Genomic DNA, 69667 nt, shown 5'->3' with positions numbered 1-69667 from the left:
GAATCATATAACTGCCCGTGTGCACTGGCCAGCCACAGCTATTCTGAGTTATGCACACACTAGCTTCACAGAGATGTGTACAGACTTCTGAACTCAGAAAAGTCCCTCTGGACAGCACTGAGCAATATGAACCTGAAGTTAAGAAGATTTGACAGTCATTTCCGAGGAGTAACAGGTGATAAAGGTTGAGCTTCAATCACTAACCCATCATTTCCCCAAAGGAAACCAACAGCCAAAGGCCGGCTGGTGCGTCTGTCCAGCAGTGGACGCCTGCTTCATGGGCTGTGGCCAGTTTCATCCCTACACCAGTCCAGAAAGGTGTCCTCCCACCACCACATGTCCAAAAGAAAATGGGATTATTTAAATGAACAGTCATGCAATAGAGCATTGGGTACCACTAAAAGCATGCTTTGAACGTCAGGACACAATTCTCACTATGCATCATGGAAAACCAGCTGTAGAGAGAACCAACTACAACCCCACTGTTTGTATAAAGTATAGAGCCAATTTCCAGAAAAAGAAAAATCTGAGACATATATGCCAGTACACTTGTTAATGGAAAGCAACATTTTCCCCATTTGCTTTTCTGCAAGACTTAAATCCTTTTTATGTTTGAGAACACAGTAAAAAATTGAGAAGGTATGGGAAGGACAGAGGCAGGTTCAGCTGCCCCCAGCAGCCTAGGGCAGGTGCAAGGAGGGCATCCTGCCTCAGAAAGGACTCAGGATCCCACCTGGATGCCTTATTTTGGTTTTGTTCTCTTCTTGCCAACCCCATTTGCATCCATATTTTGGGAAGGACATACACACATTATTTGCTTCGGCAACAGCACCTAAGACTCGGACACAACCTCCGTTAATGTTTCTGCAGCCCCAAGCACACATTGAAGGTTCTTCTGGTGGTTTAACATCCTAAGACAAACCCAGTGTCAGGTGTCAGGATTGGAAACGGCAGTTCCTTTTGTAGCAGGCCAACACCTTACTTTGCTGGCGTTTCCAAGCTGGGAGGAGTCAGCCAATGGCTGCTGTCAGGACGTGTTTATTTTTAAAGAACACTTGCTGCTCCCTGCTCCACTGTTCTACACTTGCAAGGCTGAGGGAGGAGTACTATGGGCTCCATACTAACCTGGGCTACAGAGTCAGAATGTCTCAATGAGTAAGTTAACAAACACAAGCCAACAGTCTTACAAGTCTCCACACAGGAGAGCTCAGCCTTCCGTTGTTAGTGACCCATTTCAGACGTAGCTGGGGATATTCGTTACCAGCATGTAGATATACAACATGGGAGAACTTTACGAATAAAAACCAAAGGGTCCTCATAAGAGAAAAATTGAGGTGCAGAAACCAGGTAAGAAGCCAAGAAGAGGAGGGATTAAACCAGAGACAAAGGCAGGTAGACATGGGTGGCTGTGTCTGCCCCTAATCCCAGAAACATTTGGGTGGCAGCTATTAGTGGACCTTTGAACTCTCTCTAGGCCAGTCTGAGCTACATAGGGAGACCTTTAATCACAATACCAAGGTAAGTAAGAAGTGTGGGTGGAGAGAAGCCCCTCATCTGCTGCAGCAACTTAATTCACCCTTGCAGTCCCAGAAGCCCACACATAAGGGTGCTTGGACACCCCATTCTGGCTTCTCAGTACAAATGAGGACCACCGATAGATCAGGAAAAAGAACAGTGCACACGTGGGAGCTGTGACAGCAGCTGACCTTGCCCTCAGAGAACTCCTCACTTTCTGCTTGGCCTCCAACCTACTCCAGTCCAAGATTTATCCTTGCCAAAATGGTTTCATACAGAGCCACAGGCTGACCTTTGCTTTTAGCAAGCAGGCTGCTGTCCTGGCAGAGGTTGGCAGTGTTGTGTTCTAAGCTCAAAGCCCACCTAAGCAGCAACATTCTCCAGCTCCTGTGACACACCACAGCCACATTCGGTGCAGGTTAGCCCCCAGGATGAGTCTACATAACCTGGACGGTTTACAGGCACGATCTACTCCCTGGATTCCAACCGCTTCTGACCACACCCTTCCCACGGCAAACACCCTCGTCATACCAAAGGACAAAAGGTCAGGAGGAAGACAGAACTGCATGTTCACACTGAAATCAAGCCCACACCAGCTTCCAAGAATAAAAATGTGAAGAGCTCATACCACGTTAAGACATTCTCCCTAAACAAACACAACCTGGGAATGTTCTAGATTATATTCAGAATACTCCCTTACCTGTAGTGCCATTATCCCAGGTAACGCAGAGCCTGTCATGTCTGCAAGCCAATGCCAGTGCCCAGTGAGTACTGCCCCCAGGCTGCTTAGACCGGTTCTGACCAACTGGTTACCTGCTCTACTTCAGTGACTGCACTGGTGCCTGACTAAGAAGGCAAAGTGACAGAGGTCGAGAATGCAACAGTCATGACAATTCTAAAGCTTCAATCTCAAACCTTTATTATGCTGTGAAGGGGAGAAAAACGATTAGTGGGTTTGTACACTTAACACTTTAGTACAAAGACGTGGGTGCTGTGGGCCTGCTGTTACAACTTTCTTTACATTCCCCATCCCAGCGTGACCAGCACACTGCTGTTCCAATGACAGTGATGATGCCCTGGTCACAACCACTTTTAAGCACACTCACAAAATAACTACATGGAACACACAAACAGGGTGTTCAGAATGTTATCTAGTAAGATGTTTCCCCCACTCCCGTGCCATTTCACCTTTATTTCCCAGTCAGCTTTGACTGACAGTTAACAGTTTCCCCTCTGCTCCATTCAAGCCAAACCCACAAAGTGCTCAGAGCAGCCTTGGCAAAGTACATGGATAAGGTGTTCTAACAACATCACAGTGATCTAGCAAGCGCAAGCCCAAGTCCCCTGTCACAATGACTGATTTGAAAGGTTAAATAAGCAATCCTTGTCTTCTGGCCAATTCCAGATATTCAACATGTGTTTTGAAGGCATGGCTCACATCAAATGTATATATTGTATAAGTCATAGTTCACATTAAATTCTTGTATGTATTGTATAAGGCATGACTCCCATATTAAATTCCTTTAGATAACAGCATTAGAATTCTTAATCACACAGTAATAAAATTTGAATTAGAGCCCCAGAAGAGTCTGTCAACCTCAAGTACCAATGGTTTAAGAGCCCACAATGCAGGCATTTACAAGCCCTAGCCCAGCTTCACTTCTTGGAAATCAGCTTCCCAGCCCCACCCTCACCCACAGGCTGGCCCAGGTCCAGTACTGACACCATCTATTGAGCAACTAGGAAAAGCTATTCAACTTTGTCATTCCCCATTGAGTAGAGAAGCAAAACAATTTTGCTTTCCCCTTGTAGGATTTTGGTATTTCCCAAGCAATCGTCTCTGCACCTCGACAATTCAGGAACCGAATTAAGGGTTTACCATCAGCCTTTACATTTTCATGTGAGCAATTTAGTTCCCAAACTGTTGTTCCCATCAACCCACATTTCCAAGCACATCCCTTACTGGCATCTATCTGGACTCGACTCCTTCAATCCTCTAGCCAACACACCAGTGCCAAGCTCTCTCCCACAAGTCTCACATATGGTGCCAAAAGTATTCCCAAGCTTGATCCAGTAAACCTCAAGTTTCATATTGGACGGCCATGTTTTAGAGACGCCTGTATTGAATGTCTCAACCCTAGCAGGGTAGAGAACCCAGGCCAGCCTGGTATACACAATCAGGCCCCAAGTTACAACAGCTATAGAACAAAAGGAACCAGACCACAGATGTCACTCAGCAGGGTAGCGCGACCAGAGTACCAAATCCCAAACCCATGGATAGAAATTCCCAGGAACCATTGCAAACCCACGGTTCCCTTCTGAATACAAAGCCGTCCCAAAGCCCAAATTAGATACGCCATTTACAAACTCGAACAGAATCTGTGTCTAACTTGTGCCTTCCCACATTTAAGACCCCACCCATCTAACAACCAGCTTCATCTCTTCCACACCAGTCATTTTAAACCCACGGGTTTCCCCCACACCCACAAGTTTCCGGTTAAGAATTCCTCTGACCAATGCAGAGGCAGGCAGGCTGCAGAAGCGGGGAAGGTGGGCGAGGTCACTGGGCTCCTTCTCGAGGCCACGTTCATAGCACAGAACTAGGGAGGCTGTAGGCTTGTTCAGATGATGCAGCGGCTGAACGCCTCTCCCCCCCAGGAAAGGGGACGCCTGTTGGCATTCATGCATCCGGAAAGAACGATGCTCTCAGAACAAGGGTTCATCTGGAACATTCATAGCCAGTGGCCCCTCCAGCTGGAGGCACCTTCCCACCCCTAAGCTGACTTAGACCGTGGCTTCCAGAACACAGGGCTTCCTGAGTAAGGCCTGGACACATGGCAGTGCAGAGCTTCCTAAGCCTCTGAATTCACCGTGTAGGCATCAACTTAGGCCGCTGACTCCTCCAGGGTGGGCCCTCCAGTAGTACTGCTACGACTCACACTGGCAGGAGCTCCATTTCTCCTGGTGCCAGCCGCTTGCCATGGTGAACACTATAGTAATAAACCACGTCCATGAAGCATTTGGGTGACTGGAACCATGGCTGTAAGGCCACCCAAGAATCCACATTCAAGTCCCATCCTCTGTGAACCAAAACCAACCCTCCCCGCCCAGTCAGGGTGGCCTCCACCTTTCCCAGGGATACCAACATGCCAAGCCCAAGACTTCCACGCCGGCCAACTCTACATCTTCCCCAGGCTTACCAGATGACCCAGAGGCAAGGTTTTAAGTGAACCCTTAACCTCAGAGTGAGAGGGAAGAGTAGGGAAGAGTGAGACCACAGAACAGGAATCATGGAACCTAGGCAAAGTCCAGAGAGGGTACTGATATCTGAAAAATAAAGTTGTGATCAATGCAGCCCCAAGACGCGCACCTTCAATCTCTGTGGTTCCCGCCTGCAGCCCTGTCAGTAAAAACTCCTCTCTGCAGCTACTCCTGGGACCCCACAGTGGGTGCAGACAGGCCACACCCAAATTACATACCACCCTGGGCCAGAGCTGTCTGCCCAGCGAAGCTAAGTCCACTTTCCATTACACCAGGCTTCATTTCAAGTAGGCTCACAACCCCTTATCTGAAAAAAAAGGGGTCTGCTGGTATTGTCAAGTTCAAAGTCGACCTGCACACCTAGTCCTGGCCCTCGCTGCCTGTCTTTTATGATCCCCAGGGCCTCAAGGACCCTAGTCCACCTCTCTCCACCACCTGCTGTTCTCATGGAATGTAGGCCTGTGAAACTTGTGCCTTCCTAGATGTCAAGTGCCCTCACGCCAGCAGACCACAGGAATAGCCTGGTCTTGAAGGCTGCTAGCCCAGTGTGGATTGTTAAAGGCGGGTTGAAAGCTGCCTTCCACATGACCACAGTCCCAAAATCTAGTCTCCTTCATAGTTAGCCCCATAGCTGCCTCTTAACTGTGCTCTCTCATCTGAGCCCTGAACTGGACACAGCCTCCCCACCACTAGCCCCAGGAGCGAGCCCTCCTTGTCACTAACTCCTGCAGGTGGAGGGCACAACTTTTTTTTGCTTTTATAGTCTTGTGTCGCGTCACCCGGACGTTGCTAAACGGAACGATTCCTCCACGGACACTTAAAAAAAGAGTTCCTCCCTGTCCTAGGCAAGGGAGCCCACGAGGGGCGGGCCATGGCCTCCATCAACGGCCACTCCCTCAGATTGCTCAATGATCCTTTTCTGCTACTTGTCATGGGATGAAGGACACAACTGAAGATATTTGGGAGGTGATTACCACCAGGGATAAGTCCCCTTGCTGCTGGGGTGGGGCAGACCTGTCTGCTTCCAGAAGGGTAGGGTCGGCTGTTGGGGGGGGGGGCACACCGACTGGTAGGGCAGAAGGAAAAGTACACGGGTCGCCTCAGGTCACCACGCCCTGATGAGGCCCGAAAGTAGGTCCGGCAGATCGCCTGGAAAATTCCACTGGGTGGCGGAGGGATCTCTGCGGTGGCGCGTCAGGCTTGGGGTGGGGGTGGGGCGGGGCCCGGGCGCATGACTTCTCGGGCGTTGCCACCGCCTGCTCGGCGGGTGACGTCAGTGCGGGCCGCCGCGGGGTGGGGGTGGGGAACAATTAGCCCAGCAGCTTGGGTGAAATGCTTAATTGTGTCTGAGGTTAGTATGTGCGGGAAGCTATGGTAAAGCAAGACTTTTGTATGGCACACACGCACGTAGAAAGAGTGTGTGTATGTAATGTGTTTGATGGAAGGGCGCCCAGCACAGATAAGTGATTTTTCAAGTCATTTTGCTTTTGGGTGTGGTATGAGAAAAAATGATATTTTAAAGCTGCATTTCTCTGCGATAGTTTATGGTGGAATCCAGGGAGTGGGTTTAATAACCACTGGGGGAACCAAACTGGTTGTCCACTTTGGGTGGGGTCCAGCCCAGGTCCAGAAGCAGACCTTGTTCACAAGCAAGGGTTTAGTGAGAGTTTTGAAAAGGGAGGTTGTCGCCAACCATGCCAGTGAGGAGCCCGGACAGTCTAACCTCCCCCCACCGCCCGCCACGAGGCATCTCAGCTCTTCGGCCACCTGCCTCCACACACCCCAAAATTAAAAAAGCTGGAGTACAGCTCAAGTAAGCAGAATGAAAAAGGCAGCTGGCAGAATTACTGCCCGGAAGTCTCCTCCCAGGCTCAACACCCACAGAACAAACAAAACCACCCAGTGACAACTGGTTCCCTTAGCAACTCGGAGGCGGAAAGAAGGGGGTTGTGCTCCTGCCTCTAGCATATGGAATCTGGGCCTGGACAGCACCCGCCCCTGTTCCCGGAAAACTGGTGACTCTCTCTCATGTGACCAGCAGTACAGAGGGTGGTTATGTGGCAAGCCCTGGCTTGCTTCCTGGCTTTAATGCCACGTAGATTCCTGCCCCTCACCCTTCTCCAAGGGCTGACCTATCAGTCTTTCATTTATCTTCCTTTTTTTTTTTTTTTTTTTTTAATTCTAGAAAGGGTCTCGTATTGTCTCATACTGGCCTGTACAAATCTCAGCGATCCTCCTGCCTCAACCTTTTTAGTGCTGGGATTCCATTTACCACTATGGCTGCCTTTGTCCTCTCTGCCTTACCCTGGCATTAGCGCCAGGCGTGGGTGGTGGTGACTGCTTGCAAGAACAGGGAGTTGCTTGTCAAAATGTTCTAGAAAGCCAGGAGGCGGCTATGAAACCAAGGAGAGAGGCTTCCCTGTGGCTTCGCAGGCCTAGACTGTGGAGTCAGTCTTTTCTGCCTGTGAGGTTCTTGGGCAGTTGTTCAACCACCTTCAGAACTGATGGTGCTTCCTTTACCTCTGTTCTCAAAATGTCCCTTACATGATATTCCTCTGTCCCAGGAACAGCTTTTGAGACTTTTTTTTTTTTTTTTTTTTTTAAGTAGGAGTAGCGTTCATTGCTACCACACAAAGCCTAGGGCTGTGTAAAGCTTGGTCAGGAACAAATGAAGCATTTGTGTGCTCTCGATCTGTCCCCAGTTCTCAAGGGCAATATGGCAGTGTCAGTGTTGGCATTAGGATAGCCCCCTCCCCCAGCAATGGCTCCACCCACAGGTGACAGGAACCTAGCACATCAATTGCCATGGAAACAGCCAAAGCATTCCCAGAAGACATCAGTTCTAAATCCCATCTCCACCTGGGAGCAAGTGACGTCACTACCCCTACAAAAGACCGAAACCCTTCCTCCTCTCTCTCTTTCCTCTTCCTCTCTTCGCCCGGCCTTGACCCCTGCCCTATCCCGTTCTATTAAACCTCTCCACGTGGAACCGTGTTTGGTGTGGTCTGTCTGGGCCTAGGCGAGAAATCTAATTTACAACAGTCAGAGGCTCCTGGTGTTCCAGGACACAGTTTTCCTTGGAAACATGTTTTTGAGGGAAGAGGTGAGAAGGCCTTGGGGGTCAGGGCTGTGTCCATCTTTGCTGGTGGAAGTACCCAGCTTTCCTCCTCCACACAGGTGACCTCCACCCTGCTGAAGGACAAGGGCAGAGCAGCAACTGCTACAGCAACTTCCCCAACCAAACCAAGCTGTTCCAAGAGATTGCAGTAAACAGGCTATGGGTGTGGCACCCTCTAAGCCTGTTCTATTACTGTGGTATGCCCCTTCCCAGCCAGCTATGGATTCTGGGATGGGGGGGAAAGAGCAAGATGGGGTTCTATTTTAATATCCAGTCCAGTCCCAGGTGGGGGCCCACTCTTCAAGTTCATTCTCAAGGACATGGGCAGTCCCCACTGGTCTGGTCGTCTTCTGTGACAGTCAGCTCAGCCCTGTTGTTTCCAAGCACAGGGTTTCTTACAAAAACTCTTGTGATAGTGAGAGGGTACTCCAGGTGAGTCCTAAAGGCAGGGCTGTGCCGGGAGTGCTACCACTAGAGAACATTCCAGAACTCCAGCCCCCATCCTCCATAGATCCAGTTCCCGGGCTGTAGTGTTTTTAGGCTTCTTGTGCTTCTCCTGGTGCCAGAGCACCCCTCAGCCTGGGCCTGTTCACTCTGAGCCCTGGCTGCGAGTTAGGAAACTGCACAGTCACTGTGCGCTGGCAGGAAGCCTTCCCACCCAGATTCGCTGCCCTTGCAGACAGAGCCAGAGCAGAAAAAGAAGCCCTGCTCCCCCCCCCCCCAACTTTCCAGGCTCTTCCAGTGGGAGGGGGCACTTCTCCCACCATTCCCCCAGTTTCACAAATCTGGAAGCATACTGTTTTTATGAAAACAGATCTCACCCAGTGACTTCCTCTCTCCCTATAATCCTCAGCTCCGGTAGGCCAAGGTAGCAAAGTCACCTCTCAAGTGAGCCCCTTGGCTCTAGTCTGTCTCATCCCTCCCCCCAGTTTGTTCTGTGGGGCAGGATTTCTGTCTAGTGTGCCCTAGATCTCCACCAAGAGGTAGGCAGGCCCCACTGTGGATGACTTCACAGTTTATATTTTCTAAAGGTCACTCTGAATCCTGTGAGGCTCTTGGTAAATATTTGTGGACTGACTCAAACAGGGACCTCAGTTCAGCTGCAGCACATGATGTGAGCTAGCACATGATGTGAGTAGGGTGGCTAGGGGAGAGGGGTGCTTTGAGGACCAAATGTGAGCAGAAGGGATTTGAAGGAGAGGTCATCGGAGGTGGAGAGGTTGTGTTCTGTTGTCCAGGTTTGCAAGGCCAAGGAGATCTGCTTTTTTACTCTTACTGGGCTCCTCCAGTCCAAAGGCAGAAAGGAGGGGGGTATCCTCAGAAAGCAGGAGGGTGCCCAGGTGTGGAACCCTGCCTTTCCTGGGTTATTCGGAAGGGTCTGATAATCTCATTTCGGAAGCCCTTTGCTGGCCTCCGGAATGCATCTTCCCCTCCACTAGGCCTCAGGCCATGACTTGCAGAAAGTAACAGGATATAAACCGGTCCAAGCTCCGGGAACTGAGTTCCTGACTAGTCCTCTGTACATTCCCATCCTAGGGTTCCAGGCCCCTCTGTCACTCCCCTTCTTGAACCTTTTCCAAGGTCAACTTTCTGTCATATGTCCTCTTTTCTCAGCCTCTAGATCTCTGGGCCCACAGGAGCTCTGGCAGGAGGCAGGAACTGACAGGCTTTGTTTACCCTGGGGCTTCAGTAGTTCCCCTCCCCCACCCCCAGACCAACTAACAATGCGCAGCTTTCTTATAGCCCTTAAATTGCCTTGCACATTGCACAGGTTCCTTCCCAGCCTCCTCCCTAAATCCACCCACTAGGAACCCTGGCGGCCAGTTTCTCTAGGGACATCTGCTGGTGTCCTGTCACATTCCTCCTCCTCTGGGACCAGCACACAAGTCACTCTTAAATGAGAAGTCCTCAGCCCAGGATCTGCTTGCCACTACAGAGACGCTGGCTCCATAGACTGTCCTTGAGCCTTCTGAGTGCTATTCATGAAATAGCAGAGCAGGGGCTTCCACCAGCTGCACAGTGGGTGGAGCCACACCCCCAAGCTGATCTTGACATTGTTTAGGAAGGCTGTGCTCATTGGCTGAGGTGTCAGTGGCCATTCCTAACACCACTCAGATGCCTGTGGCAGGTGGCAGGGAACAGGTCCTAGAGATGAACTTTAGCCTTTCTATTGTAAATCATATAAAATAATTTAAACTGGGACCAAGCTTGGAGGTAAGTGAGTGGCCCACTCAAGAGACAGAGGCAGGCAAATCTCTTGAGTTTGAGGCTAGCCTGGTCTGCTGTCCCTAAGACAGCAGGGAGGGGGAGGGACTAGAGTGAGTACCCAGCGGTCTCAAGGCCCTACGTTTGCCATTGAAGGACAGACGGACTAGGTGAGGGCTCAGTGAATGGGTCAAGAGACAGCTGACTGGAAAAGGCGGGCAGCTGGGAAGAGGAAGGTGGGTCCCAGGGGCCCAGACAGCAGCTTCTGTGGGAACTGGATGGAACACATGAGGGCTGATTGTCCTCAAGATCTGCCCAATTCTGGATTTCCTCAAATAGTCCTCCTGGCTTTAAATACTTGGACTGAGTTGACATTTTACAGAAAACAAACAGGTTCCAAAGCAGAATCCATTTCATGGTCCTGGATCTTGGGGTCCTTGGACACCATGTGGAAGGTCCTGGCCATCAGGAGTGTATGTTCTTGAGTAAGAGTTCTGTCCCTGGAAGTACACTCTGTTCCAGCCCCAGAACTGGGCGGGGCCAGGCCAGGCCGGAAGTGCTGACTCATGATGCCTGCAGCCGGACAGAAAGAGAGGGCTCAGCTGCCCTCTGCTGGTCACAGCTGAACCTGCTGTTCTTCTGAAGGCACAAGAAAGGGATTCTCCGCCCTTAGACACTAAACTTACTGCTGAAAGCTGAGCCCATGTGACACAGGCACAGCCTTGTACCCCAATTCTGAATGTAGCTGGGTAACCCAACTGTGTTCTCTGAAATGGGGGATGGATTTGGACAGGGACTACTGAAGGGCTTCCCAGCCAGGGACAAGGACGGGCAGTAAGAATCTGTCCTGGTATCTCCTTAGGTCCAGGCTGCTCTGTTCGCCAGGTTCCATCCCGGTCAAAGCCAGGCTTTCCTCATGACCTCTCTGCTCCACTCTCATCCCAGAACTCAGGAGGCTAACAGAATCATCGGGGGCTTAAGGTGAGTCTGGGTAACTTATTGAGACCCTATCTAAAAATAAGAAGGAACAGGAGCTGGAGAGATGGCTCAGTGGTTAAGAGCACTGACTGTTCTTCCAGAGGTCCTGAGTTCAATTCCCAGCAACCACATGGTGACTCACAGCCATCTGTAATGGGATCTGATGCTCTCTTCTGGTGTGCACGAAGACAGAGCACCTATATACATAAAATACTGATTGTTTACAAACCCACACATACACAAAAAGCTTATTTCCGGTTTGAGGGTGCATTTCACTGTGATAAAGCTGTGGTGGCAGGAGAGAACTGTGTGTAGAGCTTCTGGGGCCACCTTCTAGGAATGTGGCAGGAATTTGGCATTGGACTAGGAAGATGAAGTAGGCTCGAGGTAGATGCAGCCCGGGAATGTACTGTATTCCTTGTATCTTGGTCATCCAGATAAGCCCTTAGACACAGTGACCTCAGGACTGTGGTTATTGCCTCGTTCAACTCCGTTTATGCCTTAGGACTGACTGTATTTTTGTGTGTACCTAGAATGATAAAGCAGATTGGAATAAACCCGATTCAGGTTCACTGTAGTGTTGTCTAATTGTCTTTATCTTTCCAATCCTCACTCCCTCTTTGGAGACCCCACTGACTGACGGAGCTGGCTTGGTCAGAGCTGGCCGTGCTGTCTAAAGTCATGAAATAGCGATGAACCAGGCTTAGCTTGCTTTTTGGGTAACACTTGATCCAACAGCAGTGTGTTGAGTAAGGCAGTGCCTGAGGGAACTGGCCAACACTGGCGTCATTCCCTATGCAGGGTCCTCCCCCAAGTCCCCTTTGGGACTCATGGGTGCCTGGAAGCTGATCTGGAATTCAAGGAGAGCTACCTCAGGCGCTCAGCCTCTCACCTGTACTGCTTCTTCTTGGGCCTCCGCCTCCATTGCTGTCAGCCAGAGCTGGTGCAGGGCAGGTAGGGTACAGGGCTCTCATTAAATGGGCACAGAGAGCTTCGAGGTCCTTTGGCACGTGTGAGAGACACATTTTGCTCTTCTATCATCAATCAGAGACCTGGACTGGGCCTTTTGGGCAAAAACCGAGCCAAGCTCCGCCATGGTTCTGTGAGGAGTGTGGGCAACCATGGGCCAGAACCTTTCCCTAGATCCCTCCCACCTGGATCCTGGTGCCTGTGCAAGGCAGCCAGTGCAGGGAGTGTGACAAAGCCTGCTCAGAGACAGAGTACACCGTTGCTGAGCATGGTGGCACACACCTCAAACCCCTTAGGGGAGAGGTCGATACTGGCTGATCTGAGTTTGAGGGTAGTCTGATCTGCATAGCGACTTCCAGGCCAGCCAGGACTACACAGTAAGACCCTGTCTCACAAAACTGGGAGGAGGCATTGGAGAACATCCAGGCAGTTCAGAGGGCGAGGGAAGGGTGGGCACAGCGATGCCCTCCAAGGAGACTGTGAACCCTGGGACATGTAGTTCTTCCAGGTTAAGTGGCTAGAATGGTTAACACTGAGAACGTAGCCGGATCTATAATTATATAAAAGAGAAACTGTGCTTGTGTGAGAATTAGAGTTTCTACATTTGCTTACGTGAGGCAGGAAGTCCCACGCTAGATGTGGACAGCACCATCCTATGGACTAGGCTCTGGGTGGGGGTTGGGGGAGGATACAAAGGAGCCAGCTGAGCAGCAGACTGCATGTGCCTCCTCACTAGATGCAATGCACCACATATTCAAATTTCTACTGCTGAGCTCCCATGGGGGGGGGGAACCTGAAACTGAACCAAACAAGCCCCTCCTTCCTTAACCTGCTTTCTCGGGTCTTTTTGTCCCAGCAACAAGACAAGTAACCAATAAAATGGTCAAAGGCCACTAGAACCACCCACTTGCTGACTACAGGGACAGCACCTTAGATTATCCCCAGTGTCATCACAAGGCCCCAAGACAGAGAGACAGAGAGTATGTGATGTGAGGACTCTGCCATCACTAGATCTAAGAATGAAGGGGCCAAGAGACAAGGGATGTAGTGTCCTCAGAAGCTGGAAGTCAACCCCTGGTCCCCTGAAGCCTCAGCAAGAAGTGCTCCCTGCCCACACCTTCCTTTAGCCCCATGAGACTGTGCCTTCAACCTGCAGTTATGAGATACTGAAAGGCTAGACTGAGCCAATGGGGTAATGGTACTGTCGCAGGAGCCACAGGAAACTGGTTCTGGTGGTGAGGTACAGTGGGCCTGGGCAGGAGATAGGGGTGCCAAGCACACTGCCACACTGGCCTGAGGCACTGCAACTAGGCAGAGAACCACACAGAAGACAGGGCATCACTCTAGCTGACAGGAATGACAGGTGGCAGGCCCCAGCTGAAAGATCACAGTGCTTCAGGGACACATGGCTCCCTTCCTCTTAAATCTGAAAATATTCAGTGAAGCTGAACCTACAACTTCTGCTCTGTATCCCATAGGGCCAAAGCTCCTAACATCGATGCCTCCACAGCTTGCTGTGGGGGGAAGCATAGTCTGGTGCTGTCCCTGTCCTCCAAACTAGGATCTGTGGGGAACAGCAACTTAGCCAGAAGGACCTAGGCAGCCAAAGGATGGCAGAGGATTACAGAGCTCCTCCTAGGCACAAATGAGCCTAAGTCTTCCCAGACCACTGGTTCCTATGGAGACCTTGAGAAGGGTCCCCAGGAGCTAACAGATGTTTACTGGGGTTAAGTCCTGAGGCTATACCATGGGCACACAGGACACATGTGGACACCATACCCTGGCTATTCCATATTACAACCATTCCAAAGTGTGCTAGGTGATGATTTTTATTAAGTCCAATGATAGGAAAGACCGAGAACACTCAAGACATTTAGTAAAACAGTGCTCTGTCCTAGAAGGTTAAGGCACAAGTGGTAATTAAAAAACTCAAAGGCTCATGTGGAAATGCAGTTTGTGCATCCCCACACACATCTGGGCCCCTCAAGTCAGGATCTGAAGCCATCGACAGCAGTCAAGATGACCAAAAGGTCGCCAAAAATGGGCTGGTAGCTCAGGGAACACAAATGACTCCGAAAGGGTTAACTACAAGTGGCAGATGACATCTTACAGACACTGCAATGGGTGAGGCCAGCCTTTCCTTTCTCTCTGCTGCTAAGGCTTCTGGAGCTCACTGGGCAGACAAACTGCTTTCATTTACAGAAATGTGAGGGTTTGCATTTCTCTGGCTATCCACCCAGAAGACAGTGGGGAGAAGACAGTGGGCCCTGTGGGGATTCCCAGGGAGTACTGAGGGCTCAAGGGCCTGGAAAGTACCCTCCCTGGACTTTCCCGGGGTACAAAGCTGGGGATAGGCCTCCTTTACAATATCCTTAGAAGATAGGCGGTGGCTTGAGCCACTGTGGCCAGCCTCAGGGAATCCACAGTGCAGTGTAATTCTGAGTGGCCAGGTCCTAGGCTTTATCAGTTCAGAGCAGAGGAGGCAAGGCAAAATCTAATCCTGAGATCCAGATCACAGGAAGGCAGGGAACTGGCCAGTATGGGACAGACATTCCAGCCCAGGGACATGTAAGGGCTTTTCCTGTGTGCAGTGTGGATCCAGTTCCTACGACAGCCACCATTCAGCACAGAGACATCAGTAAAGGCCAACAAGAAGCCAGCCATGAGCTTAGGGTTGGCCAGCAGAGGTGCCCTCCAGTTCCAACATAACCTAGGGGAAAAGATGGCAGCATGGTGGAATGTCAGCAGAAGGAATGCAAGATAAGGTCACCAAGGGCCCATGACCTGAACTTGCAGGTCCCAAGCTCTGATTTCAGTCACCTGCCACTGGAACTGCCAGCAGTGCCTCCAGAGAGAAGACACAGTCCACTTAGGGAAGAGCAGGAGGGGCTTGGAGTTCAGGAAGAGGCAGGCTATAGAAAGGGCCACAGGGCAACTCTGCCCACGCCAGGCTCAGGGAAGGCTCGGATGTCACTTTTCCACGGTCTGAAACTCCAGCAGGCCCTGCACAGCACCCAGGCCCACAGCCTCTGAGACTAGTGTGTCCTGGTCCTGCCTAGGACTGTGCCTGGTCGTGTCTACGGCATCCAGATGTCCTCCTGCTGCCAGGTGTGGCTTCCCTCAGCTCTGCTCCAGGCTGTTGTCGGTGGGCTGTACCACGGTGTAGCTTCCCTGGCTGGTGGAGAGCTGTCGGCTGAAGAAGGAGGTGGTTCGCTTTGGTTTCACCCGCTTGATCCCCTTGCCTGTGAGGGTGACAAAGAGACAGAGAGAGGCACTGGGTGAGTGGCCCACACTCCAGGAGGCTGGGTTCCGTTCCCACTGGGTCAGCTTCTCCTGGAGTCTGCAGGAACTGCACGTTCCCATCAGAGCTGTCATTGCTGAGCTTGTCCATCCCGGACTGTCATCAGTGGCAGGATAGGAAGCCCATGGTCAGAGGACTCCAGACTGACTCTGTTGGGTAACCATCATCACTAAGACAGCAATAGGCAAACGAGATGGAAGGTGTGGCTAGTCAGGACACAATCACGAGAGTAAGGGACCACCTTGCTTGGCTGGCTCGCATCCCCAGATTCATCAACTCATGAGGAAAAACATCTAATTCTAGCAACAGGCCTTCTACAAAATACTCATCTGTTGCCCTTTAAATATTCAGGCCAAAGTTCAGGTCAGCCTGAGCTATAGTGCAGACTGGGTAATGTGCTAAAATAAAAAGTGAATGTTGGGGCTGGAGAGACGGCTCAGCGGTTAAGAGCTCTGGCTGCTCTTCCAGAGAGGTCCTGAGTTCAATTCCCACAACCATATGGTAGTCATCTGGGATCAGATGCCCTCTTCTGGTGTGTCTGAAAAACAGTTACAACGTACTCACAAAATAAAAAAATAAATCTAAAAAAAAAAAAAAAAAAAAAGTCCAGAGCTAGAGAGCTCAGTGCCTATGGTCACTTGTTCTTGCGGGGAACACAAGTCTAGTTCCCAGCACCCACATGAAAGCTCAAGACCATTTATAATTCCTCTTTTGGGGGGAATCGACTCCCTCTTCTGGCCTCTGTAGGGACTAGGCACACAAGTGGTACGTGTATATATATACATGAAGGCAAATATTCATATAAATAAAATAGAATTTTTAAATTATGTACAAAATTCAGGTCATTTCTACTTTCTTTTTCCCCCAATATAGTATTTTTATTAATTATTTTGGAACTTCATATAATACATCCTGATCACAGTTGCTTCCCATTTCTCCCAAGTCACCCCCTCCCACTTCTGCCCTATCCCCAGTAAAGAAGGGAAAAGAGAAAAAACCCACTAAGTCCAATTTGTGGTGCCCATATACTCACTGGAGCATGATCAAACTCCCAGTGGCAGCCCCTTAAAGAAAACTGAATCCTTCCCTTACCCCCAACCCCTGCTGGACGCCATCAACTGTGGAGAGTTACACTTCCCATCTTTATAACAGTATTATATGAAGTAAATCTTACTTAGGTTTCGTGGCTCCAGGGCCCCACTCAGGGCCTCAGGCCTGCCAGGCAAGTGCTCCACCATTTACTCTCCTTCCATCAGTGGCCCTGGGATGGAGCTCAGGTCTTGGGCCTTGATGGCCAGTCCCCCCCCCATCCCCACCCACAACACCCTGTTATCTTAGAATAGTTAACACTAGGTGTATATACTCACTGCTGTGATCAAACACACTGGACGAGGGTTTCTCTCCCCTTCCTGCTTTTGGGAGCTTTCTCACTTTTCCTTAATACAACTATTATCCACTGCTCAGAAAAGAGTAGTCAGAGACTGAGCTCAGCGGCAGAGGACTTGCTTAGAATGGCTGAGCTCCAGGTTCCACCCCCATTACAATTAAGGTTTTTGTTTTGTTTTCTAAGACAGGGCCTCTCGGGTTTCAGGGATGGCTCAGCAGTTAAGAGCACTGACTGCTTTTCCAGGTTCTGAGTTCAGTTCCCAGCAACCACATGGTGGCTCACAACCATCTGTAATGGGAACTAATGTCCTCTTCTGGTCTGTCTAAAAACAGTGTACTCACATAAAATAAATAAATAAATACAAAGTCTCCTTCCTGTTTTCTACATTCTGAAAGATGCTACAGTGGACAAGTTTGTCTCTGCAGAAAAAGAAGGGACAAACAGGAAATGTCCCTGAGTGCCAAGGCCCCAGCTCTTCCTTCTTCCGCCCTCTGGAGTCCCTGTGGGGTATGTGTGAATGAGTGTGCTGTGCACTCACTGTATATGTGGGATCACACACCACAGGTGGCTTACCGTCTTCCACATAATCAATGGTGGAGAGATGCTGAATCCGGCTACACACCACACTACCCTGCCTTCGAAGCTTGGGGCGCTGAGTGGGAGGCGGAGAGGGGCTGGGAGCTTCATGAGGGCCGGGTGCGTTCTCCTGGGGGAGAGCAGGCTCAGTGGCCTGGCTCAGCTCAATGCTGTACTCAATGAGTCCGCTCATCAGCTCTGCCTAGGGAGGGAAGAGGGGCCGCATGAGGCATCTGAGGCACAGCTTAGGAAGGCTGTGCACTGGGCCGCCACAGACAAGGTGAGCTGTGTGTGCTGAAGAGAGCTGCCTGTGCTGGCTGCAAGAAGCTTTTCTAAGGAAGAGGATGAGGTCACTGGCCAGGGTGGCTTCCCCTGAGCAGTTCTTCTAATGTGAGTGACACCTCAGGCGAGGTGACAGACCACCTGGAAGCACAAGAGGACAAACATCTGGCAGCACAGCTGGGCAGCATGACAGCAGCCTAGGCATCTTTGTCAAGAACCAGTTTCTGAGCACCTACTGTGTGAGTGGCCCTGCAAAGGTCAGGAGCTTGGGTTTAACAGCATAGATACTGATATAGCCTCTGCTGCCTGTCCAGTGTTGCCTGTGCCTAGTCCAGCCTAGCCCAGTCTGGGGAGGGAAAGGAGAGTAGGTAAGCTCCTATAGTGTAGGCCTCAGTCTCCACATCTCGTCCTAACTCGCCTACACAAAAGTACAGACACTACCACTCAGCATCCTCTCCTGAGCTACACTGACAGCTACTGGATAGAACCTGGCCAACGGTGGAAGGGAATTTCCCTAACCTGCCCAAGGCATTCAGGGAGCATCGAACTAACCAACCCGCACTGCTGAGGGGAACTATGTTCTATTCAGCATTGTCCTGTCATCCAACTCTGCAAACACAAGGAGCAAAAGCAAGCTGAGCGGGAGGTGAGAAACCAGGTTGTCACCATTCACAGACGACATAACCAGCTACACAGAAAACCCCGAAGAACCCAGAAACATGCACAAGTGCAGGCCGTGGCATGCATGAGGAAAACATCCACTGCACCTCTTCCTTCCCTCTCTTCCTTCTTGCCTCAGCTTCCAGTGCCAGATTGTAGGTGTGTGGTACCTGGCTTTAAACAGCTAGTGAAATAGTTCAGAATTCCACATGAGGAATGCCCAACTGATAAAAGCATATGAAAACACTTGAAGACCAAGAACCTCCAAAATCTGACACGTAATTCTCTTTCTGAGTTATAAATTTGCATCTGTGTGTACATGCATATGTGTGCCTGTGCATGTTGACAATGTTTAAGTGTATCTATAGCTTTGCCAAGTGTCCCATGTTGGCTGACCCATGAGTTTCTAGGCCATTCTCTTGTCTGTACCTCCCATCTGCGGTGGCAGGAGTCAGGGAATTACAGATGCATGTAACATCTGGCTTTTGATGTGGGACCCAGGGAACCAGAACCAGGTCAGTCTTGTGCAGGATGCAGTTTTACTCATTGAACCATTGTCTCCCTGGCCTAGCTTCTTTCCTTCTCTTACTGTTTTCCTTTCTTGAGATGTAGTCTGGCTGTATAGCCAAGGATGGTCTTGAATTTCTAGATTTATAGGAGCCTCCTGCCTCGGTCTATAGTGCACTATGCCTAGCACCAAGCACTTCATTCAGTTAAAGGATAGTGAGTCTCTACGGTGCTTAGGTACCAAATCTACTGTAATGAACAGTGAATGATACACACGGACCAACGGCTCAGACCAGTGAGTGAATCCAGAAAACAATAACAACAAATCCACACATAGGAGCTGAAGAGATGGATGGGTCAGTGGTTAAGAGCCTTTCCTGCATTTCCAGAGGACCCAAGTTCTGTTCCCAGCACCCATATCAGATGGGTCACAACTTCCTGTAACTCTAGCTGGCCTACATATGTCATACACATAAATCTTTAAAATGAACAAAAGTTAAACCTCACACATACACAATGTGACTTTGCAAGAACAATCCCACTGAGGAAGGAGTTTCCAACAGCAGGCAATGGAACAGCTGGCTATCCATAAACATTAAGAATCTTGGCCTTGTAATCAACCACACTTTATGTCTAACAAATGAACTTGGGCTAGCATTTGGGAGGTCAGGGGCTAGAGACATGGCTCCACCATCAGCACTGTCTGCTCTTCCAGAAGACCCGGGTTCACTTCCTAGAACCTACACGGTAGCTCACAACTGCCTGTAACTCCATTTCCATGGGATCCAACTCCCTTACATAGACACATATACAATAAAACACTGATGCATATAAAACGTTTCCAGAGGGTCTATATGGACATAAAACCCTGTGTCCAAACGCTCAGTACTGTTTACTGGCAACAGTCAGAGTGGGAACGACTCACATGCTCGTCGGTGGGTATCTGACAGAGCATCTGCCTAACATGCACAGCTTTGGGTTTGATCCTCAGCAGCAGAAATAAACAAGTGTTAATAAAACAATAATTAATAATAAGACAGAAAAAGCAGACTCAGAGGGACTAATCTGAATTACACAGCTAAGGGCTGAGCACAACTTGCGTTTCTGTCTGTGGGTTAGTGGGTACCCAAGTATTCAAGTTTTTGGAAGGCCAGAGGGAGAGGATATATGTTTTCAGAAGAGTCCCTGGAATTTGTCTATGTGCTAAAAGAAGAAGCAGGGAGCAAGAAGAGTCAGAGAGGCTCAGAGCAGGGTGTGACTCCGACGTGGCAGAGGAGGATGGGCGATGGGCAGAAAGAATGGATCTCAGCAACACAGCCCCTCAGCCTCTGTCCTTCTGCACCTGTTCCTCAGCTGTCCTCTCCGGGCAACAGCATGGGCAGGCCCTCAGGGGACACCAGGGTGATTCAGGCCAGCTGAAGGCAGACGCTTATCCCTAGGCCCTGGACAGCACTACGACCTCCTTCCCCGGCACCTGGGAGCTTCCCGTGGTTTGCAATCCACCGAAGACCTAGAACCCTTAGTCCAAGTGTGTGTGACCACACCACTACCTGTTTGGAGTAGATCCTCAGTAGCTTGTTGACAGGTGTGCCCTCGCTGTCGCCATCAAACTCCAGCCACAGAACAGGCTCTTCCTCCTCAGGGGAAGTGTGATCCCACGACAGCTCCTGAAAGCGCAGACCCAGCAGCACATGCTGGCCAGAGGGAGATAAAGAACAGAGCTGAGGCCTCTGCTTCCTACTGGGCCCCGTCAGGTTCCACCTGAGGGAGACGCTTACCCAGGGTACTTTCCTCTCCACACTGACTGTTCTCCTTTCCGAGAGAGGGTCTCACTATGCAGCCCTGGCTAGCTAGCCTTAGGGTCACAGACATCTCGCTGCCTCTGCCTCTCTCTGCAGGGAATAGAGGATATTGACTGGTCTCGTCTGTTTTGTGGCATTGAGAACTGAGAGGAGAGCCTTATACATATGAGGCAGGAATGAACTCTACCAGACCTCCACGCTAAGTCTGCATTTTTCCCTGTATGAAGCCAGGAACCTGGACTCTTCAATACTTTCTTCTGACAGTAAGGCCCCTGATGGTCAGGGAGTCAGCCACTGAGTGCTGGCAACTCCTGACAGGGAGGACTGTGACATCAATGCCTACATGGTGACCCAGAGGTAAGGAAGGCATCAAATGCGGGGAGGAGCAGGTCTTGGCCAGCCCAAGGAGCTTCCAGCAGGAGTCTGCGGAAAATGGCCTACCAACTCGGTCAACCCCAGGTGCCACACCTCTGTCTCAGCCCCTCTGCCTCAGCTCAGAGCATAGCTCAGGAAAACAGACCCAGAACAGGCTCAAAGAACGTACTAGAGTACATGAGCAGACTTCAGGGACATGAGGGAGGCAGAGTTTCCTATATACTACTCAATGATGTTCCTAGGATGCCCATAGTCCTAGGGGAACCAGGAAGGCATGGACAAGATCCCACTCCCTTCTACCCCACCACGGACAATCCAGTCCCACCCAGGGAAGTTCAATCGAGGTGGTACCTTCTCCCTGTTGTCGATGACATGCACACCCTCCAGACTGATGGCCACAGTCACTGGTTTGCGCCCACCCCGATGCAAGAAGCCCTGGGCTGGCTTGTCAACCTCACCATGAAAGAAGGCACACCTGGAAAGGGGACTCGTGTCAGCCGCTCCCTCCAGCACCGAGCACACAAGGGACCGTCTACTCTGGATACCCAAGAAGTTTAAGCTGTTTGGTGACTGACAGGAAAATAGAAAGAAGCCTGTCCTGAGAGAATTGGGGACAGAGGCAGATGCAGGAACTAATATGGGTAGCTGTGGGTGGTAAAACCTGACTGGCCATGCAGAACTAGACTGAGCGGGTGGAAGGACCTAGGAAACGGTAAGAGACGGGCGCTGTGGACAGAGGAAGAGGACAGAGCAAGCTGCATGGGGGAACCTGGGGCCTCAGTAAGAGGTAAGGCTGAGCCAGCAGCACTGTCCACAGTAGAAGTCCTTCAGCCACAGGAACCTGCTGGGCATTCAAGAAGTGATGGCTGCCTAGGACAGTGGCTTCTGGGCTAAGACTAAAGGGAAAGTGAGGTGGTCTAAGGGCAGCAAGACACTCAGCTGCTGTCTCCTTTACGGCAGGCTATGACTTCACTCATTCTGAGGCTCACCCTTGCCTAAGTCACAGCCCAAGTCAAAACCAGCTCTCTCTGTACAGGAGGGGAACTAGAGGTGAGTCTACTCACCTCCTGGAAAATTCTACACCCCTCCACAGCTCTGAGGTTCAGGTGATGAGGAAACTGAAGCTGTCTGTCATAAGACCCACCCACCCACTTCTATCAACTTTTACTCACTCCTGAAGCGCTCAGTAACATGTGCATGCTTGAGAGTGTGCACACATACACATAATGATGTCATTGTATCCATTATAAAAAACAGCTAATCCTTTGTCCCTGTGAGGCCCACGCCTCCTGCTCCATTGGCCAGTAAAACTCCACAAAAGCTAGGCACACTTGCTGTTCCTAACCTTCTCATACCATCCTCCTCTCACAACTCCAGCAGGCTGAGGCCAATGCGCAGCACAAAGGTGAGCTCGATAGGGCGCAATGGACATGACCTTGAAGACAAGGACTAGAGCGTGCTCGTTGGCCTGGAGAGCCACTCTTGCCGGAAAGGCCGCCCAACCCCCACTGTTCTTCTCTACTTATCCTCCTGGCCCTTCAAAGGGCTCCAGATTTGAAACAATTCACTAATCATACTTTTAGCCCCAGACCAGGAACCCACGTGTCCGTGTAGAATCAGCATCATCTAACGAGCATCTTCAGCTGACACATACAAGGCCAAGTTCCCACGGTAACGGGCCTGCTCCACTGCAGCCTGCATCCCAGCAAATGACAACTGGTCACTAAAACAGGCTCTGAGTTTGGGAACTCATTTATGTCTAGGTTGCTTTCCCACTTCCTTTGCTCTGCTGGCTGCTGTTTACAGCGGTTCTCTGCCTCTGATTTCCCATTCAAAGAGCAGCTCCATCACTGTGTGGGGCAAACCCACCAGGAGGACTACTCGTTACACACCGCGTGTGAGCGAGAGCCAGGCCAGAGAGTGGCTGAACCTGGAAGGAAGAGAGGACCGATGAAGGAATCTTAGCTAGAAGTGGGGACAACAGGTGTCCCCCTTAGGGCCACTGCCAAGCTAACTCTTTAAGAGATGGGTGGTGCCACTGGAGCACAGGTGAGATGTGGCTGCCACAGGTTGGGGTTGGGGCACTCTGGAGAGGGGGCAGGGGCTCCCAAGATGCATCACTTACCCGTAGAAGGGCAGCTCATGGCACTTGAGGAGGTATGCACGGTAGTGGGGGCCCAAGGTGGTCTCCTGCTCACTGTCACCGCCTGCCATTTCCTTTACCTGGCGGTAGGCATTCAGCAGGCCTTGCTCTCCTGGCCCAGTCTTGGCCCCACGACCCCGGAAGGCAGCAAAGAGGCCATGGCCTCGTTTGCAGAGGTGGGCAGGGAGGAAGGAGTCCAACTTCTCTCTGAAGGAGAAGGAAAATGGGTAGTGGCAGCCCCTCCGGGGTGTGGAGACCTCCAGGGTGAGTACTGTGCTCGCAGGGTGTGCAAGGATTGGCAGGCAGCAGGCCTTAGGGACCTTCAAGGCTTGACTCAACCACGGCCCATTGCTGTGCAACGTGTGTGTGTGTGTGTGTGTGTGTGTGTGTGTGTGTGTGTGTGTTGGAGGGTGACAGGGGTCCTGATCACAGACTGCAGACAGATTCCCATTGCTTGGCCTGATTCAGAGCCAATCTTGCCTGACATACAAGGCCCACCACTGAACTGGGGGTGGGATGCTCTTCCTCTTAAGAGAAAAATGGGGTTCCCAGAGAAGGCAGAGGCAGGTGGATATCTGAGGGTTCAAGGTCACCCTGGTCTACAAAGTGAGTTCCAGCAAGCCAGGACTTTTACACAGAAACCTTGTCTTGAAGGAAAAAAAAGAAAGAAAGAGACCCAGAGTATACATGGGGTTGCTCAGGGCAACAGGCCCAGGTGTGGTCAGATGGAAGCTCTTCTGCAGGACAGGTTCTGAAGCACTGTCTGTCACAGCCAGCTCTGAGGCCAGCAAGGGGCACCTGCCTATCTGCAGAGTAGGGACAGAGATACCACCTGTCTGTGGTAACAGTGACCCTGACACTAAGACACAGTAAAGCTCTGTAAGCCTAGGCCCAGTACGGGGAGGACGCCCGCACTGAAAGGCTAGGTAGGCCTACATTGATCTGATCCTGCTCTCCCCTACTGCACCACAGATGACACCTCCCTCCTGACAGCAATATGTTCACACAGGAAACTCCAGAGAGGGCTCAGGAGGGCAGACGGAGTCACCAAGACCAATCTTCACCCAAGAGAAAAGAAGACTTTATGGGACATGTCAGGCACTACGGAGAATCCTTTACCCAGTAAATGAGGTCTGGCTGACTCAGGACCAGGGGAGGGCAGAGGGGCTTGGGATGTGCTCAGGTCAGGATGGGAAGCCAGAAAAAGGCCAAGGAACAGCCTGGCTGGAGCAGGTATCAGAGCAACATCCATGTTCTGAGATTAGACAATCGAGTTTTGTAAATGAATGCAACCTTTTCCATCCCAAATAATATGAATGGTGTGATACTATGTTCGGGCTAGTTTTCCGTCAACATGACACAAGCTGGAATCACCTGAAAGGAGGGAAATTCAACTGAGACAATACCTCTGTAAGATCCAACTACAGTTAAGCTTGTAGGCATTTTCTTAATGATTGATGTGGGAGAGCCCAGCCTATTGTGGGCAGTGTTATGCCTAAGCTGATGGTGGTCTTGGGTTCTACAAGAAAGCAGGCTGAGCAAGCCACGTAGAGCAAGCCAGTAAGCAGCACCCCTCCATGGCCTCTACATCAGCTCTTGCCTCCAGGTTACCACCTGGTCTGAGTCCCTGCCTCAGTTTCCCTCAGTAGACAGTGATGAAGGCTGTGTAAGTCACATAAACCCTTCCCTCCCCGGGCTGCTTTTGGTCAGAGTGTTTCATCACAACAACCCCAACGATGACCTATTCTCAGTGTTCTATTCAGCAAGGGAAGAATGACTGAATACCAACTAGATCATCATAGATTCATGGAAAACAGGGCGTCCTTATACAGCCTGAGCCCGAGGCTCACTTGGTGACTCACAGCTTGGTCCCAGATCCACTCTACAGACTTGCCTACAGCCTGATCATCTGGTTCACTCCTCTCAGATGCTGATAGCTTGTGACAAGTAGACATAAAAGTAACCAGCACCGGTGAAGCTGAAGAGATGGCTCAACGGTTAAGAGCACTGGCTGTTCTTCCAAAGGACCCAAGTTCAATTTCTAGCATTCACACGGCAGCTCACAACTGTCTTTATTTAATTCCAGTTTCAGGGAATCTGACACCCTCACACAGACATGCATGCAAGCAGAACACCAATACAAATAAAATATTTTTTAAAGGGGGGAGGGGGACTGGAGAGATGGCTCAGTGGTTAAGAGTGCTGACTGCACTCCTGAGTTCAAATCCCAGCAACCACATGGTGGTTCACAACCATCTGTAATGGGATATGATGCCCTCTTCTGGTGTGTCTGAGGACAGAAACAATTTACTCATATATGTAAAGTAAGTAAATATTAAAAAAGAATTTTAAACTCAAAAAGAAAATTAACAAACACCAAGTATCACACCATTTTTGAGTGGGAAAAGGCCCACTCACTTGGAGAACAGGGAAACTTTCAGCTAAAACATGACCATCTTCTACCTTAGGCCACTTGGGCTCCTGTTGGCAGAGAATGCATCACTCCAACAGACTACATCTTAGTTGAGTCTGAGACCTCAAGGTCAGCATCTATATCTGGGCCCTGCAACAACAGGACCACAAATCCAAAGGGCATAGGCAAAGAGATCTCAATATGGTCCTTGGCCTTAAGTTAATTTGGTAAACCTCCCTAGTGTCACCCTTTCCAGAGAGGAGTCCCGCTAGGGCATTTGGAGCCTAAACACCCAGGCTGTTGGGAGGAGCAGCAAGGGAGGAGAAGGCCAAGGGCAGGAAGGAGCCTGTTAGCCTGAGTCACTGGGTCTATGAGGTCCCCAGAGGCCTGGCCACCCTCCTTTCTCAGGACAGCTGAGCCTTTTTCAACTGTGTTCCACCCCTTTCTACTTGTCATGGCAAAGCCTCTCCGCTTTGGGTGTGTGCAGACTCACAGTGGTGTCCCTCAAGGCCAAGCTGCAGCTCATCAATGGCCGAGCCACTGGACATCCATCCTCTGGGTGGACCTGGAACTATGTGCCACAAGAGCAAGCCTGGGGGCCTTAGCTGGGTAGGGTATGAGGGGGCCTCTCCTCTGCAACGGACAGTTGCTGCAGCCACCTGGCCACATGGGCTAACATGTCTGAGCTTGTGCTGACCAAGAAGACAAGAAAGAGAACAGGGTCTGGGACACAGCTGGGCTCAGCCCAGGGCACAGGACCATCTGGGCTTTTGTGTCACGAGTGAGTAAAGGAACTTCCTGTGCAAATGAGTTAAGTTTGTCAGGTCCAAGAAAGAGACATGGCCATCCTGACGTCCAGGATACCGTGGCCATGGCCACCAGCCTTAGCTCAATTAAGCCTTCAGGGACTTTACAGCCAGGGCAGTCCCTACCAGGCTCCAGTCAGTCATCAGCATCATAAACTGCTTTGCTGACTCTCCCACTCGCTGCAGGGTTGGGGAAACAAGGAGCCCAGGTTAGAAATAGGCTGCGGTGCAGGTTTAGTTGCCTGAATCTCTAAGTTCTGATTATCACAGGGTTTCTCAATGTGGTACAGGCTGACCTCAAACTCACTCTAGTAGTTGAGAAAGACCTTGAACTCCTGATATTCCTGCTTCTATTCCCAATTATAAGTCACCATGCCTGGCTCACAACTCTTTAGCTCTGGCTGGAACTAACTCTTTAGGCTGACTTGGAACTCACAGTGATCCTGGCTCAGCCTCCCAAGTGCTGGGATTACCTGACCACACCTGACCCCTGGAATTATTTCCAAACTTCAGGGTCACATCAATGGATAATAACCCAACCTAGTCTGTTATTATGCAGACTCGTTCTTACCTTTTCTTCTTCCAAGGCAGTGTTTCTTTGTGTAGTCTTGGCTGGTTTGAGACTTACCCTGTGGACCAGGCTGGCCCTTGAACTCACTGAGATCCACCTGCCTCCGTCCCCTAACCTAACCCAGATGGTGGGATTAAAGGTGTGTGACACCACTGCCACCACTGCCCTCCAACCTTCATTTCTCTACACAGACCAGCAGCAGCCAGTAGGGCTTAGTAAAGGCCTGGAGAACAGGGTTCTACTCTTGGAGCTTTCAGTTGAGCTTAACTATTTGTGGTTACTGGGGGGTCGGAACACGGTCAGTTCCTGGCTGTTCCTCTAGACTCCAGCTAGAGGTGGGGCTCCAGCCATGTGTCTGCACATTCTTGTGCTGAGGACCCCTCTTAGACATCACTTCAAGTGTATATCCACTGTTCTGAAGGAAAAGAAAGCTCAGAGAGGTGGAGAACTCTCTAAGGCCATCCAGTGAACACACACGCATCAGAGGCCTGACTTCGGGACTGTCCACCTTGCAGGCCCTCGGCCCACTTGTAGGTAGAATCTTCCACAGCAGCTTTCCCACTGGGTGCCCATCTCAAGTCTCACTGTCCTTACCTCAGAGTGCAGGGAGCAGGCTGGCCAGGCTGGTAGGGCCCAAGCTGTACACGGCACACAAGGGCACCCAGCACCTCACAGTCCTCCAAGTCACAAGGGTACCGAGCGGTCAGCACATTGCCCTTGGCTTCCTCATAGAGCAGCCGCAGGACCTCATCATCATGGATCTGCAGACCAGTATTCATGAAGCTGCTCAGAGGAGTGGAGCAAGCATGCCTGTCTAGGAGTTAGGGGACAACACTGGGCATGCAGGAACATAGGGCACTGCCTGGGCTCTGCCTTACCTGGAGCTCTCGGCGCTTTGGGAAAAACACATTCCTTCGGAACTGAAGGGAAGGCTCATCTGGAGAGAGGGGCTAAAGTCATTTTTCAATCCCCTTGCTAAGACAGCCCCATCCTGCCCTACCCTGCAGGGCCCACACCCCAGCTCCCAACCTCACTCTTCTCCACAGACAGAGCCCTCCTGAATGGGAGTGGGGGGATTGCTAACCGGACAGCAAGCACACACAGCATCTCTGTTCACAGCCCCTTCCAGCCCACCCCTCCCAAGGCTCCCTTCAGACGCCCCTGCCTCACCAACACTGACCCATGGCTACATCATCATCTGAGGCATCGGTGAAGCGCAGCAGCAGCTCTGGCCACTGGCGGCCCAGTTTGTAGGGCTGGTGCTTAGGTTTCAACTGTACCTCTGCAAGGCAAGAGAGGAGATGGCCATGGAGCTGTTGACCAGGCCAGTGGTGCCTAGACACCTAGTATACTGTCCACCAACACGGAGGACGACGGCGACAACCAACAATTGCGGAGCAGGCCCAGAGCCACCCCAAATGGTTCAAGTGTCTTCCCCCTAGAAATACCCTGACCTCCTGACCTCCATTCTTTCTTAGAGAACAGGGCTCAGGGTGGTTAGGTCATCTATCCCAAGTCACGGTGTGTGAGCTGAGGTGCTGTTGAGCTCACAGAGGGGTGTACGGAGACGTGTGGTGAGGATGCTACTACGTGCTTGCCAGTCTTCTGACACAAACATCCTCCCTCTAGTGTTCCTGTCCCCACTAATGGCAGGGCACTTTGTCCTGTCAGCCAGATGCCTATAACTCTGGACACTTGGAGCTTCCTTTTGGACCCAGAGCTTGACCCAATACCAGCCCTGCCTCGAGGTCCTTCTTGCCTCTTCACCTCCATCCAATGTCTCCATCAGCTCCAGTTCCTTCTTGTCGTATTTCTGTCCACAGCCATCATTTCCTTTACCCCACTGCCCCCATCCACAGGCTCCTGATATGGGGTTTTTGGGCAACAGCATCACCCACTTGACCTGAAGCCCACAAGGAATGGCAGTGTCCCAGGACCACACAGAAAGTAGTGGCTACACAGGTCCAGAGCTTAGGTTCCCAAGCCTCTCTTCAGTGCACACGCTTTGATCCCGTCAGAGGATCCCGTGGTCTGATTCCCTGTCTGTCCTAGCACGCATAGTGTGAGACAGTAGACCTGCAGACATGTGTGTCTTCCCCCTGCCTTCATTCCCAAGTCCTAGAGATCCTGCCATCAAAATCGGGCTATCCCAACAGCACCCTCAGACTTGTGAGTGGGAACTTCCTCCCCAGCCACCATCATCCAAGTTAAGACTAACAGTTCCATGCAAAGGATCGGGAAAAGGCCAAACAACTCAAACTGAGGAGCATGAAAGGCCCTGCTTCACAGGCACAGGCACTCACAGCTGGGAGGGCAAGCCAGGGCTTAGTCCAGAGGTGTGTGTGTGTGTGTGTGTGTGTGTGTGTGTGTACCCGGGGGGGATCTGAAGTAGCCTTTCAGCTTCCCGGCTTAGTCCAGAGGTGTGTGTGTGTGTGTGTGTGTGCATGTGTGCATGTGTGCATGTGTGCGTGTGTGTACCCGGGGATCTGAAGTAGCCTTTCAGCTTCCCACCCCAGCCTGGGAAGAACAGGGGTGCTGAGTGTGCTGCAGCCCCAGGCACTCTCCTGACCAGGACACACAGGCAATGCATTCAGTTCTGGCCAGGGCAGGCCGCGGGAATGTGAGGGAGTGGGATGGATGAGGTGGGGGAGGAGCAGGCTCCAGCAGCAGCTCCGGGAGCCTCCTGTGGCAGAGCTTAGAGGGCAAAGGAGGGGCTGGGCCAGCAGGAAGAGTGTGGGTGTGAGCCTGGGAACAACTGTGCAGGAAGTGAAGGGGCAGGGGGGTGGGGGAGGAGGGGGAGGGGTGGGGAGGGGGGCGGGGGAGGAGGGGAAGGGATGGGGAGGGGGGCGGGGGAGGAGGGGAAAAGGATGGGGAGGGGGGCAGGGAGGAATAACAATGTGGGCTAGAGCTCCTCCCACATGACTGAACCAGAAACTTTAGGGGTCTCAAGCAGATAACCCCACACCTCCCCACTCCCAGGGCCTGAGCCAGTCTGTTCTGATCAAATTATTGAGACCAAATGTCCCTCCTTCCTCCACAGTAAGGGAAACGCTCACTTTTCAGTTGCTTTTTTTTTTTCAAGATAGGGTTCCTCTGTCAGACTCTGTAGATCAAGCTGGCCTTGAACCCAGAGATTTGCCTCCTGAGTGCTGGGATTAAAAGTGTGCACCACCACTGCCTAGCTGTTGCTTTTAACACTGGGGACTGAACCCTGGGCTTTGCACAGGCTAAGCAACAACTCCACTATGTACTGTATTCCTGATCCTCAAAGGGAGTTTTTAAAAAATGTATACTTTAGTACATATTCAACTTTAAAAATTATTATTATTTTTGTAAAGATCCACTTATTATGTATATAGCGTTCCACCTGGATGTATACCCACAGGCCAGAAGAGGGCACCAGATCTCATTATAAATGGTTGTGAGTCACCATGTGGTTGCTGGGATTTGAACTCGGGACCTCTGGAAGAGCAGACAGTGCTCTAACCACTGAGCCATCTCTCAAGCCCCATTATCATTATTATTGCATATGCGTATGTGAGCATGAATGTGGAAGTCAAGAGTATTACTGGAAGGAACTGGTTTTCCCTTCCATCATACAGGTTTCGGGGATCAAACTAGGGTCACCAGGTTTAGGGGCAAGTGTACCTTTACCCACTGAGCCATCTTGCCAGTCCTTAAGGGAAAATTTAAGCTCAGAAAACATTCCCAGTGCCAGCACTGATTTATTTCCCCAAATGATGACACTGAGCCTCTTTTGCCTCTTTCTTCCCATGTCAACAGACTCGGGGACCATAATGAGGGACTTTATTCACTAGCCTGAGAGCCTATAACACTCTGTCTTCATTCCCATTCCACAGTGGGGCCCCAGCCTACAGGGGCAGGAAGTGTGTGGTCACAGTGCCAGAAACCAGGTAGGGTGGAGGCCCCATACAGAAAAACCATGTTCCTCTTCTCCCTGCAGCTCCACACCTAAGCAAAGGACCATTTCCTAAGCTATCTACCCTCTTCCCTGTGGACAGCAACAGCACAGCCCTGCCACCCGCCAGCCCATTGCTTCAGACTTCTCACTGGAGGATGGACATGGGGAAACACTGAAGTTAAACTCCCCAAGTGAGGCCCAGACTGCATGCCCTATAAGCAGGGGACCCTTCTGCTCTTCTGAAGGTTGGGGCTCCAGCAGCATTGCACCAGCACAAGAAAAAAAGAGACAGGGACAAAGGATCCTGACACCTCCTCAGGCCTCCGGGACACACCAGGTTCCATCTTCCCTGACAGGTAGTGGCCACAGGTTCTGGTCCCTAAGCCCTCTCTCTGCACCAGTTAGTGTCCTCACCTCCCCAGTATGTTCCCGCACAGCCAGTCCTTACCAAGCAGAGGAGAAACAAGCCAGAGTGCAAAGGCCTCCAGGGCCACGTCGGGGAGCTGCAGGACTTCACGGACTGTTCGGTGCAGCTCATGGGCACTGACCGAGGACAGGTTCTCCACGGCCAGGGGCACCACTGTGTCGTCAGCCAGGTACACCAGGACATCGGCTGATGGAATGCAGGTTGGGCAGGGTCAATTGTCCACCACCAGACCAATCAGCACTCTCCACCACCCCCTGCTCCTTATCATGCCCCAGGCTACACTGACACCACTAACAGGGATGCTTATGGTGACACACACTATAGTCCCCAGAAAGAACACAGGAGACTAAACTTGGAGGATTTCAAGTTCCAGGCCAGCCTGGGCTACATATTAAAAAATAAGTAAATAAAAATGCTGCCTTTGAGGACTTGAGACCGCAAAGCACCCAGAAACTGTGACTTAGGTATCAGCCCCATTTCATCCCTAAGGCTCAAAGTAGGATGATTAAAAACTAACCCCCTTCCTCTGCAGCACCAAATACAGCTGTTTCCAATACTTCTCAGGTGGAGAAATAGGATGAGGTCACAGTTCCCTATCAGGATGGAAGCATAGCCAGCTAGTGACCGTCTAACTCTGTCTGGGTCAGACTAAGAGGACAATCAGGATTTCTTAGGCTACCCTGGGTTACAGCAGGTGCCAGGTCTCAGCTTCATTAGGGCTCTTCAAAATGCTGTGATTTCTGTGATGGCTTTAAGCAGTCTAGGAAAGAACAAACCACTCACATAGCCAAGTGTTCCTTTATAACAAGCTAGATTCCCATTTGAAGCCAGAGCCAAAGGTGCTTGGCAGGTTGGCCGGACTCAGATTCCTCATCCCTAACCTGCCGTGCTGTAAAGGAGCACTGAGTTTGGAGGCCCACATTCTCAACCTGTGGTCCTTTTCTGCTTCTTGGCTGATTCTGGAGAGTCTCTGTGTCAGTTGTAAATCTGTAAAAACAGTCATGCCTCTTCAAAAGGACATCACCAACCCAATGAGGCTGGTTAGAGCATACAGTTAGCACTCTGAAGAAGCTGGTTGGAGCATACAGTTAGCACTGAAGAAGCTGGTTAGAGCATACAGCTAGCACTGAAGAAGCTGGTTAGAGCATACAGCTAGCACTGAAGAAGCTGGTTGGAGCATACAGTTAGCACTCTGAAGAAGCTGGTTGGAGCATACAGTTAGCACTCTGAAGAAGCTGGTTGGAGCATACAGTTAGCACTCTGAAGAAGCTGGTTGGAGCATACAGTTAGCACTCTGAAGAAGCTGGTTGGAGCATACAGTTAGCACTCTGAAGCTTTTTAGATCCTGGTCTCTTTTGTTCCAACAGCCACTTGAGAGACTCGGAGACTGAGGTTCAGATCTACTTTACAGGCAGAAAAACCGGCCCCGAAGGCTCAAGTTCATCATCAACCTCGGCCTGCTCCAGGAGTCTGAGACCTAACAACCTCTTTAGGGCCTAATTTCCTCCCAATAAAATGAAGAGGTGGAGAATCCCTGCGTTCAAAGAGCTGTCTGCAAGAAAGAAACGGGACAAAGAAAGTGGTGTCACTTTCCAATCATGTGTCTTCATTTGAAGACATGCCTTTTCACAAACGAAAGAAGGTTCAGGAGGAGTATGGCTCGGGCACTAAGCTAGTTGACTGGGCTCAGCTGAGTCCTTCGACTTCTAAGTCCGCCACACCTTTACACATCTTATTACTTACTACATGATTAACTTACTGAAAAAGAGAAACCCGAGTCATGTCCCCAAGGCTGAAATCAAAAAGGATACAGAAGAGATGAAAAAAAAAAAAGTAGAGACCTACCTCGGGCACCCACGGAGGAGACGCTACTTCGGTGGGACCGCTCCGCAGGGCCGGGCTGTCCCGCGTTGCCTTCTGCCCCCTCCATCTGCAATAGGAACGTCAGACAATTAATGGGGATCTTGAGGGGATGATCTCCTCAAGCTTCCAACCAAGAAGCTAAGGGGTCCCAGGCTCGGTCTACAATTCTTAATCTATGTAGAGGGGTCAAGTGTGTAAGCTAAAAGTAGGGAGTGACCCGCAGCCGAGTGCATATCGGGAGTGGGCTGGGCCAGGGCAGTGACTGTCAAGTGCGGGGGGGGGGGACCTTAAGTCTCTCCCAAGAAATGGCCAGACAAGTGAAGGCGCGCCCCTGCCCAGGGCGGGGACACGGACAGGGTGTGGCCACGCTCTCACCTCCCAGGGTCGTAGAGCCGGCTGCCTCACTCCAGAATGTCACCTGACTCAGGACTACAGTTCTGGACCCAACACTACGCCCGCCCGCAGGGTCACAGGTCCTGCTGAGGGTCGACTCCAGAAGTTGCGCCGCGGAAGCTGCCGCGGGAGGAAGCACAAACTCGAGGCGCCGCCTCTCCAACTGAGGGAGCCAATCGGAGTCAGGTGCATCGGCGCACGCGTACTCACGGATTTTGTCCTTCGGTTCCCTCCTACCCAGCCGGTTTCCTAGCTTGGTTAGGTCACGCAAGTCCAAAAGCCCGGGTCTAGCCACACCCCTGACATATCGAATCCCGTGTCGTCCGTACCCCGTCGTCCCCACCCCTGCACAGACACCTACGAGAACTATGTAGGTGTAAGACCTCCATGCATAAGACCTGTAATAGGATGAGGAGGAAGATTCATGAAAACAAAGGGCAAGAGCTGCTATGGCTCATTTGACTTGACTGGGCCCCTCTGCAACGGAGATGCTTCTTCCCTGGGACCCATCTGGTGGGTGGATGGTGTCGCAGTTCTCTTGGACCTGTTCTGAAGGACTGAAGGGCTACTGGCTCTTGTCCTTGGATAGGAGTTGGGGCCCTGGACGAGTCCCTTGCCCTCTAGATCTGTTTGTCACTGGTAATGAGATTGTGTTTGACGCTCAACAATCCCTGTCACTCTTATGTACGATGGAAACAGGACTTGCTGTGCTTCCCGGGTGCAGTCACATAAACCTGGCTGTCTTAGACACAGACTCCAAGATCTTGAGGTTCCAGGCATTATAGTTGCCAAAGGTTTTTTTTTTTTGTTTTTTTTTTTTTTAAGATTTATTTATGTATTTGAGTACACTGTAGCTGTCTTCAGACACACCAGAAGAGGGCATCGGATCCCCATTACAAATGGTTGTAAGCCACTATGTGATTGGTTGCTGGGAACTGAACTCAGGACCTCTGGAAGAACAGTTGGTATTCTTAACCATTGAGCCATCTCTCCAGCTCCCTCCCAAAGTCTTATTATTACCAAACTGTTCTGACAAACTATCACTTGTGTGCCTAAGGCCTGGAATGTGTGGAGAAAAACAGGTCTATGGGCCATATACATGCCACTTGAACCAGAAATTGTTCCTGGTGGCAACCGTGGCTTGGGATCAGGAGCAGGGATCTGAGTTCTCCTTGCCACCTGGATTCTTTGCTGGAAAGCAGATGTAAGCTCCTGGCCCATTTTTAGTATTCATTTTTGTTTTGTAGAGCTCTTCAATTTAATTCAATTAGGGACAAACTTTATGGCACACAAGCCTTTAATCCTAGCAGAGAGAGACAGAGACAGGCAGATCTCTAATTTCCAGGGCAGCCAGAGCTATACAGTGAGACCTTGTATGGGAGTTGGGGGGAAACAAGCAAAACTATTGTAAGCAGGTCAACCACGGAGGCAATGGAGCAGGAGGATCAGCACAGGTCAGGGCCATACTTGGCCACATAGCAAGTCCAACGTCAGCCTGGGATATGTGAGGCTCTGTCTCAAAACAAAACAAAACAAAACAACAAGTATTACAGAATGCCACAGCATTGCTATAGAAGATACAAACCACCACAGGCAGAGAGGAGAAAGTCTTCACTTCTTTCTTATCTACTATGTGCTGGACATGGGCCAAGTCCTTTCTTCTGTGTCACATGTCATCTTATGGGCTCTGTGAATGGAATCAGGAGGATTAGTAGCTACCATTTATGTGTTGGATGCTTTAAAAATTCTGAGTGTGTGTGTGTGTGTGTGTGTGCACATTAAGGGGGGGCTCATACATGTGAACCAGGCACTCTACTCTTGAGCTATCCCTGAGAGAAACAGGTAGGGAAAACACTCATACACATAAATCTTACAATATTGAAAGTATATATTTTTTTAATTTTAGATTCTACCCATGAGAAAGTGTGGTGATTATTTTTCTGAGGTCACTTTACTTTGTTTAGCATGATGATCTTCTAGTTCTACCCATTTGCTTGCAAATGACTCAATTTTATTGTCCTTTACACCTTAAAACTACACTGGGTACATGGACTACACTGCCTTTGTCCACTCCTCTGTTGGACTTTTTAATCCTTTTGGCCACCGATGCTGTTCCTGACCTTTCTGTTCATTCATCCACTGGCCGTTCATCAGCATGTGTTACATCTACCCTGTGCCACATTCTCTAACCTTTTAAACATGTGAGTGGATCAAGCAGCCACAGGTCCTTGACAGCGCAGACAACCAGTTGCTAGCTGCTTATAATAGGTCAGCAACAAGAGCAAGGGCAAGGGATTGTCCAGGGCCCAACTTCTGTCCAAGGCCAAGAGCCAGTAGCCCTCCAGTCCTTCAGAACAGGTCCAAGAGAACTGCGACACCACCCACCCACCAGGTGGGTCCCAGGGAAGCATCTCCATTGCAGAGGGGCCCAGTCAAGTCAAATGAGCCATAGCAGCTCTTGCCCTTTGTTTTCATGAATCTTCCTCACATCCTATTACAGATCAAGGGTCTTATGCATGGCGCAACATCGTTCTCATAGGTGGCTGTGCCGGGGTGGGGGGAGGGGAGAGCGATTACAATTGTCCGTGAGATGCCTTGTGTAGAGGTCTCACTAAGAAGGAGAGGTTTCATCCTCAGCTTGAAAGAGGCCTGAGAGAGTATGTCCAGGAAGAGGAAGCAATGCAGCATTAGGGCCTTGAGGCTGAGAGCTGTTTTCAGGGGAGCAGGAAGCAGGACATGAGGTCAGAGGAGAAGGGCGGTACTGTGAGGATTCAGACGGCGTAGAAGAGACTCGGCCTCTTCCTTTTTAATTTTTACAGAAAGGAAATTTGTTTGTTGCAGTTTAGAGACGGGAAAATCTAAATCTAAGCCCTGGCATCTGCTGAGAACCCTCTTGCCCCATCATTTCCAGGCAGAGAGGCAGGAGAGCAGGATTTGTGTTTTGATGTAGTGAAGAGACCACTGTACAGTCAAAAGCCCATTGTTCCTTCTCCTGGGCAAGAGGAGGCTGCGGTTCTGATTCATGGCTGTAAACAACTGTGGAGAGAGCAGACAAACAGGCTTCAGGGCCTGGTGAGTCACTTCTCAGGCTGGGGCCTCTCTTTCTTGCGTTATTCTTATCCTGACTAGGCTTGGGTGGCTGCTGCAGGCCACTGCAGCCTGGGACTGCCACCTCGCGGCCACGTTCTGACTTCACCTAGCCTCACAGCTCGTCAGGGTAGATGAGAATAAATGGAAATTTGCTATGAACTGGCTGGTCAAGTAAGGCCTTCATCTTTGCTCATGAAGGCAGCCTTCGAGAGGTTCACCAAACTAGGACTCAGTTGCCATCCTCTGTGACCCAGTGTGGCTGTCACCGTCTAGGCACAGAACTCAGGCTAGCTGAGGCTGTCCACCTGCCCCTAGAGATTCCATACCTCCCAGGCCTCTTCCAGTCTCAGGCTCACAGACGTTGGCTCACTCTTGCTAATGGTTGCCTGAGGTCTGGGCACCGGGCCACCAGTCACTCTCCAGCCAGGGTTAAACATTAGTGGGAGGTTATCGGGTTTGGAAAGGGGGTGGGGAATCTCACTTGCAACAGTCTCCTACGGACCTGCTTGGAGTACCAGTTCCGATAGGAGCCCATAAAATGCCCGTGGAAGAGTTTGTGGCTGGCTGGATCTCTGGTGAGACATTTTTCAACTTTCTGTCATATCATCCCTAAGGGTGGGTTACTTCCCCAGGGAGGATGGGCCGTTGAGAGGAGTTGTTCCCTCTGGAGCACGCAGCAGCAGCTGTTCCCAGAGCCTTCTGGGAATAGCCAAGAAGGCAGAGGAGCAAGTAGCAAAGAGGAACTGCTTCTGTATCCCAAGGCCACGCTGCCAGAGAGTGGTCGGGATCTGACAGCCTAGGCACAACCTCATCCAAGCCCATCTCCCAGACCAGTGTGCGGGGCCTAGAACTCATTCACCTTTGATCTCTCCACTGTCCTTATTTTACCTTTGGAAATCTGCCCTGCCTGGCAATGGAGGTGCTCCTGGGCCTTGAGAAAGGACACCATGAACCGGCCTCTAATAATGCACCCCTAGGGATGCACCCCAAGCCCCAGAAACAGCATCTTCTGCAGAGAATAAGACTAGCTAGTAGGTGGCTTTCTCCCCTGGGTCTGGTGGGATGCTAAGAAGAGCTCTCTGCTCTGTACTGATAATTGTGACAAGGTAGAAGGCAGGAGGGACTGGCCAGAAGGACCTGTTCTCATTCAAGGCCACAGAACTCTTCGAGGAAGGCAGAAGTAGGGCTGACACAGTTAGGAATAGTAGCCACTCCTTCTAGAGCAGTGGTTCTCAACCTTCCTAATGCTGCAACCCTTTAATACAGTTCCTCTTGTTAAGGTGAACCCCAACCATAAAATTATGTTGTTGGTACATTGTAACTGAGTTTGCCGCTGTTATGAATTGTAACATAAATATCTGACATGCAGGACATCTGATATGCAACCCCCAATGGGGTCACCACCCATAGGTTGAGAACCACCTGTCTAGAGCTTCATCTTCCATAGGCAGAGCTGGGGATAGGGTTACACCTGGTTCTTTCCTATTGTGTGTGTGGCCTCAAGTGAGGCCGTGGGTCTCCTTCCTTTGTCCCCACACCTTTGCTATCCAGTACGAGGTATGGTAGAGTGGGGTAGGGCAGCTGGAATATCTGTGGGGCCTCAAGAATGTAGGTGATGGGTGTCTGAGTGCACGCAGGCTTCCTGCTCCAGCCTGCATCCTTCTTTCTTCTAGCACAGACTTGCTTCCTAGACTTGGCACACAGGCCTCACTCACTCCTCCTTCTTGCCACTGCAGGAGCTGTGGGCCTGGTCCTGGGGCACCCATTTGACACTGTAAAGGTGAGTGTAGCAAAGGCACCAGAGGAATAGATGGTCTGGCTGGAACCCGGGTGAGGGACTGGGCCTGGTTGATGGAATTGGCTCACTGTATGTGCCTGCCAGCGTCTGCTGTGTGGGTGACCTGGCTACCACTGTGGGAGCAGCCCTGGCTTGCCCATCTGCCTCACATGCCCAGTACTTTCCCTCCAGGTGCGGTTACAGACCCAAAACACATACCAGGGCATTGTGGACTGCATAGTGAAGACTTACCGCCATGAGTCAGTAGGTAGCCCACTTCTTTGGGGTGGGAATCATCGGGGGCAGGCGGGGCCTATTTCCTTTTGCTTGCTGCTTACTAACAACTTCTAAGTCTTTACCCTTGCAGGTATCTGAGACTCATTTAGCACCTCGAAAGTGGAGTTGAGGTCCTCACAGCCTCCTCCATCTGCTGGCGGGCTGGGACAGGGCTTGGGTAGAAGTTTGGTACAGCTCAGGGGCCTGGCCAGAGCTGGAAGTGGGACACAGAAGTCCTCCATGACTACCATGTTGTTCTGCAGGTCCTGGGCTTCTTCAAGGGAATGAGCTTCCCCATTGCCAGTGTGGCCCTGGTCAACTCCGTGCTGTTCGGTGTGTACAGCAACACGCTGCTGGCACTTACAGCCACCTCCCACCAAGAGCGACGGGCCCAGCCACCCAGCTACACAAACATCTTCATAGCAGGTTGTACTGGGGGACTCCTGCAGGTGAGAGGGTCGTGGATGGGCACACATGCAGGTGGCACATGGATGGATCTGAGTCCCCCATCCCATGCATAAGAAGGCCGTCCTAAGGGATGCTTGTAGACATTGCTCCCATTGGCCTAGACATGCCGTGCCTTGCCAGGCTGGAGGTCGAAGGTCATAGAGACCAGGGGTTGGAAGGTGAAGAGAAAAGCAGAGAGTTGGGGGGGTCAGTGTGAAAAAGGTGCCAGGCAGAAGTGACCAATGCCTGCTCTCACGTTTGTCTACCTTCAAAGGGCTCTAGAGTTGTGGAAAGACTATGCAGCATGGTGACCTTTGACCCTTAGGAACTGTCATACTCAGTAGAGTTGGGTTTTGTCCTGAAGTGATCCTAAACTGGTCCTAGAGATCATCCTACCTGCTCAACCAGACCTTTGCCTGCAGTACTGGGTAACCGTAATCTCTGAGCCTGGCCTAAGGCCACAGGTCGCAGATGCCATAGCCTGCCAATCACTGCATACGTCGCTCCCATCATTTATTTTGGTCTTTGTTCTCAGCACTGTGGTGACCAGGTTTCTGTGGGGTGTGGTGAAGACTAGAAAATCTTCTAGGTCTCAGAAGGAACCTGAGCTAAAGGGAGTGTCTGAGCAGAATGGAACAAGGGGACAGGTGCCAGCTCAGCCCTACACCCCAGATGGGCTCCTAGGTGACCCTCTAATGGGTACCTACCCTGATGCCACTGATACTTCATGGGGCAGAGAGCAAGCTCAGAGGACAAAGTCAGGGTGTGCACAGCAGCGGTTAATGATTACAGAGATTGCAGAGAGCATGCGCTGGCTTCCCTTCCCTCTCCTCTTCCTCCTCTCCCACCTCCTTCTGTGTTTTTTAAATTTTTCATTTTATGTGTATGAGTGCTTTGCCTGCATATATACACCAAGTGCTTGCAGTGCCTGCAGAGGCCTGAAGGTGTTGGATCTCCAGGAACTACAGATGGTTTTGAGCTACCATGTGGGTGCTGGGAACTGAACTCCAGTCCTTGCAAGAACAGCGTGTGTTCTTAACCACTGCACTGTCTCTCCACCCCCTTCCTTTACTGTTTTCAAAACAGGATCTTGCGATGTAGCCCTGGGTGACCTGTAATTCACTATGTAGATCAGGCTAGCCTAAAGCTTATGACAAAATCCTCTTGCCTTTTCAACAAATTCTGGGATTATAGTTATATGCTACTCAACCAAGCTTTGTTCCTTGTTACATGCGCGTTTCTTAAACCCAGAGACCTGTACCCCTCAGAAACAGGAAGAGGCTTAAGAACTGTGGTAAAGTGGCCTGGCTCACGCCCAGCCAGGCTCTTCTCAATGACTGTCTCCTTGTTTCTCTGAAAAGCAGAACCAGGAGCTGTGAGGGCCACAAATGGTGCCTGGGTTGAGGAACCTGTAAAGCCAGGCTGTACTAGGACATCCGTCAACAGGGTTTGGGAGCCATTTGTTTCAGTGAGGAAGTGAGAGGAAGGGGCAGGAGCTGGAGGCTTCTGTTGGCAAGAACTTTGCTTGTGGCCTAGTTGAAGCTGCCTTGGTTAGGGGTTAAGTAACCCTTTAGGGTCCGTGGTTCCCAACCCACAAGATGCCCCTGCTTCAGCGCTGGAGCTCCAGGTCAGGAGCCCACCCCTGAATGTCTCAGCTCAGCCTTGCTGGCAGGTGCTGGGAGAAACACCAGCCCCTTCTTACAAAGGGGCTCCACCCTCTGCTGCAGTAGAAGCATGCAATGTGGCCTGCACCGGCTAAAACCCAGCAGCAGTCAGCTGCCAGCCCCTCCACTACCAACCAGGCCTAGAGCTGAACAAGAGGCCTAGACACCAAGTGCATACCAATAAGTCAGCTTCAGCCAGGACCCTGCCTCCATCCCAAGTGCTAGGGCGACACTCTGTGACACTCTGTGACATTGACAACAGTTTTCTTTGATTAAAAAAAAAATATTTATCTTAATTCTAAAATTAAGTTTAAATTCTGCCTATGGAAGCCAGCGAGGGAGTGTGGTACCCTGACTGGAGTCACAGTCAGTTTCGAGCTATCCCAGATGGGTGCTGGTATCCAGACTCAGGTCCTTTGGACAGTAAATATAAACTCTTAGTCACTGAGTCATCTCTCCAGCCCTGGCTTTTTTTTTTTTTTTTTTTTTACACACACACACACACACACACACACACTTTCGCTGTCCTCAGACACACCAGAAGAGGGCATCAGGTCCCACTACATGGTTGTGAACCACCATGTGGTTGCTGGGATTTGAACTCAGGACCTCGGGAAGAGCAGTCAGTGCTCTTAACCACTGAGCCGTCTCTCCGGCCCCCTTGTTTTTCTTTTGTAATAAATGTTTTAAAATTACTTATCATTTTGCGTGTATGGATGCTTTGCCTGCATGCATGTCTGTCTGTGCACGACGTGTGTGCCTAGTGCCTACAGGAACCAGAAGAGAGTGTCGGATCCCCTACAACTGGAGATACAGATGGCTATACAGAGCCATGTGGATTCTGGGAACTGAGTCTAGGTCCTCTGGCAGCATAGTGCTCTTAACGGTTGAGTCCAGCCCCAGTCTCTGGGTTACTGAGACAGTTTCAGTCTGCGGTAGCCCACACCTGCCTGGAGCTCACTGTGTAGCTTTGGCTGGCCTTGAACTCTTTGTAGTTCTTTCTTTGAAGCCTTTAGGTTACAGACATGAGTCCAGCACAGCCAGCCAGAGCGCCAGTTACAGGCAGGAGCCCAACCAACCCAGCTAGAACTTCATTTGAGCTTCAGTGGCTTCTCTCACTTTGTCTGGAGACAGGGTCTCACTCTGTAGCATTGGCTGGCCTGGAATTTGCTCTGTAGACCAAGCTGGCCTTGAATTCACAGAGATCTGCCTGCCTCTGCCTTCTTAGTGCTGAGATTAAAGGCACACGTCACCCTGGACATCTAGCTGATTGACTTAGTTACATCCCTGATTCAAACCTCACCGGTATGGTGACCCCCTCTTCTCCACATCCTCTCAGCTCAGTTCAATGCCACCCTAGATCTGTCCTGGCTTCTAAGGTCTCTAGTGCCTACCAAATCTCATGCCTAAATGCCTTTTTGGTCAGAGGCAAGGGGGGTTGCCTTGGGGCTTCAGAAAGCTGTAATGCAGAAGGGAGAGGACTCTTTGATGTTGGGTCTGTTGTAAGCTTCAGCTTCTTACTGCTTCCTGCTGCTGAACCTTTACAGAGCCCCAGACACTGCAAACACACGGTCCTCCCTAGAATCAGGGATCCCAGGAGCCCAGTCCCACATGTCCTTGGATGCCTGTGCCTGCTATCTCAGGAGGAGGGGCCAGTGCTCAGCCTATCAGGCCTGATAATGAGGGAGGCAGCATGTTCTCAGCTGCACCCAGATAGTTGGCCAAACCCAGCCATATATGTGGGAGGTTAGGAGTTGATGGCAGGAGCCTCTCTGCCCTGTTATGATTAAAAGCAGACATTTTCCAAGCCTAAGCACCACCCAATCCCCTCCATGTCTTTTCCCACAGGCCTACTGCCTGGCTCCTTTTGACCTCATCAAAGTCCGTCTGCAAAACCAGACAGAGCCGAGGATGCAGATAGGGAGCTCCACACCCCGGTACCGGGGACCTGTGCACTGTGCAGCCTCCATCTTGAGAGAAGAAGGACCCCAAGGACTGTTCAGAGGATCCTGGGCCCTGGTGTTGAGAGACACGCCTACGTTGGGAATGTACTTTGTCACCTATGAAGGGCTATGTCGCCAGTACACACAGGAAGGCCAGAATCCCAGTAAGCAGGGTGAGGTGGGGTGGGGTTACAGCAGAGGCTGGGGAGGAGACTGAAGGCTGGGACTGGAAGATGCTCCGTTAGTCTAACTCAACCCTGGCTCCCTCTGCCCTAGGTTCAGCCACAGTTCTGGTGGCAGGCGGCTTTGCCGGCATAGCCTCTTGGATCACAGCCACTCCTTTTGATGTGATCAAGTCCCGGATGCAGATGGACGGGCTGAAGGGGAGAAAGTATGGAGGGATGCTGGACTGTATGGCGAGCAGCTTCCGGCAGGAGGGAATAGGGGTCTTTTTCAAGGGCATGACACTCAACAGTGCCCGTGCCTTTCCCGTCAATGCTGCCACCTTCCTCAGCTATGAATACCTACTGCGCTTGTGGAGATGAGCCTGGTCAGGCGATAGTGGCAACTCCACAGCAGGATCATGGCTGATGGGAGCGTGGGAAACCACGCTAAATCACTCAGCTTTCCGGTGCAAAAGCAAGAGGTGCCTTGTATCATCCAGAGAGTTAAGGAGCCAATGTTCAAGAAACAGTGAACCTGGCCCTGTACAGACTCCAGACACACCCCACCTCCAGCCCATCTTACCAGGCCGCTTCTGTCCAGGAAGCAGGGGCACACCGCACACCGTACATACAAATCATCCAGGCCACCGTGCCACACTGTCCCTCTGAAGGAGCTCTCAGAGACCAGCCATTGTCCTGGCCTAGCCCTGGAGTTCAAACCACTCCCTGGAGGATGAGCTTTGTCTTCTTCATGTCCAGAAACCTTCAGGGGTTTCTATAACCTTCAGGGAAACCCAGGTCCCTTCCCTTGGTTACTTTCTGGTGTGGCCCCTCATGCCTCAGGAGTGCCATAGGTGGTATTACTGTCCTCCAGTGGCTCACTCTCCCCAAGATCCAGGCAGAGCTCTTTGTCCAGGAGTCCTTCCAGCCCCATCCGTGCTGACTGTGGGGTACCCAAGCATCCCAGTCCTCCTGCCTACCTCAGTCATACCACCGTGTGCAGTGCTTCATGGTTAGTGTTTTTTCTCCTCTGAGTCTTTAGTCTGTGAGTCTGTGGTCAAGGTTGTACTTCTGTCTCTTGAACAGAAACATGAAATAAATTTTCATTTGATGCAGTACTGATGATCCTCTTCTGTCTCTGCTCCCACCACACACACAGCTGGGAGCCTTCCAACCTCCATGTCTGTGCCCTGGCCCCTCTTCCTCACTCACATCTTTCCTTACAATTGTCTGATTGACCATCTCAATTGCTAAATTTGATTTTAAAACTGCCTGAGGGCCTAGAGAGATGGCTGAGTGATTGAGATCACTGGCTGCTCTTCCAGAGGAACCAGGTTTAAATCCCAACATTCACAGAGCAGCTCACTCATCTGTAACTCTGGGAGTCTGGTGCCCTCTTCTGGCTTCTGTGGGAATTGCATGCACCAGGGGGCAAAATACCCATACACACAAAATAATAATAAAAATATTTTGAGGGAGGGTTCAAGACAGGGTATCTCCATGTATCCCTGGCTGTTCTTGAACTCACTCTGTGGTTCAGGCTGGCCTTGCTAGGCTGACCCATCAGGCTATGCCTCTTGAGTACTGGGATTAAAGGCATTAGCCCAGAATAAAAACAAAAACAAAACCCAACAACAACAAACTGGCTGAGAACTGGGCAATGGTGGCACACACCTTTAATCCAGCACTCAGGAGGCATAAGCAGGCAAATATCCAAGTTCAAGGTCGGTCTGGTCTACAGAGTGGGTTTCAGGACAGAACAGCCTACACAGAGTAACTGTCTTTAAAAACCATAGATGATAGACAGACAGACAAACAGACTGTACTCTTTCACAGCCTCTTGTTACTCTGAGCTCCTTCCTCTGGAAGGGTATGCCCATAGACATTTGCTCTTGATGAATGTCTTAACCTACTTCTGCTGAGCACACCTGGGTCTCTCCCACAGGGATTTGCTCATGCTCTTCTCCCTGAGTCTGTTCCTCCCCATCTTTCAGTTCTTGGCTCCTTCGAGATATTTTTCTGTTCCCTCCAGATATGTCTATGGTTCAGAAGCACCTGGAGGGTTTGTTCAAGCAGTGTGCTGAGTCAAACCTCAGGGTCGCCAACTCAGTAGGTTTTTAGAGGGTAAGAGGATGTACATTTCCCCGAGTTCCCAGCTGCTGCTGCAGGTGTGGGCCACACACTGAGAACCATTAAACACATTTTTCATATCACCCTTCTTCCTTGGTCTGTAATTACATGTTTACGTCCAAGTGTATTTTCTGTGTGATTCTGATTATATCTGCTTCTCTAAACCATGAACTCTGCTTTAAAAGTGCCTTTAGGCACTTGGGAGGCAGATGCAGAGGGCTCTATGTGAGTTCTAGGCTAGCCTGGCCTACAGAGCAAGTACCAGTACAGCCAAGGCTATGCAGAAAAACTCTGTCTCAAAAAAACAAAAAACAAAACAAAACAAAACACCAAACCAAAAAAAAACAAACAAACAAACAAACAAACAAATGAACAGAAATCCCCCAAAAAGCCAAAAAACCCAAACCATGAACTCCATGGACAGACAAAAGATTAGAAGTTCAAGGTTTGTTAGATAGCAAGTTCAAAGCCAGATTGGGTTACAAGAGATCCTGTCTCAGAAAAATGAATTTTTATAAACATAACTTTAAGCTTGCTAACTGAGCAGGACATGAGGAGACTTCCCAACATCCCAGAAGTAAGGGACATGAGGCAAGGCTGTGGGGCCAGGGCTGCCTCCTGGAGTAGATGCTGATTCCATGACCTGGGATACATGGAACCATGGGGGAGAACCTTGCGAGCAGCATACTAAACCTTGAGTTCTTAGGTCTTGGGGAAACTTTGTCTAAGACTCAGAAACTACACCAGTACAAGGTCAGACTGGAAAACCTCCAGCTACCAGCAAAAGAAAAAAAAAAAAAAAAAGACTCTGCTTCTCTCCCACAGGTAATAAGGTCTGACTTCCCTAGAGAATCAGGAACCATATTCCTGCTCCCCCACAGCCCGTTTCTGAGAAGCTAACATTGCATCTTCTTTATACCCCCTTCTGCTCAGAAGAAGCAATTACACATTTTTTTCTAGAGGTGAGCCACTGAGAGTTCCACAGGTTTAAGTTGGGACAGGGAAAATTTCCCCATTACACATGTAATACCCACGATGAAATAAACAAGAGTATCTAAACATATAGCCCCCTATCTCCTTTCTTCCTTTGAGACAGAGTGTCACACTTAGCTGGACAAAGGGCTGGGTCAGGTGTGCACTTTTGCTCTCAGTTGTAGGCAAAGGGAGATCTGTGGGAGTTAAGGGCCAACCTGCTTTACACACAGTCCCAGGTCAGCCAGAGGTACATGGTGAGTCTCTTTTTCAAACAACAGCAAGAACTAAAACCAACCAGCAAAAGAGCTGGGGCAAGGCAGTGCACAGCTGTAATCCACCATTCTGGATACTGTAAGCAGACAGAAGTTGAAGGCTAATGTGGGTTAAACACAAAGGCGCAGGAACTTTAAACGATTTTCAACATTAAGAGAAATGAAAACTAATAACGCATGATGTCGCCTATCACCTCTATTAGAATGGCTGTAATAAAGGCAAAAGATGAGTCGTGGGGATGGCCCAATGGTAAGAACACTTGCTGCATAATCCTAACTGGATCCCTGGAACCCACAGAGAAAGTGATGCTGTGCTGTGGATCTGTGAGCCACCATTCCTACTGTAAATCGGGAAGCTGCGCTAGGGAGACAGTTCAGTGTTCAGAGCCTTTGTTGCTCTTATAGAGGACCTGGGTTCGATTCCTAGCACCAGTGGTGGTTTACAACTATTTGTAACCCCAGTTTCAAGGGCTTCAACAAGCACAAATGTGGTATACACACATACATGCATAACAAAACCTTCATATACAGAAATTAAAAATAAATAAAAAATTAATAAACCCTTCTAGATCTTAAAGATAAAAGACAAAATACAAAAGCAAAAGGGTTTAGTGGTCCTGATTTCATTCCCAACTGAATGAATGAGTAACTGATCTGAACCCTGTTCTCCTATGTGTCACACTAGCATCCATCCTCTGAGACTAACCTCTCCACTCACTGGGGAGAGCACAGTTCAGCTCCGAGTGCCACAGTGACTGAAAAACTTGACATGAAACAGACAAGAGCTACAGGTTATCTGCCAATATAAACAAGTTTCCCTTGTAATGAATGACCTGGTCATAGGTCAAAGTACTAGACCTCAAATGGCTCTCAGTTAAGTGTCCCATTACAGTGTCTGTAATATACCCACATTGCAAACACTTACAGCCAACCATTGCTAACACAGGGTTACTAGCTGTTCAACTTACTGGGGGCTCTCAGAACACCTCACCCTCACATACGCCGTACTCGGGGGTGTTCTCTCACTCCCAGTTGCCCCGTGCTTGCTATCCTTTGGTTTGCTATTCTACCTACTTTTCTCTCTATTCAGTGGTCTAAATAGCAAAACTCACCACTGGGTGGTGAGACAGCTCATTGGTGAAGGCACTTGCCACAAAAACCTGGAGACCTGAGTTTGATTCCCAGAACCCACCAGAAGAAGGGGAGATTCACAAATTTGTCCTCTGACCTCCATATATGCATGGTAGCAAGTGTGTGTGTGCCTCCCCCTCCCCACATAAACAATAAATAAAAATTAAAAAGAAACACAAGGCTGGGCATGGTGGCACACACCTTTAATCCCAGCACTCATAGAAGCAGGTAGATCTATCTCTCAGAGTGTAAGGCTAGCCTGCTCTGTATAGTGAAACTCTGTTTCAAAACCAAAAACAACACCTCCCCCCACAAACAACAGGGAAACCAGCTCACCACTACTGGTTTTCACTAGGCTTTGTGGGGCCAAAGCACTTTGCACAAGCCTGTTGCTGCTTTCTGGTCTTGCTCAGCAGAGCTGTCACCTTTGCAATCTTGTCACAGAGGAGGTTGTGATAAAGGGAATGATGGAAGAAACAAAAATTTTAAGGGCTCTGAAACTTTTTCAAAACACCCCATTCTTAGAATGTGAGACCCTAAAGACACAGAAATGGTTAAAATCAGACTCAGACATTTTCCAGTCATCTCAAGGCTATGAGATCCCACCTGTGCCTGAAAAATAAAAACAATGGCCCAAAGTAATTCTCAGAAAAAAAAAAAAAAAAACACAGAATATACTGACTGATAGCCACTTGGTCCTCTAGAAAGCCCTAGATAGGGTTCTGACGCATGTTATAATTAACTCATGCTCTAATCACCCAATTCTGAGAACCAAAACAAGGACAAAACCCCCTCAAAGTTTTGAAATATATAAACAAGGCTCTGAAAATGTAAAAACAAAGTTTTAGTGGACAGGTCAAGCTATACCGACCAAGCTGAGTTAAGACAAAACAAAAATGACTGCTTTAAGAATAGCTCCCGTACCCCTCCCTGTACTGAATCAAGGAGAATGTAAATTATCAACAACCTTATGCCAAAGTTTCTCCCCCTTCTCTCCTCTTTCTGAAAATTATACTGCTGATAAATGGTAAAATTGGTACTATTACAGTACACCTCCCTCACAAAAGTATAAAAGATATATGATTTTTGAGTTTGGGGTTGACTTTCCCTGCAAGGATGAGCAACCCCATGTACATGGAATAAAAACCTCCTGTTATTACAGCGGTCTATCATCTAATAGTGTTCTGTGGGTTGCGCACCTGAGCTAAGACTCCTCAGGGTCTTACAACAGGAACTGTGGTGAAATGAATAGATGAAAACCTGTAGTGAATGAATGATTGCCCCGGAGCTCATTTCCCTGCCCCACCTCTGGCCACCGCACCACAGTCTGATGCTGAAATGATAAGAATTGCAAAGTTCTGGGTCGTCCTGAGACCTGTTTCAAGTTTTCTTCTTGCAAGTGTGGTCCAAGAGGAGAATCCATGTGTGAAGGATTCTTCCTGATAGACAGACTTCACCCTTCTTTCATGTAAACCATGCCTTGAGAAGGTGGGGGGCAACTCAGTTGGCATAGCACTACCTCAGTATGCTCAAAGCCCTGGGTTAAGTTTAATCCCTAGCATCACATAAATTAGCAAACCCCTATAATCCTGGCCCTGGAAGGGGAAGGCAAGCAGATTAAGACATTCATATCACCTTCAGTTATAGTACAAGTTCAAGGCTAAACCCAAGCTACACAAGACCACATTCCAAAAAGAAAGAAGGAAAAAAGAAAATCCACATCCTCACTTTCTGGTTAAAGACTTTATTTCCTGAAGCAGAACTGGTTTTGACACAAAATTCAAGGAATGGGGCCACTGATAGGAAGTCTACCTTTCTAGGTTCTACCCTATTTAGACTAACTCCCCACAAAGCTCTAGAAGTTTCACCAGGGCCTGGAAGCTACACAGCCCAGATTCCCACTCTTGAAGCCCCATCTGTAGAAACTCTAGGCTTGAACAACTTTTTCTTTGACCTTAAACTTCATGCTCCAACTTCCTTCCCTTCTACACCCTCCACATATTATTTCCACAGGAAAGAGCCAGTCTGCCTCTGGGGAGGCGTTTCCATGGGAAACAGGAGGGGGAGAATATAGGCAGCCATGACTCTTCACAGACAGCAAAGCTGCTCCACCTCCACCTCACAGTCATAGAACTTCTCAAAGAGTTCTGGAGAGGTGCAGTTGCATTCAAGCCACCTCCTCAAGGTGCATAGTGCCCTCAGAGCATCTGCTTTGGTGGGCAGGGACTCAAAGCTATCTTCTTCCCTCCCACTGTCTTCAGGACTGGTCTCCTCTTTGCATACTCTAGGCCCTGGGTCCTCATCCTCCAGGTCCACAAAGTGAGAAAACTCCTCTTGGCTCAGCCCACTAGGGACTGGTGACATCTCAGTATCTTTTTCCAGAGACAGTGGTGTTTTGCCTGGAGCAAGTCCTTCTTGAATGAAGCTGCTCAAAATGAGCTGGCGGGGTACCTTGGTCCAGGCTGCGGCCACCATATGCAGAGCATCCAGAACTGTGATGCTGGCCCTGGCCTCAGCCAGTGAGGTCCCCTCTTTCCCACTCTGCATGGCAGCCAGTTTGCTCAGCAAACGGTGACGGTAATGGGCCTTAAAGGCCAAAACCACAGAGCCAGGCAGGGAAGGAGTGGTGCTGGAGGCAGAGAGAGGCAGGAGTCGCACGTGGTGGAGCCCAGGAGGGCTGGCCCATTCCTCTACCACTCCGGAAGCCAGCAGCAAGGCTACCCGTCGACCCTGCTGTCCCATGTCCTGGTCAAACTGTGCCAGCCATTCTGACCAGGGAATGGCTAGGTCAGGGTGATAAGAGGCAGGCAGTGCCTCACTGTTGACTCCAAAGAAACATCTTGGGGCAGCCTGGAGCCCACCCACAAATACCCTTCGCTTTTCTGTGCCTCTGCTGTTGGCACACAGCAGGACTTGCAACCGATCACATTCAAACACTCCACCAGGCAAAGCTCGATACAACAAGGGTACTTCGGCACAGCCAAAAACATCTTCTGGTGAGAAGTCTTTAAGAGAAAGGGGTGGCTGGGCCTGAGATGGGAGAACTGCAGGAGGTTCAGGAGGGAACAGAGGGACAAGGACCTGGCGAGCCCCAAAGCCCACATTGTTTCGGCGTTTCCAGCGGACCAGCCAGCCAATGCTGGGCACGAAATCCTGGCCCATGATATCAGCCAGTTCCTTAGCCTTGTGGAGCAACATGGGCCCTGTTACATCCCAGGCCTTGGCTCGGGCAATGTGGTACCAGCAGAGTAGAGCCTCATCGATCCCACTGTATTTGGATTCACGCTTTCGCTTCCTCTCATGGTTGGCTGTGCCACTGCACCAGTCAGCCAACAGCTTCTCCTTATTCTTGCAGATACGTGAGATCTGGGGCTGTGAGACCTGGAAGCGCCGAGCCACCTCTGACTGGGACATTTTGGACTCATCCAAGAGTTCCAGCACCTGGATTTTCTCAGCCAGGGACAGAGCGTGAAGCTTCTTCTTGGTGTTCAGCTCCATGACTCCCTGGGAACCTGCTGGGGGAAGAAAAGTAGGAGAGCATGCCATAGGCAGAGGGTAAGAGGAATAGAAAAGTACAGGACGCCTGAGGACAGGGCAATCAGCTGGAATGCAGAAAGCTAGAAAACAGACCAGCTGAAAAAGACACAGGATGGCCAGGCTGAGGGGGGAGAGGTCTAGATTGCCAGAACAGAGCTGGCAGAGGGTCCCTAGTCCGAGGCAGAGGGAATTCTGGGTTGGGGTTTCGTATTGATGGGGTGGAAAGATGAAGAGAGGCCAAAGGACAGCTGTAAAGACAATCAGGAGACAGCTGTAGAGACAACAAAGAAACAACAGAGAGGCCTGGGGCTGAGGCTGAGTGAGGCAGGTGCAGGGGACATCCAGGGTGACAGGGAGGAGATCCCTGAGAGGAGATGAGGAGGGCCTAGGTTGAATTTTGATAGTTGAATGAACGGACAGAGTTGAAGTGAACAGGTGAGATGGTACAGATGACAAAGCCAGGTCTGAAGGCGCTAGTCCAATATGCTGCTGGCAAGGCAGGGTGGTAAAGCTAGTCAGTGGTTCAACCTGAAGGAGACTAAAGGTGCCAAGACGACAAAGGGCGACAGGGTGAGGAGGCTGAGGGCAGCAAATAGAAAGAAGTGTCCTCTGCCTGGAGGGATAGCAGAGAGAAAAAGAGCATCGGTCAGGGAGCAGGTAGCTCCTGAGCGGGCTCTACGCCCCAGCTCGCTCTGCCTTGACCCCTAGCCAGTGAGGGGACCGACACAGGCGTCGACCCAGCCCACCCGCCCACCCGGCCTTCCGCTCCGCACCCACCTCCAGGCGCCGTCCCGCGGCTCTAGTCCCTGCCCCAGCCAGGTTCCTGGGCCTCGGCAGAACCAGAGAGGGACGGGCGCCGCGACCCCGAGGGCAGAGCGCGCCGAGGGGCAGCTCGGGAGCGGGCGCGCGCAAAGCAGCGCCCGGCGCGCGCCGCCGGTGCCCGGGTTTCTCAAGGCTGGGAAAACCTCGTCACCGCCCCTCCGCAGCCCCGCCTTAACAAGCCTGATTAGCCATCAGCGGCAATTTGTCCCGCCTCCAGCTGCATCTGATTGGATGCTGTGGAAGTGGCGGTTCGTCAGTCCTGTGGAGGAGGAGCTTCCTGAGCGGTGGGGCAGGAGACAGAGCGAAGGTCTGGCGGGAAGACCCGGCCTTTAGATCTCTCCTGGGCCAGCGTGCCTTGGCGGCGACCCAAGCGAAGCCATCCCTACGGGATACCAAACAGGGACACCGGCCCTCACGGATTTGTTTTGGAAACAACATGAAAGGAGAAAATGAATGAATTTAAGCTTTAGTCACAAAAAGTAGTTACCATGGACAGCGCTGACCTCTGGTCTCGCCAACCAGCACAGGTGGAAAGAAAGGACACATTTTTTTTTAAAACCAGTTTTGGTGACTCAGATCTAAAATTCCTATGTTACCAGTTTTGGTGGCAAGATCTAAATTCCTATGTTAGTAATTTCCCTCCTTTAAAAAAAATATTTATGTATATGAGTACACTGTACTTCAGACACACCAGAAGAGGGCATCAGATCTCATTACAGATGGCTGTGAGCCACCATGTGGTTGCTGGGAATTGAACTCAAAACCCCTGGAAGAGCAGTCAGTGCTCTTAACTGCTGAACCATCTCTCCGGGCCAGTCATTTCCCTCCTTAACATTTAGTTTTGAACTAGGTGTAGATAACTTATCCCTCCCTGAACCATAAACAACCAGGACCCTACTTTTCTAAAAATTTCTTTTAAACCTATTTTAGTGGTCTCATTTGCACATTTCGTTTTTGGCCCTCAAGAGTACTCAATTGCCAAGGATAACTGACTGACTCCCTGTACTCCTGGCCTACCACTCTGAAGTAGTAAGCCAGGGTACCTATCAGCAACAATGACCTCAGGGCATTCCAGAAAAATCCGAGGACTTCAGATGCTACATAAGTATTTAATTGAATCCAATAAAATAAAATAAAATAAAGGGTTAGGTAATTCCAGCACTCCAGGAGGGTGAAGCAGGATTTCAAGTTTGAGACCATCCTAGCCTACACATAAGACAAACAAAAGTGTCAAATACCTGTGCACATGCATGTGTGCGTTCGTAGCATGTGTGTAGTACATACGTGACATGACCAGTGTGAAAATAAGGGGACAACTCTTGTTTTTATTTGGGGGGTCCCTTCCTTGCTGAGGCTGGTTTTGCTGTGTAACATACTCCCAGTTGGATGTCAAGCTTCGTGCAGATTCTGTCTCCACCCCCATGTCCCTCTAAGACTGCTAGAACAACAGATACACAACATCCAGCTGCTGATCCGGACACAGGATCAGGTGGTTAGGCTCACATCCAAAGTGCTTTTCTGCAATAGGGATGTAATGACAATACATAAATGAATGGAAAAAGAAAAAGTGCTTTAACTAGCTGAGTCATCTCAAAGTTCTTTAGACTCTCAAAGGAGAGCTGGTGACAGAGGGCAGCAGTTTAAAAGAGTTCAGGAGCTGGAGAGATGGGGAAGAGCACTGTCTGCTCTTCTAAAGGTCTTGGATTGTATTCCAGCACCTCGAAGCCATCTTTGACTTCAGTTCCAGGCTTATCTTGGATACTTGGTACACACACACAGATTCAAGCAAAACATTCCTTAAAAACAAAACAACAAAACCAAAACCAGAGCTCAGTGGCTCAAAATTGTTTGAAACTTTAGGTCCAGGGGATCTGATACCATCATCTGGCCTCTTCAATAACAAAGGCCTGTGCCACCACAGCCAAGCTCATGTTTTTAGAGTGTTAGTATCAGTGGCTCACAACCATCTATGATGTGATCTAATGACTTCTTCTGGCATCCAGATGTACACGCAGACAGAACACTCAACATAAAATAAATCTTAAAAAAGTTGGGCTGGAGAGATGGTTCAGTAGTTAAGAGCACTGACTGCTCTGACTGTTCTTCCAGAGGTCCTGAGTTCAATTCCCAGCAACCACAAGGTGGCTCACAACCATCTGTAATGGGATCCAATGCCCTCTTCTGGTGTGTCTAAAAACAGCTATGGCGTACACATATAAATAAATCTTTAAAAAGAGTCAATACATACCAAGTGAGCTATATAAGATCCAATATATAATATCAAACACTAGTTTGACTGGATATAAACTCACTGCACATAAACATCCTGGGACTGCTGTGAACAGTTCTGGCTTTGGAACTCTGCTTTGGCTTAGCAATACTATGGCAATGAAAAGGCGTATCAGATGACAAGATTTGAGATTACTCTCCTCCTGGCTGCCCTCATCATCTGCCCAAAAGTTTCTCTTGTTCCATGATGGCATTAGGTAGGTGTGTAAATGGGTGAAGATGAGTGGGCAGGTTGGCATTTGCACAAGTGCAGGTGACCAAACCAGCCACAGAGTCTGGAGTTGCAAGTGGTTGTGAGCCACCTGAGTTGAGTGTTGGGAATGGAACTTGGCCATCTGCAAGAACAATGAGCATTCCTTTTCTCTGCTGAGCTACCTCTCCAGGCCCAGCTCTAACTCCTCTGAGTTTAAACCACAAATAAGCTTCTGGGCCCACTTTAACCAAGAGACATTTACAAAGTCAGATTTGTCCCACCTCCTCCTACATATTCATATCTAGTAAAGTCTTCCCAACCAGCCAAAAGCAGATATAGAGAGGGTGCTAAAGTTAATTTTAACCAAATTTCTGTATTAATTAAAATAGCTTCATTCTTTATGACAATACATTGTTATGTTTGAATTTACATAATAAAACAATAACTAATGTAATATCTGCTTTACATGGTAGAGTTTAACACAAACTTTGATTTTTGGAAGAAAAAGTTGTTTCAACTTAAATAAAACAAAAAAAAACCATTGTCCTAAGTAAGTCTGAAATAAAATGACCTTTCAACAAGGAGTCAGGAGACAAACCATCCAGCAGAAGGCTCTGTAAAAATGTTTATTTTTACTAATGTTTTGAATACAGGAACTAAATATATGAGGAGGGGGCCTCAACTTTGCAGAAAACAACAGTTAGGGCCTGCCTGCCCACAGCCAAGGGGGAAGCCCACTCCAGAGTAGCTTGGCATGGACTGTCCCCTCCTACTTAATGTCAGTGCCACTAAGCAGGAAACAGAAAACTCAGGTTGTGAAGACCTTACCAGCTACTAGCTAGCGTGCAAGGAAAGGGGACCAACCTGTGACCTGGGAGCCAGGAAACACAGGCAGGAGGCAGAGGCGACTGATTCAGTTAAGGGCAGGAGGCTGAATGCCCAGGTCCAGAAAGAAAGAAAAGGGGATTTTGGAGGTAGGCTTTTTTTTATCGAGTTAAAAAACAGGCACATTATCCAACTTCTCCCTGTGGCCCCCCAAGCTGCTGGCACAGCCCCCTGACACTATCCCTCTCCCTACAAAACCAAAGGGAATAAGGAAGGAGGCAGAAGACAGGAAGTTCTGAGAATGGGTAATGTTTGGGTAGCCAGAGAGCACCTACGAGCAAGCCAGCCAAGCACAGGAAGGATAGGTTGAAGCTGCTTGTCCCTTTGTGGGACAGGGCAGAGCCAGGAAGTGCTGGAGAGCATTCCAGCTTGAGCACAGAGCTCCATGTAGCATGACAGAGGACAAGGGCACGGGGGGGGGGGGGGGGGACGACACACTGCTTTGGCAGGAGGCAAAGGGAAGCAAAACTAGGATATGGAAATGTCCTGGCAAGTGCCACTTCAGCCAGCTCACTCCAGCTGCTTTCATGAAATGCCCAGCCTGGTTCATCTCTGGAAACCAAAGAGAGGTTGGGGCTAGGTAAGTCTCTCATATTCCTTCTCAGAGGACCCAATTTGAGCCCTGTAATCACCAGGGTCTTGGGCCCAAGGCAAGCAGAGTGAATGCACTTCTTGGAGAACAGAGAGAAGTTGGGCCCACAGGTCAGTCCTGGGGCAGCATGCTGCTCCTTACTCCCTGAGGGCTTGGGGCCAGAGGCAGTGAGAGCTGCCACTTCCCTGTGCTGTTGCCAAAGGCAGTTTGGCAGGACTACAGAGTGAAAGAGGAGAGGGGAATGAAAACCAAGGTAAAGAGGAGAGCAACGGCTTTAGATGCAGGGGAGCTGGGTGACACATCAGGAGGAATTCTGGTTCTGGTAGATGGATGCTTTTTCCTTCAGCAGATCCAGACACAGGTGGCAACTCCAACTTCCTACGGAGAAATAGAAGGGTCACAGTGGATCCCACAAGATCCCATCTACTGTCTTCCACTCCTCAGACCTCACCCCAAGTAGGACAGGGGAAGTTCTGCAGCAGCAACTTCATGATTATCCTGAACTGAGGGAACTGCTTGTCTTCAAAACCATGAAAATTGAACTGAAGAGATGGCTCAGCAGTTAAAGATCTGATGCTCCCGTCTCCTGTCCTCCAAGGGCACCAGGTGTGGTACACTGACATACATGTAGACAAAATAAAACTACACATGAAAATTATTCTCCATGGAGATGGACACACTGAGTGTAAAGAGAAACCTCAAACAGATGCTAGACCTTGTCTATCTTGTGGCCCAGGGACTCACAGGCCAGTCTAGGCAGACACAAGTGTTTTGCTTTTTTTGTAATTTATTAAATGTATTTATTTGTTTGGAGGCACTGCCACAGAATGCATGTGAAAGACAACTTGTGGGAGTCTATTCTTTTCATCATGTGTTTTGAGGGGTTAAACTCAAAAACTCAGGTTGCCCAGGCTTGGTTGCAAGTGCTTTACCAGCCGAGCCATCTTGTCAGCCCAGCCCAGTCACAGGTTTTTAAAAATGCTCTCAACTTTAGACAAAAAAAAAGAAAAAAGAAAAAAAAAGTCATGAAAAGAGACTCCAGAGAAACTACTATATTTTCCCACAAGACAGGGTTTCTCTGTTTAGTCCTGGTCCTGGCTGTCCTGAACCTCACTCTGTAGACCAGGCTGTCCTTGAACTAGAGATCCACCTGCCTCTGCCTCTCAAGTGCTGGGAATAAAAGCATGCACCACCATGCCTGCTTGAGAAACTATTTTTAATTTGGTGAAAGCCAGAAATCCCATTTCTGTGGAATGGATTGCAAGTGAACTGGTGGTGCCAACATCTCAGGGTGTTTAAGCAGAAAGGAATGAGCTTGTGTATTCCACCCTTTACCACCCAAGTCTAATTTCACAGAAAAACAGAAAATAATCAGGCAGGGTTGTGTACACCTATAATTGCAGCTCTTGGGGAACAGAGGTGGATCTCCGAGTAATGAGACCCTGCCTACAAAATGAAAACAAATAAAAAGAAAGAAAGAAATGATAAATAGGAAATAATTGCTCTGTGTAAGAAAAATAAATAGCTAAAACAACATTGGTATTTATTACAGTTTGATCCTTTTTTTTTGAGAAGTAAAACTATTTTTAGGAGATGGGGTTTCAAACAAGGTTTCTTTGGGTAGCCCTGGAACTAACTCTATAGACCAGGGTGGCCTTGAACTCAGAGATCTGCCTGCCTATGCCTCCTGAGTGCTTGGGTTAAAGGCACACTACCACCACCTGGCTATTTTTCAATATAGAATTTATAAGCATACTTTTGTTCTGGACAATACTCGAGGAGAAATTTCTTACCTCTCCAAAGAAATATGACTGCAACAAGCCTAGCCCAGCTGCTCTAGGGGCTGAGACAGGAGGACTGCCAAGTTCAAGTGCTGGCTACCTGGGCTACTGAGCTAGCTCAGGCTATCTTATACAATTTAGTGAGACCCTATCTTAAAACAAAAAACATAAGCGTGGGACCATAAGATGGCTCAAAACCTGATGACTTAAACCCCAGAAGCTATGGTGAAAGATGTGACTTCTAGACTCTGTCCTCTACACAAGTGCTATGAATCAACTGCACAGCACTCTGAATAAAAAATCTGAAGAGCTGGGGATGGATATAGGGATATAGCTCAGCCATGGGGCATTTGGCCAGCATGTACAGGGCTCTTTGTTCTATCTCTACTACTACAAAAAGAAAGAAAAAAGTATTAGAGACAGAAAATATCTGTGCACACGTGCATGTCTGTTGTCTGCAGAGGCCAGAGAAGGAGATTTTCTGGAACTGGAATTACAGATCATGGTGAATAGCCAATAGGTGCTAGAAATTGACCCAAGGCCTCTGGAGGGTTACTCAGTCAGTGCTCTTAACTGTTGAGCCACTTCTTCAGCCCCATTACGTTTTCGTTTTAATCTGTAACACATCATTTTATTATGAAATCTATGTTGCTAGACGTAAGAATGCTGAAACCCACAGAATTACAGACCTATAACAAGTCAGAAATTTCAGTATCAATGTTTTACTTGGGTGCTGTGATCTTTCTGGGATAAAGTATTTTGAGTAGATCCAGGCCATTTACCTTCAGGAGGCTCAGACATGGAAGGGGTGAGACAGTACATGTGGTAGCCACGATCACAGTCATCACAGAAAAGCAGCTGGTCCTGCAGAAGGCAAGGAGAAAGAACAAAGGTACAATGGTTCATTTTATGTACCTAAGTTATGACACTGCTGCTACTTCCAAAAGGGACTGGCAGTAGCTGAGATCGGTTGTCAGTCTGTCTGTCCAGTCTAACTGATCACAAAGCCTACGATTTCCCCACAATCTTTTCTCCACAAAGCTGCCAATTACCCTTTGAAAAGATGAGACAGATCATATTACTCCCCTAATAAAAAGCCTCAGACAACATCCTCAAGGTCTGAACTTCTGGTGCTTAACATTAACCAGATTCAGGACTCCTCACTGAGCTCAAAAGGTCCCAAGAAAACGGAAAAACTGAAGAAAAAGAAAATCATAAAAACAAGCAATGTCCCCGTTTCACCTCCCTGACACAGAGAAGGGTCTAGTGGGTAACAATGGCCTCATTATAGCCAGCCTGCCCACCTTAAGGCCTCTGCACTAGCCATACTTTCTGAGTCTGGCTCCTTGTAATATCCAAACTCCAACACCAACCTCACTTCCTCCAGAAGCAAATACAACTACAAACCTCTTTCAGCATTCAGTTAACTCTTTGGCACATCATTATCATACAAAACTCTGTTCCCCCAAGTACCCAAATTCTATCAAAGCACAAACTTCTCGGTCTTATTTACTGACCCGAGAGCTAAGAACACTGTCTGACTGTTGTTGTCCAAGAAACAATACTTTTTAAGCAAGTATGAAGTTCCCAGAGGGGAGTTAGGGAGGAACGGGTGCACTCTGACAGAAAGCTTGCTTTGGAGGGCGTTAAGGGGAGAGCCAGGCAGGCTCAGAGGGCACGCACATCATTCTCTGAGGTGCCGCAGAGGTTGCAGCACTTGCACTCGATGCACTGCCAGCGGTAGGTCTTCACAGCTGCCATCATCACTGGGGTGAACTGCAGGCAGGATGGATGCCCTGTGGAGGAGGGGAATCAAACAAGTGGCTGGAAACCAGGGTGGGAGTGGGTAAGGGAGGTTGCCTGACTGTAACACTCAAGGAAGCAAGCCAAGAGGTTCCTGGGTACTGAGTACAGCCTGCTTTTTGAGGATGGAGGTACCTGAGCGGCCACAATCGGAACAGGACACTAGCTCTTCAGGCTGCCCTGTCTTCTTGTTAATTTTTGAGTCGCCCAGGCAGAAGTCACAGTAGTTGTTAGGCAGGGCCAATCCATCAGGTCCTTTCTTGGCTATAGAGAAAAAGAAAAATTCTGATGATGCTCAAGGGAACTCTGGGCTACCCCACATTCTCTATAATATGAACGGTTTTTATAAATAAGCTGGTTCCTCTCCTGCTTGCCTGCCCTGACATCTCAGCTTACATTTCTGCTCCTCAGACCTCTGGGACACAGGAGTGGGAGGTTGGGAGTCTTCTTTGTCCTCTCCTTCCTCTTCAGCCAGGTGGGAATGGGCATAGTGGTAACTGAGGCCAGGTCGGTTCTTGTAACGTTTTCCACAAACTGGGTGCGAAAAAGATTGGAGAAAAATATTAGGACACAAAGGTGCTACTTCCCCAGTCTGACAAATATGAAGCTCCAAATGAAGCCCATGAGAACACCTCTGCCAGCATCTCTACTCTGGGACAAGCTTTAGTGATGGCCCCTTCCCCTTAGCCAAGAGCATCAGACCCTGGACCACTTTAACTTCCAGGATTCTCTTCCCTCTCTAAAACACAAAACCATAGCTATCGACATTTTTCTATGCTTGCTTCTAGAAGAACTTAGCCCATGCTGCATCAACTTGCCCCAGAAATAGTTAACAGTCTGGGAGCTCCAGGTCAGTAAAGTTCTACAGTCTAGCCTTATGGCAAGAGGGGAAATATAACAAGGAGATGTTAGACTCTGTCTGCTATGTAAATGTGGCAGGCTCAAGCCACCCTGTGTGTATCAATCCTAACTGAACAAAGGACTGAGGGTGGGTCTCTTGGTGAATACCTACTAACTGCCAGCCAGGATAACTTCCCCCAAAGAAGCTAAATACATTCCCACACTAGTGCCCTGCACAGCCCCTGCCAACCAGCAAGGAAAAATTACATGGCATTTTATCTTGAGCAATGACACCGAGAGGGGCAAGGGGGCCAGCGGGACAGATGGGAGGATGGGAGGATGGACGGATGGGAGGAAATGGTATGACGGTGGGTACATGAGCTGACCACCTGCTGTCTGGTCTGGGGACATCAGATGAATCTATCCATAATGGGTTTCTGTTAATGAATACTAGGCCAAGTGGCCTTAGGAGTAAGTTTGTGAGAGACAAGCAATGGTAAAGACAGTTGCTAGGACTGAGAATGGAGCACAACCGGGGTACCACAGCACTACCCTCATACTGTTGCAGAGATTCCAAAGTGAGTATCACAGGAAATGAGAAAGGCAGGAGGAACAAGGGAAGAGGGAAAAGGGACAGGAAAACCACAAGTCTGAAAAGTTGAGAGAGCTACCTCTCTGGGGCGCTTTCGAGGTATGCTTTTGTTTGAAACTATCTGAAAGACAGAAAGAAAAGTCATGAGAAAGACGTGATACATTTGAGACAGGGCGGCGGCAGCAGCAGGAAAACAGAGCGAGTAAGAGAGAACCCCAGCAGTGGCACTTCAGGCTGGAGACATGGAAGTAGGGTAAGCCAAAGCAAAGGGAAAGAGGACAGATACTAACCGTCAGGGCTGACCCTCTGTGCCCTGCCTTGATGGGTCAGCAAATCTGGATGCTGCCCACTGTGAGGCCAACCCTGCCTGCTTTGAGTTCCCTCAGCCTCCCACCCTAGGACCCACAGAAATCTCTCCCCAGAGCATGCAGGTCCCACCCACTGTGAAACGAAGGCCAGGTCAGCAGGCAGGACAAGAACCCAGGCTTGTTTTACCATTCAGTGCAAGAACATGACCCTTCTCCTCTCACATCCAGAGCAGGAGCTGGGTCCAAGGCGAGAACTACCCACCCCTCAGGTGGCACTCACTGTCACAGGCATAGGGCTTATCCCGGTCCTCCAGGATGGAAGCATCCAGTTTCTTCCGGGCACTGCTCACACCCTTACTCTGCCAAGAAAACCAAAAAGATGATGCCCTCACTAAGGTATCTTGGACAGAAGAGCAAGGCAGAAAGCAAAAAATAAAGACTGGCCTCCACAGACCAGCCTACTCCATTCTTCAGTCAGCGCATTAGCTCCTCACCTTGGATTTTCCCTTTCCCCTACGCTTTGGAGTATCTTCTTCATAGTCCTCATCATCAAGGTCATCTAGGAAGTCATCAGGTTCAAGGATCCGCTAAGTGGAGCAAAAGATTTGAGTGAGCAGAAGTGAAGCCCATCTCAAAGCACCCTCATGATATAGAATTAGCCACTTGGAACTACCCAGATGCTTCTCTGGAGCTTAGCCCCACCCATAATTGTTCTTTACCCTGCAATCCCATTCCTGCTTCCCTAGATGCTTTCTTTCCTCTGCCTCGTCAATTCGTTCCCTTAGTCTAGAATTACTGTCCTCCATCTCTCAGAAGCCAAACACTGTTTCCATAAAGCTCTCTGGATGTTCCAGGCAGCCATGCCTCATCCTGCCTGCTCTGCTTCCAACATTCATGTCCTATTTTAAATGAGCTTTGCTGCTTACTTGACCTTGAGGGAAGCTTTAACTGCTTTGCTTCTGCCTCCCTGCCCATGAAATGGGAACCACAGGACCTACCTCATAAGGATGTACAAGAGGAAGCATATGGAATAATACTTAGCACAGTACCTGGCTTATCTGTAGCTCTTCTCATCTTTAAACTTAGCATTAAGTTCCCAGTTGACAAGTGTGAACCAAGTGTGCTTCACCTATGTATCACCAGGCATCTAAAGTCTCTCACAAAACCTTGTGTGAGAGAGAATGAATAGAGAGCCTGCATTGGGAAGCAGTGTGGAAAGCAGGACAGAGCAAGGCTGATGGCTAGCAGAGAACAGGACTGCAGGCCTGAGCCTCACTTCCTCAGGCTCTACTTTAGCTACTTTTGTTTTTGTTAAGGGTTTACACATCAGCGAGTCTGAGTTCCACCATGGATCTGCTTCAGTTCTACTGGGTGACCTCTCCCAGACCACAGAGGACACGGTCCTCATTATATAGCAATAGCTAGGAACAGCATACCTTCCGTGCACGACTGTTGGTAACAGGAAACTCGACCAGGCTGTCATCATCAACTCGGGGATCTGGGGCACCCCGTTTCTCCAGGGGATCAGTACGTAACAGAGCCTCTAAACTGCTGCCATCCTGAGAGATAAGCCCCTCTTTCTTCAGAGTCTGGTCTGTGTCTGCAACAAGTCAAGATGAAGCTAACTAGAAGGGCTGAAACTGAGTCTACACCATGTGGGGCCAAGTCAAACCCAGCTACTCGGTTCTCCAGGAACCAGGATGTATTTGCAGCCTGCACTGTTATACAGCTATATTTACCTATTTTCACTAAGACAGTGAGCTCCTTGAAGGATGATAGTATGTGCAGCTCTAACACAGAGCCTGGGAAGAGCAAGTGACCGGCTAGCCTCTTGTCAGGCAGACCATAGCCCTTCCTAAGAAGTGCGTCCCTTACTTGGTTTATTTACTCTTGATTATTTTATTTAGTTTGGTAAATATGTATGTAGTATATGTCTGTATGGTGTATGAACACGTGGGTACACATGTTGGAGAAGGACACTGTGTGTCCTGCTCTATCTATCACACTCTGCCTTACTGCCTTGGAGTTTCTCACGGAGCCCTGAATTAGACTGGCAGCTAGAAACACCAGCTCTTACAGAAACATGTTGGTTACACTGAACTTTTATTTTTCTCTAAGATTTATTTATTATATATAAGTACACTGTAGCTGTTTTCAGACATACCAGATGAGGGCATCAGATCTTATTACAGATTGTTGTGAGCCACCATGTGGTTGCTGGGACCTCTGGAAGAGCAGTCAGTGCTCTTAACCACTGGTCAATCTCTCCAGCCCTACAATGAGCTTTTTGTATGAATGTTAAATTAGAATTTAGGTCCTTGTGTTCACATAATAAGCACATCTCTCCAGCCCATATTATTCTGAGATAATTTCATGGTTTTTGTTTGGTTTTTTAAGGCTCTCATGCAGCCCAGGCTAGTCTCAAGCTCCCTGTTAGTAGAGAATGACCCTGAATTTCTGATCCTCTTGCCCCAACCTCCTCAATGGTATTATTATGTAGGAATATACAACCGTGTTCAGTTTATGCAAAGCTGAATATCAAACCCAGGCCCTGTGCATTCTGGATGAGTACTATAGCAACTGAGCTACACCCCCTGCCTATACCTGGTTTAATAGATGGGAAAGAGAGCCTGGGATCCTCAGGTGGGTGGGCTCGACGCTTTTTCCGCCAGCGTCGGGCAGGGTAGGAATACAACTGTCCAGAGGCCAAACCTGTGGAAGAAGGAAGGAAGAAGGAAGGATGGACAGACTATTAAGCCCTAATCCAGCCCTAAGAAATGATGACAAACACTTTGTGGATGAGAACTCTGTTGGGTTCTAGAGCAAGGGAGTGATACAGAACACATAAGCCTAGGCCAGGTGGGGATACTTCACGGTATAGAAAAACAGATGTCAGCTGAAATATGCAGCTGTTCTTAGTCCTTGGAAGATGATAGCTGCTTCAGAGGCCAAAAACAAAGGCTGGCTGCTACATCCTCCCTGGTTCTCATCTACTGATGCGAGCAGTGGAGGAGCCTTCATACTACCCCATCTCCTAAGGAACAGCAGATACATCCTCATACTCTTGCGTCACCTTTCCTGAAGCTGGTAACCTTACCTGGACCCCGGTGTCGCTTTTCCATCCAGATATAACAATTGCTCTGGGCTACTCCAGTCTGTGAGTCCAAAAAAGGCAGGCGCACGCTACGCTCAGCACAGAGGCGGGCGTTATAATTGTGGCACTGTTCCATGGCATCTTTATAGTACTGCTCCCCAAGGCTGCAGGAAGGTAAAACAGGTGTGAAGTCAAGTCATCCTTCTTCCCTGTCAACTGCCTCTCTCAAAGGCTCAGGGGTCTAAGAGACTCTTTTCTGTTATTTGCCTCCTATTCTGCCTCCAGGGACATAAAAAAAACCTTTACCAAACTATCACATGAGGAAAGACAATTTACTATGAGCTAGGCCAGAGCCCCTGAATAATCATCATTGTGACGCATGATTTTACTACGTGTATAATCAGACATAAGCTTTTTAAATATTTGTTTGTTCTGAGACAAGGGTCTCTTTCATTGTACAGCCCAAGTACTAAACTCATGAAAATCCTCCTGTCTCTGCTTGCCAAATCAAACTTAAATCTTAGTCCAAAGAGTGAAGAATGGTCAAGGAAACAGCTGTGGTAGAGAGCTTGCTCAGCCCACAAAGGGCTCTGGATTCAATCTGTCAATACTGGGGGAGGGAGGGACAAAGATGAAATGAGTGGCTCACTCCATGGTTCTCATGCATCCAACTCAAGCTGCTTAATGCTACTTGTCTTAACCTAAGCATTTGAGCTGCACACATTACTGTAGATATTAACTTCTTCTGACAAATGGGGAAACAAACAAGACCTAGAGGGCTTGTCACAAGATTTTTGGCACATTATTAGTAGATCCACCCCTCAAAACACCATTCAGTTCTAGAAAATGAAGCTCTTACTAGGTGTAGTGTGGTACATACCTCTAACAGAAAGACTAAAATAGGCATATTACCCTGATTTCAAAGCCAGTTGAGCCAGATAGCATAACTCTGCCTCAAAACCCAAACTAGGCAGGCATGGTGGCACACACCTGTAATCCCAGCACATGGAAGATATAAGTATTAAGTCATCCTCAGCTAGATATCAAATTCAAGAACAGCCTGTACTACAAGAGACAAAAAAAAAAAAAAAAAAAAAAAAACAAAAAAAACAACAAAACAAAACAAACAAAAAAAACCACCCAAAACAAACAACAACAACAATAAACTATCATTGAACTGGGCTTGGAGGTGCATGCCTTTAATGCCAGCACTCCAGGAAGCAGAAGCAGATGGAACTATGGGTTCAAGGCCAGTCTCATCTACAGATCGAGTTCCAGGACAGCCAACACTACAGAGAAACCCTGTATCAAAAAAACAAAACAAACAAAACAAAAAAACACTAGTTCTGGGTTTGGTTCCCAGAATCCATATAGTGGTTCCTAACTGTCCATTAACTCCAGTTACAAGGATCTAACCCCCTCTTCTGACCTCTGTGGGCACCAGGCACACATGTGGCTGGCACACATACATACGGGCAAAACACTCATACAAACAAGATAAAATTTAAAAGCTCTTCATATACAAACAATCTAAAGGTAATTGGGGGGGAAAAAGCCAGGCACGGTACTGAGAGGTGTCAACTCATGTATCTGCAAGGTAAGAACTTGCAATGTTCCAGAGAGAGAAATTCCCCAAGTTCATCAAAGCTTTTACTAAGCATTACTTCTAATAACAGGAAATTTGTTAAACTAGCCAATCTCAGGCTCTTCTTGTCACACAACTGACATCAAGAATTTTCTGGTCCTGGGGGAGGCAATTTGAACTCTGGGGGGGAGTCTCTAAGTACTTTAAGAAAAGACAAGAAACTGGAGAGCTAGGGGTCGTGTGGTTATAAGCATGTTCAATAACCCCCACCTTTTGTTACAGAAGAGTAAGGAGTCATGTTTATAATCAATCAATCAATCTTTTTGTTGTTCTCAGGCTCATATGCAGAGCCTCCCAAATGCTACATGTATTCTACCATTTAGCTATATCCATCCCAGCCAAATATTCATTTTTTCTTAAATAGAGGCTCATGTAGCTCATACTGGCCCCAAATCCCTATGGAGTTAACAGTGACCTTGAATTTCTGATCTTTCTGCTTATATCTCCCTAACAAGCATGCACTACCACATTCGGTTTTATGTGGTGCTGGCTAATCAAAGCAGGATCTCTTGCATGCTAAGCAAGTATTCTACCAACTGAGCCACATTCGTAGCCTTAAAAAAACAAACACCAAGGGCAGAGGAGACTTCTTTCTCATAGCATCCCCGTTACCCATGAAGGTGTCTACATCATATCAGGATAGATTTTGGGATAAAATAATGGGTTTGGGTACAACCACTACATGAACATAGCCATGTAATTAACCTGTATGAACCTCTATTCTTCTCCTGTAGATTGCGGCAGTTAGACTAGATGAGCTCTGACCTGCCAGGATTCTGATGGAGATAGTAGGGATTAGGAGACATGAAAAGCAAGAGAAAGTAAGGTCTCCGTGTCTGTTACCTACAACTAAAGCTGTATCAACAAGCCCCAATGTAGAATCTGATGGGGACTTTCACTGAACAGCCACAGGAGACCACTGCATCTTAGTTTGTTCCCAGCAAATAAAAAAGACACACACCACACACAGCAACACTACAAGCACAGCCTGAGTGGATTCCGTGAGCAGTAATAACTATAATTAAGGTGTGAGTGTGTTGGAGAGCACAGCACAGAAGAGAGAAGGCTCACATTTGCTCGCCTTTAGGAGGCAGCCTCGTCCTTACCACACAGGAAAAACGGATAAACAAGGTTGAGTGCAGCAGCTCCTTTGTTTCTGCTGATGGGAATTGATACTGACACTGGAAGTCAAACGGAAGGAAGGACCAGCCCAGTGGAGCTAAAGACTGCAAAGTCAGAGCAGGGAGGCTGAAGAAGGCCTGGAGGAACGACTGAAATGTCCAGCTGGGGCTATTCTAGAAGGTGAAGCAAGTGCTCTAGTAGGAAAGATGGCCAGATGAAACTGTACACATGCACACATGCAAGTGTGGTGTGTGTGTCTAGAGAGAGCAAAGAAAAGAGTACACATAAATTCAAGACTCCGTAGCAAAAAAATGTCAAGCTTCTGCTATTCTATGGATAGCCTTATATAACACATACAAAGTTTTAAAAACTAGTTGTCAGTCATGGTTAGTTTTAGACTAGTATTTACTCTAATAAGACCACTATAAAGACTATTTCAACCATGATACTGTATTTGAGAAAAGCAGAAAATTAAGACAGTATTTTCACAAGGCAAGAGTGAAAAAAAAAAGACAAGCTATCGGCCTCCCCTCAATGAGTGATGTCAGCCGCCACTATAATTAAAAACAGTGTCAGAAAGGCATTTCCAGAGTGAGAATCAAAGCCTTCTCTATAAAGGGAAAGTTCTGTGGGGTACATGTTAGTAGTGTCCAGTCATCTGCACCTACACCTAGGAGAAGCAACTTAGTACCTCACTGGTACTCAGGAACCAGTGACTGGTTAAAGAGGCATGAATAGCAATGCTCTACTTAAACGGGCAACCAACACTTAAAATACTGCACCAATGGGTTAGCAACTCCATTTTCTGCAAGACCATCTTTCAACATGAAGAGCTCCATCAACATGTAACTCTGAAATCCTAGGCAAGCACTTTCTTCTAGAAAGTAAGATTTCCAGAGTAAAAACTGTAAGTCCTCTTTTCACAGGAAACCTGGGAGTAGGGGTGGGGGACACAGGACAACTCGCCTTGCACAGAAATAGGGGAGGTCAACAAAGACAGGATAACAAAGACCTAACAGCTGAGTCCAGAAGGAGAACTATAAAAATGTTAAATTAACAGCCTTATTTCTAAATTGAGGGAAATGTCAGCCTAAAGAGAGCTGGGGAAACTGGAGGGACAGATCACAAAGATAATAGTGCTGGGAGGAGGGGTGGTTGAAAGAGGCAGCAAGATGAAGCCAAAAGCAAGTTTAAAAAAAAAAAAAAAAAAGCCACAAGAGAAGGCACTTAGCTTAATGGAAGTGGGAAAGCATTCTCGAAGAAAAGGGTTCCAAGCAGCAGGGGAGAAACAACTTAACCTTTTAAAAAAAAAAAAAAAGCCTCTTGGGACTATTGCGGCTCAGCCCATGACAAAGACAGATGAAGCTGCAAAAAGTCCTCCAGAATAGTTCCTAAATCCAGAACCCAAAAGCTTTGACTGGACAGCTGAACACTTCAATTTTTCTACCCTTACATCACGCCCAACATGGCCATTGAAGGAAAAGAAGGTCATTCTTAAATCCAACGGGCATTTTAAACCCCATTCCAAAACTCTTCTTCAAGAAGGAAGGAGACTTATCAAAACCCCAAACATCTCTAGCTCAGGGGAAGCGGGTAACAGGCCAGTCCCTGTCCCCAGTGTTTCCCAACAACCGTTAACTTCAGCTCTGCTCGAAATCTGACCTGCACAATGGCATCTAGGGTACACAGAACTCCCACCTCGGGGCTCCTGCGGGCTAGAAGGCCGTCTGGTTCCGGTCTAGTTCCCCACTCCCCGAAGTTCTTTCCATTCTGTATCTGCTCTTGGACCAACTCTTCCCAAGAACATTTTTAGTTTTAGTTTCGTGTACCCCGGATTTGCCGGCTAATGTCACCGGGCTGCTTAAGTCTTAGGATCCAGCAGGCACGCCGGAGCCTGTAGCCCCAGGGAGGGCGGTGGGCGGGGAGGGGACCCGATCTCCCGGGGCCGCCGGCCTTAGCTCGGAAGGACTGACGCGTCTTCAGAGAGGGGCCAGGGACCGTGAGCCTCTCGTTCGCAGCCCGCAGCTCCGCTCGGGGCTCGGCCCGCGAGGAGGACGCCCGTCGGGGGCTCTGGTGTGCCCCCCTCCGGGCCTCCACAAGTTTCCAAAAGCCCAGCTCCTTCTCCAGAGTCTCCTGTTGCCCTCCCTACCAGCAGTCGCACAGCAAGGACTTCCCGGGCATATCCTTCTCTACTGTCTTTTCTCTTCCAGAACCTCCCTCTCTACTCCAAGGCCCCTTTACAATATTTCTGGTACAGGAGAAATTTTAAAAAGAAAAAGAAAAAAGAAAACCACTCACAGCTTCACTACATTCTCCACCACAGCCGCCATCTTCCCTGTTCCTCTCCCTCAGGCCGGGAGGCCCCGAAACCCTCAACGCGCAGGCGCTAAGCCTTCTCAGGACACTCGGTCCTCGACCCTCTGCGCAGGCGCAGCCCAAGGGTGCGCGCACGCACAGGCTCACGAGAGCGAGCGCTAGAGAAAGACGACCTGAGAGCCTAGAGGTTCCCAATGCGCAGGCGCGATTGATTGGGACGCTTTGCGCCCTCTGCAGATCATTCTAGAAACCCGTCTCCCCTCCATTTAGTGGAGCCTCAGAAAAGAGGTCTGGCTTGGTTGGAAAGTGAGAAATGTAAGTGAAAAGACCACGAAGATGGGCTAGAAGGAGCAACAGTGTCTTGCCTAGATAACCGTTAGCAGCATGGTTGACTCACAGGAAGGGATTGGTGGGTAGGTAGTAAAAGGTCAGGGAGGTACCCAGCCCTTTAGGTACCTCTGTCCACAACTCCCTTTGCCTATTAATCTTCCTTTTCCCTACCTCT

At 49.3% G+C, this 69667-nt stretch overlaps 4 protein-coding genes and 1 long non-coding RNA gene across 9 annotated transcripts; 1 reads left to right on the top strand and 4 right to left on the bottom strand.

Moving 5' to 3' along the window:
- Positions 1-2408: 2408 nt before the first annotated feature.
- LOC308417098 lies at positions 2409-5496 on the bottom strand. Its single transcript, XR_013974937.1, has 2 exons — positions 4716-5496; positions 2409-4555 (listed from the first exon to the last, which is right to left on the bottom strand). It is a non-coding gene; the product is annotated as an uncharacterized lncRNA (long non-coding RNA).
- Positions 5497-13859: 8363 nt separating this feature from the next.
- Positions 13860-33595, bottom strand: FRMD8 (FERM domain containing 8). The gene is made up of 11 exons (XM_080912847.1): positions 33457-33595; positions 33064-33148; positions 31240-31404; positions 28050-28151; positions 27748-27806; positions 27464-27630; positions 23062-23286; positions 21288-21411; positions 20310-20453; positions 17308-17512; positions 13860-15288 (listed from the first exon to the last, which is right to left on the bottom strand). Exons 2-11 carry the CDS (start codon positions 33146-33148, stop codon positions 15167-15169), a joined length of 1398 nt encoding a protein of 465 aa, XP_080768973.1. The 5' UTR covers positions 33457-33595; the 3' UTR covers positions 13860-15166.
- A 3507-nt stretch (positions 33596-37102) lies between these two features.
- On the top strand, positions 37103-43314 carry SLC25A45 (solute carrier family 25 member 45; the record flags this gene model as incomplete). Of its 4 annotated transcripts, none has more annotated exons than XM_080913515.1 (6): positions 37103-37139; positions 38301-38344; positions 38534-38605; positions 38881-39066; positions 42577-42835; positions 42948-43314. In XM_080913515.1, 6 exons carry the CDS (start codon positions 37103-37105, stop codon positions 43214-43216), a joined length of 867 nt encoding a protein of 288 aa, XP_080769641.1. In that variant the 3' UTR covers positions 43217-43314. The 4 variants fall into 4 exon arrangements, with proteins under 4 accessions (XP_080769641.1, XP_080769640.1, XP_080769642.1 ...); XM_080913514.1 differs by having other exon boundaries at positions 38238-38344; XM_080913516.1 differs by lacking the exon at positions 38534-38605.
- Positions 43315-49431: 6117 nt separating this feature from the next.
- On the bottom strand, positions 49432-50841 carry TIGD3 (tigger transposable element derived 3; the record flags this gene model as incomplete). The annotated part of the gene is made up of 1 exon (XM_080913506.1): positions 49432-50841. One exon carries the CDS (start codon positions 50839-50841, stop codon positions 49432-49434), a length of 1410 nt encoding a protein of 469 aa, XP_080769632.1.
- A 3956-nt stretch (positions 50842-54797) lies between these two features.
- On the bottom strand, positions 54798-69246 carry DPF2 (double PHD fingers 2). 2 transcript variants are annotated; one of them, XM_080913510.1, is made up of 12 exons: positions 69145-69246; positions 64083-64243; positions 63590-63697; positions 62422-62585; positions 61480-61572; positions 61266-61344; positions 60757-60798; positions 59642-59779; positions 59381-59509; positions 59126-59238; positions 58225-58306; positions 54798-56039 (listed from the first exon to the last, which is right to left on the bottom strand). In XM_080913510.1, exons 1-12 carry the CDS (start codon positions 69174-69176, stop codon positions 55963-55965), a joined length of 1218 nt encoding a protein of 405 aa, XP_080769636.1. In that variant the 5' UTR covers positions 69177-69246; the 3' UTR covers positions 54798-55962. The 2 variants fall into 2 exon arrangements, with proteins under 2 accessions (XP_080769636.1, XP_080769637.1); XM_080913511.1 differs by lacking the exon at positions 60757-60798.
- Between the last annotated feature and the right edge of the window lie 421 nt (positions 69247-69667).

The sequence above is a fragment of the Micromys minutus genome (assembly GCF_963924665.1).
Source record: "Micromys minutus genome assembly, chromosome: 2".
In the NCBI taxonomy this organism is placed as follows: Eukaryota; Metazoa; Chordata; class Mammalia; order Rodentia; family Muridae; genus Micromys; species Micromys minutus.
Note: the sequence above shows the minus strand (reverse complement) of the source record. Positions and strands in the feature narration are given on the sequence as shown.

Bases quoted from the DNA above. Each gene is read 5' to 3' on its own strand.
- FRMD8 (XM_080912847.1), bottom strand. From the start codon at position 33,148: ATGGAGGGGGCAGAAGGCAACGCGGGACAGCCCGGCCCTGCGGAGCGG. The intron at 28,152-31,239 runs GTAAGGACTGGC...CTTGCCTTGCAG, and splicing joins GCTTGTTTCTCCTCTGCTTG to AGGTACAGTTGAAACCTAAG. The intron at 27,807-28,049 runs GTCAGTGTTGGT...CCCTCTCTCCAG, and splicing joins AGATGATGATGTAGCCATGG to ATGAGCCTTCCCTTCAGTTC.
- DPF2 (XM_080913510.1), bottom strand. From the start codon at position 69,176: ATGGCGGCTGTGGTGGAGAATGTAGTGAAGCT. The intron at 59,780-60,756 runs GTAGCTCTCTCA...TTTCGCACCCAG, and splicing joins CTCGAAAGCGCCCCAGAGAG to TTTGTGGAAAACGTTACAAG. The intron at 56,040-58,224 runs GTAAATGGCCTG...ATTTCTCCGTAG, and splicing joins CATGTCTGAGCCTCCTGAAG to GAAGTTGGAGTTGCCACCTG.